The sequence below is a fragment of the Scatophagus argus genome, chromosome 15, assembly GCF_020382885.2.
Source record: "Scatophagus argus isolate fScaArg1 chromosome 15, fScaArg1.pri, whole genome shotgun sequence".
NCBI lineage: Eukaryota > Metazoa > Chordata > Actinopteri > Scatophagidae > Scatophagus > Scatophagus argus.
Genome location: NC_058507.1, coordinates 19,209,959 through 19,274,822, shown reverse-complemented (window position 1 = coordinate 19,274,822; position 64,864 = coordinate 19,209,959). Strand labels below are relative to the sequence as shown.

The window sequence follows — 64,864 nt, the reverse complement described above, 5'->3', positions numbered from 1 at the left end:
CTACCTAACCTAAATCTTTCAAGTGCACCTTTTTTTGAACAATTCACCTTTTTGAACGATATAATATTCCATCCAAAACAGCCAGCTTTGCAAATGTTAGCTGTAGCTAGCCTAACTGAACTCACAACACTGCAGAAACACAAACTCCAACGTCATTTACCTCATAATGCCCCAGGGTACATGCATATTCTTTGCTTAAGTTGAAACTGTTTCAGCTTGTCTTCTTATAAAATTCACGTTGTATTTCTTTTTACATAAATTTGATATGTATAGAGAATATTATGAGGACTGCATGTAAGATTTTTCCTTGTTTCTGTTTTTGTCATTATTAATACAATCTAATAAAACTATTGTATTGCAGCCATGCATCAATCAATAGCAATAATTACACTTCTTCTTTCGTGAAGAAGTGCACTTAGGTCTTTCATGACCTTAGAAATAGTACTCTGACTAAACAACCTTAATTCGTGGTCCTCATGCTAGTATGGATAATTGTGTGATGAAGTTCAACACAAATTCGCAATCTCCATATATCCAATCTTGATGAAGCTGTAAGTTGTAAGTGAAAATTTTGTCAAACCATATAACACTAAATCAGTTCAGTCTCCACTGTAGATTATCTTTATAGTTGCCACATCTTGCTCCTCTGCAGGTTTAGATCTTTTCAGGACCTCATTCCCTGTTGAGAAGAGGCTGGAGTTGACTTTAAGGACCCATTCTGTGATCCTCTGGTCAGTGTAGTACTCATCATCACTGTCCTCCTTTAACCTCTCCAGACAACCTTTGTCTGAAGAGCCCTCAGATTCTGTTTCAATAGCTGAGTCATCGGAGCAGAAATCTCTTTGTTGCCTTGTCTCGCTGAGACTGGCATCATGTTTAATCCTGACTGGCATCATCACACTGCTGTCATTGGCACCAGGGCCACAGCCGTCATTATTTTGTTGTATCGGAGGATCTGCTGGTGCTGAAGTCGATGTTGCAGCTGGCTGACCATCAAAGGTCCGTTTAATCAGTCTACTGCGAGTCTCTGAATTCTTGATGGCTGCTTTGTCTCCTGCTACAAGAGCAACACTGATTTTATTGTATTTGTTAAACTTCTGTTTTATTTTCCTATCTTGAGTAATCAACATCTGAAATACTGTATTTTTTGTCATCATGTTACTAGTTGGTAAATGGGTACTATATCCTTTTGCCTTGGCCGACCCCCACCTGTGTGCTGGAAGAGCCTCAATGTGTTCCACTTTCCCAGAGATGTTTCTTGATCTGCTGATAGGTGGCAGAGGGAGGCTTGTCCTTTGTCTTAGTTTTGATAGACCACTGAGACGTCTTGACCCAGTCGGGACGTGTGCAGTGTTGGCCAGTTTTGCTGATTGGCAATAAATGGATGGTTGCACACTGATGTCTGCCACAACTGGTCTATCAGTCCGCTGGACGCTGATCTCCAAAGCTTGACTTTGTCTTCCAGTAACATTCAGTCCCCATTGTCCAGACCTTCTGCTCCTGTTTAAGTCTGATCCATCCTGCTTGTTGTGAACAACCGTGTGTAAACTTTTCATAGTGTCAGCAGCTTGTTCCATCATCTGTCAGGCAAACAGATCCATCTTTGACGCACACAGACCCACTTGACTGTCAACCTTCTTTTATACTTCAAAGTTCCGCCCACTCCACACACACACACACACACACACACACACCACCCAGAGTTACTTGATCTGTAACCTTACCCTTTATTGGTTACCTGTAAGGATCCATACTCTTTCACAGCTGATGAGAAGCCATGCATCACCAACACACAACCATGCAAAGGAGAACCACTCCTGAGTCTTTCATGCCAGTATAAACTGCTGATGTTTATTGGCAGGCTGATCTTTGATGGCTTCACTTCAGTTTCATGGAAGAATCACTGCTATTGGAACAGTCAGCAGGTTCAACCCTCTTCACCATCTGACTCCACCATCATATAAGTTTATCTGTAATTTGCAAATAAATCTACTATCTATCTAGACATTCTCTGCTCTCTTAAAGATCACTGTGATCTTTGTTGACAAGTCCAACTCCAAAGCTGGAGTCCAAAGCTGGAGTTGGACTTGTGTCAGAAGTCAAATATTCATCCACGTTTTGCACAAATTGTAATTGAATTTACAGAATGTCAGCAAGAGAGATTGTGAATTATAGCCAGTTTCTATTAATTATTGTTGGTGCTAATTTTAGGAGTTGGTCCACCAAGATAAGTGTAAATGGTGCTAATTCTCCAGTCAGGAGCTATTAAATTATTGCAGAAGATGGTGCGAGCAGATGGAGAAATTAATACAGCACAAGTAAAACTGGAAATATGATATTAATATATATTACATTTATTAATTTGAGGAAAGTTTCAATCCAGACACAAACTTTTTGAGACACCCCTCTTCAACAGGAGGATGTGGCCCATTAAGACCAGAACTTAAGCCTAAATGCAGTTTCTTTCTGCAGTGGGAAGATACTGAATTAATATAAAAACAGGGATAAATAGGGATAGAATGCCATAAGTACTGTAGAATAAGATGGAGAATAGTAAACTGTGTCTCAGGAGATTAGAGAGGTTGTTCACCAATCTGATGGTCAGTGATTCAATTCCGGGTCCCTGCAGCCTACATGTGGAAGTGTCCTTAGGTGAGACACTGAACCCCAAGTTCCTTGAATAACATTCATTATCCCTATTGTCCTTGATGTACTCCTTTCAAATGGCTCGACCAACAGTCTACAAAACACATATCCCAGGTGAAGCCCTGTAAAATATTCACCACTCAAGGGTATCTGATCTGTCACTGTGGATATATAGGACAAGAGAAAATGACTGGTGTGTACTGCAAACCTAAACCTGGGGTTTCAGTTTCAAGTCACGTTTTCTGTTTAAGAACTCCTAAGTGACTCCATCTAAATCCCCTTCCTGGTCATTTAATTGAAGCTCCTTTCAAATGGGGAAAGGAAGACAGGGATTTTATTATTATTATTATTATTTAGCGGCTGTCACTGACACTGTGTACCTTCTGTAGCACAGGCTGACTGGAATGAATGACAAAAATATATATATATAAGTCATCAGTTGTACCCATCATTTTGACCTCAGCATGTTTCCAATTTTGACAGACTCCACCAAGTGATTATCTTAAATGTGTTGACCACTAGTGTTCACCCAAAATGACTGCCTTTCAGCTAAGGCAATATCTCTCCCTTCGGTTTGTTTGGGTGTGTGCCTCACAAAAAATGCTGACGCTGTACGCACCGGTGTTTCTGAGACAGGAATCAACTCCAGAGGTGCAGTGGATATTATGAGCTGTGTGTTTTGGTCTGTGACATTGTACACCGCCTGCACATGCTGACCGGCCTACTGGCCACGGTGAGCTCACTTCTTCCACTGGGAGCCAGTGAGGTATGTGTAGGTCTGTGTGACGGGAGAAGGGTTTAAAATTTCAGATTTCAACGGAAGCTGACATATTATGTTGACCAAAGTTGTGGATCTGCGTGCTCCAATTTACTAACATTCACTGCTTCACTTCCAGATTTGGTATTTGGTAAGAGAAATTTCCGAGACAGCATTGTGAGTAGATAGAGATATTCATCAGTACTGTCCTCATATATTATTGATAACTGTATTCTTCTGCTACTGTACTCATATTTGTGGTTAAGTTAGATTTTATTGAAATAATTAAGTCAAGAATATTGTGTGTCTCTGTTCACACGTTTGTTATTAGTTTCCGGTGCAAAAGTGAATAAAAATACAAGTTACATTTAGCCTAAACTGTTTTAAGGCCTACGCAAAACTGCTCTGCTATACTGACAGTAAACTCACCAACTGTGTGTTTTCTTGATTAGCATAAATCTGCCCATATTGTACTTTACATGTTGTTTTCCTCACTGAATAAATCTTTCTAACATCAACCTCGATAGCCTGCAACCAGCTGCTGGGAAACACAAGTGCTCTTCTAGCGTCAGAGCACCCATTGGTTTATCTTACCAAATTAGAGTTCAGATTTTAAACACCTGCAGGCCATACTAGGAAGCAAAGTAACAGATTTATTCAGTTAACTTCAAGAGTAACTTTGCCACATCAGGTGTAGCTTCCCAGTTAACCCGCACTGCAAAGGGTGGACAAATTGGACAATGAATACCATCATTAAGTTGCATCCTTTAACTGCTCTGAACAGGTTATCTTTGTTGCTAACTTGATTTTACCCTAGACTACAGACGCAGTGTTCATAGGATATTTTCATATTTCACCCTGACTTGTTACTTGGTGCACTTTCTTCTGGGGTTACAGCTGAAATGCTTGTGAGAAGGATGTTATTGAACCCTTCAGTGTAGAACAGTTTCTGAGATATTGCCCTTGTGTATAATTGGATCAACCTAATTTTTTCACATATTTTAGATGTGTATTTTACACACATTATCACAGTATAGTATTGTATATTGACGATATATGATGATGTATATTCCCTGGCCCAAGGAGAACTACTGACCCAAACAGTGGATATTGTTGCACAGTGGAAAGCTCTGAGGAGCTCTGAACAGGAGTGCGTTCTATCATGGGAACCTCAGAATTGTTTCTTTGCGTTTTGCAGATGGTTTTGTTGTCTGTGACCTTTGGCACAGAGATCTCAGCAGAAATTTCTGTGCTTTTTTTTTTTCCTGAATATTACTACGTCAGTCCTATCATGTCACCATATAGTGACACTCTGTAACGCTACCCTTGTGACTGACGCACCAAGCCTTCCTGCTTTGGCATTTGCATCTGGATGAGACACTGTCGGACATGCATAATCAGCGTTATTTGACACGCAGAATATTAGACTGGGTTCTTTCTCCTTGCCCCTCCTTGCTCTGGTCAACTCTGGTGCTGATGATAGGTTTTTTTGATAAGGATTTCCTCTCACAGGTAACAGAATGAAGGAAGAAACTAGGAACTAGAAGGAAGACTCTAGTCACCCACCACCACGCACACACACACACACACACACACACACCATATGCTGTCAATTTATCATGCCACTACACTTGCCTGCAATCTGCTCTGCCTCCAGCAGAGGTCACAGTCACTCCTCCGAGTCCTGAGTCTAATGGCCACCATCCCTGCAGTGTCAAGACCTGAATGAGGTTTCCAGAGGAAGTTTGGCCCTGTCTCTGCAGCTTCATCACTCCACCATTGCTCCACAGATCTTCTCTTGTTCCTCTTCCTAATAGTAGACTCCACAACTCTGTCTTGCCTCGAAAGAGAAGTCATGAATGATTGACTGGATGCAAGCGTTATTCAACCATCTTCCCTGTTGGTGTTGCTTCCTTTTTTGTTTCAAAGAACACTTACTTATTACATCACTGTACTTTCTACCATGGCCTAAATAACATCTTTATTAAGAACCCTCTGACTTTAATCATCTCTGCTTTTGATCCTCTCCATGGCGCCACTGTTTTCACTGAATCTCAGGACTAACTTCAGTTACAAATTCAGAATCTTCACTTTGACTATCTGGTCATGCCTTTCGGTCTCACCAATGCTCCTATTGTTTATCAAATAACAAGTGCCTCTTAGGTTTTGCAAATTTCTAACACCAAGACTCTACTCAGATGGCTGTTGGAACTTACTACAAAGAAGGCAATTATCCCAAATGTTAGCATCTAACATTAGAACTTGAAATAGAAAGATTGTGTTAGACTCATGAGTGGGCTGCTTTTCTCTATTCTTTCTTTGATGGCGACCTGTGAGCAAGCACCTCACTGGAAAAAGGTTTTCCTTTTCCTATTTTCCCCCCAGATTTCATTGGACAAGTGTTTTTTGTGCCTAAATTTAACCAAACTTTATCCATAGTTGGTGCAGATTAGAGACAGGGGACAGACAGGGGCATTTACAGTGATACAAAGACAGGAACACACACACACACACACACCGAGATTACAGTGTCATTATTAGTGGATGAACAATGACATAAAGTAAAGATGCTTTCCTTGTGGACATGATTTATTAGGTGTTGATATATTGGCAAAATGTAGTCTCAGTAAATCAGAATGTGAATAAATACCTGTCAAATTCTCATGGACTGTTAGCAGAAAAACATTTTTAAAGGATAGCAATTACTAAAATAAAGGACCTATGCCCTAAAAAAATATTATCAAAGGGGTAAACCTCTATGGTTTTACTGTTTACTGTGGAACTTGTTGTGACTGAGAACCCACCTTACACAATCAGATAATACTCGATTTTCAGATGCACACACAAGAGAGCCTAGAATACTTCCATTTTTATAATGGGAAATAACTGCTACACAAGCCTTCAGCAAATCACAGTTTGTGTTAACTCTTTCAAAAAAGATTTGCTATGATACCAAAGTAGCAATATTCAGTTCTCCGACAAGCGGGAACTACTGGTCTGCAGTAAAAAGGCTGCTGACATGCTGAATGTGGAGGCTGCATCAGTTAAATCAAGTAAGAATTACACAATTGCATACAATTTTGCATATTGAACTGACAACACATAAACAAACACAACCAGTCAAGTTCATTCTGTGGGTAAGGGAAAAACCTACAAGAACAACATTTGAATGGTGGATATTTACGAATAAGAACAAAACAACAGTCACCTTACTGTTCTGTGGTATGAGTACAAATACTCAGTGTTTCCAGTATACCAGAGGTAGAAGGATAAGAACTAATGAAATCCAGATATAAAACTTGACAGTGTTTAGCATTTTATTTATGCTTATTTTTTTAGCCAATTATCATCACTGACAAAATTAAGATAGAAGTTGAACGGAATGAACATCAAAACTCTACTGTAAAAACTGTCACAGTGCTGTTAATTTGGAACAGTTTCATGTGGGTTCACAGTCTGTGATATGTCACAGTTTGACTTGCTGTCCACCAGCACATCTGACACATACATATCAGGCACCTGGGCTTCATTCTAAAAAAGTCATGTAAGTTCATGTAAGCTAATTGAAGACAAATACATTCAATTCGTCAGTACTGCTGGGGCTATCCTCAGTTTGTTCTTTGCTCGATGACTTCCAGGCTTGTGACTGTAGTACTTGAGTAACATGAAGACAACAGGATTCGTACTGTGTGGGATAAGCAGTGTGTGTGAGTGTCGGTGCCATTTTTGTGTTGCTCACAAGTCATTCATTCTCCGTTTTCCTGGATTGGATTCAATGGTGGAGAAGGAGCACGAGGATGACGATGAAAGTCCCTCTTTCCGCCCGCCTTGCTGAGCAGTTTTACATCTGTGATGACAATGTCATGGCTCACTGCCTTGCACATGTCATAGACAGTCAGCGCTGCGATAGAGACAGCTGTTAAAGCCTCCATTTCAACTCCTGTCCTGGCCGTAGTGCGACATGTTGCAGTGATGACTACAGCGCTATTCAGCTCGTCAAGGTCAAAGGTGACAGAGGCGTGGTCTAAGGGGAGCGTGTGGCACAGCGGGATGAGGGCTGAGGTCTGCTTGGAAGCCATGATGCCAGCCAAGTGCGCCACAGCAAGGGCGTCACCTTTAGCCAGCTGGTTATCCCGAAGCAGGCGGAAGGCAGTGGGACCCAAGATGACGGTGGAGCGAGCTTTGGCTGTGCGGCATGTCGGAGCTTTCTCCCCAACATCCACCATTGTGGCTCGGCCCTGGGCGTCTGTATGTGTCAGCTGGGCTTCAGTGGTTTCATCCAGGCGACAGTTGGTGTCTGAGTTTGTCTGTTCACTCTCTATTGCTTCAGTAGAGCTTTGATGGTGGCACAGTCTAATAATGTGGTGATTAAGATTGCTTTTTGCATTATTTAGTAGTGTGCAAAAAAAATGTGTTCCCGGGCTCTTGAGGAAGTGGCTCTTCAAAGGTTTAGGACTCCGGGCTTGTGCGTACCTGAGACAGTCTTCATTAGTGGAACTCATCATATTTGTGCGTGAAGTACCAAACTCAGAAAAGTGAAGGAGTGCTACACTGTCAGGGTTGTCCATTGTATTAGGGTTTTTTTTGGTGATATGAGACCTAACAGGGTTACCCTCACTCATAGTTCTAGAGCAGCAAACACAGGCTGTGTGTGTTGAAGCAGCGCAGTCTGGAAGGCACAAAAAACCATTTCCAGTCAGGACTCTCCTGCTGCCTGAGTGGCACATGGGAGGAGCTTCTGTTGAAGAGAGGGATGTGTCATTTGCAAATTGGAAAACAATGGGGGAAGCTCTCTGGCTGTCCTGTGACTTTGGCAGAGACAACAGCCTATGTGATGCACTGCCTGCTAGAAAAAGAGTCAGTCAAGAAATCTCTTCAGAAAAGACCACAAACATTCATTTTTAGATGAAGGTGTATTATTCACAGTTCAGATAAAATAAAATAAATTAAAAAAGAGGTCATCACAGGCATAAAGCCTAACTTTGTACGTACAGTCATGTCACCCACCAATGAGGATCATCGGCCTGTTTTTCATCTGGGAGATAGTGAACATGCCTGAAGAGGCAAACAGGAAGCTGTTACATTCCAAAAGAACTTCAAACTTTAAATAATATACCACAAAAATGACATGTTCTACATAAACTAACTGTCCACAGTCTACCTGCGTGTTGTTTCTTCTTCCTGCCCACAGCAGCTCCAATGATCTGCAGTAGCTCTTCATCTGATGCCCCAGAACGTAAGACATCTCTCAAGGAGACCTCAGAGTTCCCAAACAAACACACCTGAAAGAAGACAGACAAGAAGGAGTAAGGCTACAGCCCCACTATACAATTTTGTTTAAAATGTGTATGCACATGACCAGTGCATGTGAATGGTCCACTATGCATATGTATACACTGTATATGTTACACAGCTAGCATGCTACCAATCTTAGCTAAATATACCATTATACTTTACACTTAGAAAAAATGTATGAATGTAGCAGCATTACATTCATATGTCAGTAAGTGCTTTTATGCTAACTTCCTGTGGAGTGCAGGACATATGGTCTGCGAGAAATCCACAAAGAAGTTTTTCAACATACTCGATGCATAGTTGGGAGAGAAAAAAATGGAAGATTTTGGCAAACACATCAGAGATGTCAGAGGTTCCCACAGGAGTGAATGGAACGCTGGTTGACTTGCATGTGTACACAGAGCCAAGCAGAAACGAGATGTAACACTAAAACAGAGCTCAATGAGAGCTCCTCAGAGGCTAATGAAGAACAACACTGGCTTTACCTTGAGGCTGCCATCTGCAGTGATGCGTAAGCGGTTGCAGGAGCCACAGAAATGGTCAGACATAGAGGTGATGAAGCCCACCTGACCTTTGAAGCCTGGCACTTGAAATGTCTGTTACAAGGCACAGAAGAGTGTCAGGAAATCAGGAAATGAAAAAGAGAAGATTGTGAGTGTTTATTCAGTGTTCTGTTGACTAACTAATTGTCTGTTATGTCTGCTGAAAGATACCACAGTGAATTCTGAAAGTTCTGAGTCTGAATGACTTACAGGTGATCAGGAGGATTCAATAATGTGCCAGAGGGAAGTAAAATATTCACCTGTGAAATTCTAAAAAATGCACACTAGCCTAAACATAAACGCATGGTGGTAGCATCGTAGTGATTTACATGCATATGATTTCTATTTCTCAGTAATCAGGATGCTAAATAAATCATCCTTGCCTGTTTTCCAGCTGGTGATGGGAGCAAATGAGTACTTCAGAAGTACAGTAAAGTTGGAGACACTGACCTTGGCTGTGTCAGTGTGTTCACTTTGAAGCATTTCCATGTTAGGCCACTGCTGCCTAATTCGGTCCAGCATCTCCTGGTAACTCACCATCTTCTTAAAGTTCCACCTGTTGCCTACAGAGAGAAGAAGAGGTAGTGTGTGTGATACATCAGTGTATGATGTAGCGTATCATAAGTTACAGCATCTGTCACCTCATTGACAATTTTGCAACCAGTCCCATTTACTTCAGAGGCAAAGGGGTAGAAAAGGGATGTGTTAATAAAATCTTATAATGCGTGCAGAAATCAACTGTGCTGAGTGGCCAAAAACATATAACACTGCAATTATACCATTTCGTAGGTGCTACTTGATTCATTTAAGTCTTATGACATATGACATTCAACTGTATGATTTAAGGTGACAGAGATTCTCAACCTTTTTCTAACTTAAGGCCCACTTCTTGAGAAAAGAAACATGACATGACCAAAAACTGGCGGTGGCAGGATTTCACCACATTTGGCATTTTGTGCTTTCACTGTGTTGTCACCAGATGGTGCTCTGAGGCCCACCACTGGTTGAGGATGTGCTGCATCAACACTGAGCACTGCAGACAGAATTATTCTGCATCTGTCCCCAATGTGTTGAATATTTTTAAATCATTTGTTACAAATTTAAACGATCAATTTTAAATTTCTGTTACATGTTTGAATGCCTAAACAATGTTTTCTTCAAGATGGCGCTGGTGGGGTCGGCCGCTGTTGTACCTGCTCCCGAGATTTGTTTGTACATAGTCATTTTTAGCGTAATTTTTAATACTTACCTATTTTTTGGTAGCAGGGACATAAAGAATTTCACTGCACGTTATATCGTGTATGATTGTGTGTGTGACAAATAAACTTTGTATCTTGTACAAAGTGTAAATAAAGTAAGAAAATGTCCCCATGTATACCTTTCCAGACCTGTGTGGGAAGTCAGCACTCACCATCGAAGGGCATGTATTCAATGAAGCGCACCTCCAGAGGCTTCTTTTCTGTCAGTGCCACAAAATCTAGCAGCTCATCCTCGTTGAGGCCTCGCATGACCACGCAGTTAACCTACAGAACGCAGCACACAACAATAGGCCACTGATTACTAAGCTGTGTGTTCAAATCATCAGCAGCCTGTTATGTCTAAACTGAAGGATTCGTAGGTAGATGCTGCAGAAACCACACAGGCATCTGCACATAGAAAATGTGCTAAAATTTTAGTACCTCTACTTGATGTTCTTTATATGTATTTGTTTTACTTCCATGTCTACCACCCTTCCATGTCTATCCGGTTTATATTCTATTGACTCATTTGTTGCAACAGTTTGAAATGAAGTTCCTTCACTCAGACTAAACTGGAGACTGAACTATCTCCAGCTTCTCCTAGTCAAATGTGCATCTCTGGACAACAGGGAGTACGACAATCTTCCTGGCATCTTTTTCATTCCAATTCCTCTTCAGTAGCTACCATACTTTGTTTTGCTGTCAAAATCATCCATACTAGCTCATGCAAATTTCTGTAAAAATAAATACACATATAAGGAAAAAAAACATCCCTAATATAGTAATTATTTCAATGTGAAAGCAATTTTGAAAAAAATGAATAAAATACCTTGACAGGGTTGTAGCCCATTTCGATAGCCTTATCAATGCCCTCTATGACCTTGTGAAATCCTGGAAAAAAACAGTGATATAAACTGAACTGAAATGCTTAAACTTGGATATGATATCAACATTTTACCATTAACACATTAATCCTACCTTGATATCTTCAAATTGAAATATAAAGCAGAGACAGTGTGTGATTGGTTGGTTTTCTAGCCAAAGATAAAAATGTAGCAAACCATACCACAGACACGTGACAATGTTGAGATCAGAGCTGAATGATGCCCGTGTCTGAAGCGTCACATGTATGACTTATGTCACAATAAACATCTGCTCCAGATTTACAGATCTTTTATAAGGTATTTTCATGAAGTAAACTCAAGCCTGTGCGTCTGCACTCCCCTGCATCAGAGACGTCACAGGCATCAGCACATGGATGTCACGGTCACACGGTATGGTCTAGAGTTCTCACAATTGAGGTTAAATACCACGTGTTGGGGGCACGCTCAGACAGCAGTTTTCTGTTTTCTGTCAGTTTGTTTTTTTTCTCCCATTGAGTCAGTACCGCTATTGCTCCTTTTTTGCTCCTTCATTTTCTGATCCCAGTCACTCCATCTGTGTCTACCATCCATATGCCAACTACCCAGAGCTCTGCCCTGCTGTCAGCTTCTCTCCACCTGTGTTTCAAGCTTATAGGCTCCTTCAGTAACCTAGAAAGATTGACCCACAACGAGCTGCAACACCTTAACTCGGCTACGCTATTTTCTAGAGATAAGAGTCTTATACAGTCTCACAGTAACTAAGACTTAAGAGAGTCATTAAAATTATACAATGAGACATGACTCCAGCAACGACAATATCCCACTTCGCATTCATCTGAGTGCTTTGCTCAACATAAACCACAACCACAGTTAAGCAGACTGAAGCTACAGTATCCCAACACTATCATTCTAAGATTAATTGCGGCATGGCATCCAAAACTGTTTTTATCTGACACTTGTGCCCTTGTACTAATCTCTCTATTTTTCACACTGTTACATATCCTATTATGTTTAAAGCTTCAATCACTTAACCTTCTGCTAAGTCTTGCAGCTGACATTGTGGGGCAGTTGTTTCTCTGTACCTTTTCGCCTGACAATGAACTCAAATTTGGCAGGGACCAGCGTATCCAGGCTTATGTTAATCAGGTCGAGGCCAGCATCTTTCAGCTTAGGCAGAAGCCTGGCCAAGTTCATGCCGTTGGTTGTCACTGCAACGGTTTTCAGGCCCTCCAGCTTCTTGAGTTCTGCTATAGACAAACATGAGGACAAAGAGACAAGGAGAAGCTGAGACACATGGAGAAAACTGCATTGGTATATGGAAATATTTACAACAACATCTACCATGTGTAAGTGCTGCATAGCTATCTGAGCTAACTGACAAGCCTTAAGTTAGCTTAGTAATCCATGACCCCTTTGGAGCGAAAAAGTTGGGTCAGCTTGAGCAGATATTTTCCACTCTAAACTGTATACTCTGAGAGACATTTTTCTGCATGCAGATATAAATAAGACAAAGTAAGACTAAAGATTGGTAGTTAAGTTTCATGTTTACAGGTTCTGTAAAACTGCTGATTTTGCCAGTTACATATTACAGCTTGTGATACTACAGTGTCTTCAAGCTTACATAGTGACTGCTTGTCAATGAATGATGCTAAAGATGTTTCAGAGAAATTGATTTACATATTAATAAATTCTTCACTGCCTAAGACATTTCTTAAGTTTTATTAGTGCAGTTTCATTTAGTAAATCGCTACTCTCAAGCTAGGTAATAGTTATGAGAAAACTTACTAAAAACATCACACACACAAAGTCAGATGGCTACCATTGCACGATTGCACAAAACTGGTGACTGTCTTCACCACTGATAATTGCTGAATTACCGAATGTGCAACTGTTTGTTACATTTTAGCAGCGGAGCTCTTGATCGACGTGACAAAGCTTAACATAACCAAACGCTAACACTTTACTGATGCCATGGATGCACCATGACAGTGAAATTTAATCCCCTGAGACCACTTTAAATGAAATTTTAGAAAATCATTTCGATTTATTATCAGAAAACAGCAACAAATGCAGTAGATCAAAAATCTGGCGACTGTTTCGGCTTAATTCAAATTATCGTCTCCACTCAACTGTAATAAGAGTCATGTGAGGACACAGTGGTGGCTTTTCACAGAACAGAGTGATAATTGCTGTGACTCTTTAGGTTCTCTTTCTCTGAAAACAAAATCAACCAGTCACACCACATTCATGTCATGTCATAACATTCAATGTTGCTCCCACAAACGCTGGTTTCAAAACATGAACCTCAGTAGTTGCAGCTCCGTTGTTTAAAATTAAAATCGCGTGATAATACTGTCATTAGACTAAGAATAAAACTGTAGTGTAACATCATTTTCCCTTACACACTTATGTTGGAATCTGCAGGCATGCATGCAAAATTTGTCCTGCTCTTCTTTCCTCATGTCACTAAGAAAAGTTCTGGTCTAGTCAACAGGGTTGACAACAGGGTAGTCAACAGCACATGAGTCAATATCACTACACTCACTTAGTCAGAGTTTTCTATAAGCTACTTTCTCACTACTCATTTCACCCCCACTTTTCACATCTTGGTCATTCATGACTATGCGAAGGATTTTAATCATTGGACATCTGGATCATATGGTGACACATATAAACTTTACTTGGGTGGGTTGCCAAAGTTTATTTGGTGACCAGTGGTCTGCAGAAAAACAGAGTAATAAGTCCCTCCTGTAAAAGCACTGACTGTGTGCGACCACTCCTCTTTAATGCAGGGCATACTTATGCCATAGTACTGCAAAAGCTTGTAAGTGCGCTTGGTTGGTGTGATGTCATTCGGTACCACACTGGTTTTGACAGGCTACTTCATTAACAACAAATCTCCTCCACATGCCTGCTGTGGAGAAAACAGCATCACAGGCAAAAATCAGGCAAAAATAAGTGTTGACTTAAGAGAGTCAACAGAGCTGACACAAAAAGAAGTGGGGTGGGGCAAGCTGATGTGTGTGAGCAGATTAAACTATTTTGCGAGCAAACACTAAAATAAAGTGGAGAATTAAATAGCAGTAGTAAGTAGTTAAGCAGTAGTAGTAGTAGATGCTAAAATAAGAAATAACCTACTAGAATACCTCCCCTCCCCCTTCCACTCAGCTGGACATTGCATGCACTAGTGGAAAACAGAATAGTTAAATGGTAAAGTGCAAAAACAGTTCATGTTCATCAAAAGTTGGTTACAAGTGTTGAAACAACACTCAACGATTTTCTGTCGTGGTTTTATGACTTAAAAGAAGAAACTAGATTCACTAGATTCTTACAGATGATGTCCAGCACATCCGGTCTGATGAGGGGCTCTCCTCCAGTCAGGCGGATTTTCTCCACCCCCTCCTGGACGAAGAGGCGAGCCAGGGTCAGTATTTCTGAGGTGGACAGCAGCTGGCCCCGTGGTGTGAGCTTCACCCCCTCCTCTGGCATGCAGTACTGACCTGGAAATGTACAGAAGATCAAAAGGTGACAAGATGTACTCAACAGACCTAATATGCTTCTTAGGGAATTTTTGCATCTCATCGACTCATTTAACATTTCCAATACAGAGAGGCTATGGATATATAATAAGATATGATTTTGTCCACTGACATGTATCAGGTGTCAGCTATATTTGTTCCCTGCTCTGAGAATCATACTGCCACTGATGAGCAGGCTTATCTGACCTGCACCTTTCTAACCCACCATGCACACCTATATGGAGCAACTGTAGAAAAGTACTGTTTTAGATAAACTGAATGTTTGTTTGTGAAAAACATAAATTTGAGTTTTGGGACCCAGAATGCATAACAATGTTATATTAAGTGCAATAACGCAGGCCTTGGCAAAAAAAAAGTTACATCACAGTGGGAAGATCTACTCACAGCGCAGGTTGCATTTCTCGGTGAGGGAGATGCGCAGGTAGCTGTGCCTCCGGCCGAAGCTGTCAGTCAGGAAGGCTGAAAAGGGTAGTATGGTGTCGTCTCTCTTCTCCTGGGGATAAACACAACAGGACAATGGCTCTGTGGAACTGGTGTGACATACAGCTCATAATAAGATTGTACTAACACTAATATGTTGTGTTTTGCAACCCTGTTTTGCTTCAGATGTAAGATGCCTTGTACACTCTGTACATTTATCTGCATCTGTGTCTCTAAACCAGAAAAGAGTTCAACCATTTATAGTTTTTCCAAGACACAAAACACAAATTGTGAAAAAGAAGCAGGGGTAAGTGATAACTAAGTGAATACTGGCTACACTTCCACATGGCTTTGTAGATGGCTCACGACCTTTGACTGTCAACAGTGGGCACTGCAGCTGTTTTGTCAGAAGTTATCAGCACAAAGATAAGCACATGATTCAGCGGCAGATTAAGCACACTAAGGTGAAATGCAGGACTGAATATTTATGCAACCCCGTTTATTTATTTCTGTGTAAAAACACAGCAACGTTAACCTGGGTTTAACAGGCTGGATTAAACTAATTTGCCTTGTGGATGAAACAGTCAAGCTTACTTTTCAGAAAGACCCTCAAAAAGTCTCAGAAAAATATTTTCCTAGTTTTCCCTGCCACTGAGAGCACAAGTGTCTTCCAGAAAGACAGACAAAGCACCCAGCAAACTGTTGTAAAGGTGTAATGTGCTGTGGTCCTTCTACAAAACAATTTCGCAACACTGTCGTTGTCATTAATTTACAGTGTTGACGCTAGCTGGCTAGGTTAACCTTTCTTCGACTTACATGAACAGAGATCGTGGCTACGCTACAAACCGACACAACTTGTCACCTAACATGCCCTCAGTCATAAACTAACATTAGCTAATAGCCACAGTGACTCCAGTTCATGGCTAGACATTGATAGTGAAAACCTCAGCACCCAGTATGTCTTGTAGACAGTGTCTTGGACTCGGTATACCTTATTTAACCTCGTTTTCAGAGATGCAGCGGAGTTGAGAGCAGATGAAGTCGAGTCTCTGAGTTCAAGTTCATTTTCCTCGTGCGTAGAACTGGAACACAGTCGTTGAATACTCAAATTTGCACACTGTACTAGTTTTCTTAAACGTGTTAAACTGTTCTGTCTGACAAACAAGCGGCAGCACATGCTAGCGTGAGTAGTCATAGTTTTACTTTCTAACAGGCTTGGAGCCTTCCTCAGTTGTTTCTGGAGCTGGAGTACGAGTTCCACTGCAGTAAAATATGTCAGTTAAACCTGAGTACTAGGAGGGGAGTAGTAGGAGCGTGCTTACGTCAGCTGATCGCGAGGACGTACGCACATGCTGATGCCCGCTGGGTAAAGTAGTCACCTACCTCTGAACACATGACAAAGGTTCCTTATGTCACGTGATCACACTGTTTACACATGAACATAGTTCAGGTACACATCACCTACAATATGTATAGCCTATATATACAACTGTTATACAGTTTGATATGTATATGGATATTGCACTTTACCACAGTTACACATCAGAATGCTGGTGTCATTGAATGTAAAGGTATTGTTGGATAACTGATCACAGAGATTAGGTATTATATAGAATAGGTGTGTCTTATCAGATCAGAGAAGTGATTCATTTACTGTTATCAGTGGTTTCTAACTCTCTTAGATATACTCTCTTTTAGTTATATTTCATTTCTTTTTTTTCACACAGTTTAGTTTGCACTTTGTATAGTTTCATGTGATGTTGTGCTTCTGATATCATGTGGCTGAAATTTCATGCTTAGGTCATGTGATGACAGCTGAACCATCTACATGATCACTGGAGGGTCAAATCATGACTGAGAGTTGCTGATTCCAACTCTTTCTTCAAAACAAGTTCGAACCAAGTAGAACCCCCCTCGGTGACGACCATAGAGAACAGGCCCATGTGTTTACAGTGTACTGTGCTGTGCTCCTCACCGCTGTCACAATACTGTTTGCAATATCTCAGGCGCCCACAAGATAGCACTACAATGTTGAATTAGTTTTTTTGAGGGTACTTGGCACATAAGCAGCTAAATAGGAGAAAAGAAATCTACAGACTGGTTCATCAGATAAATAGAAGAACAAAGAGCATTTTTCTATGAAAGTAATCTTTTGGGAGAGCTCTCAGGATAATCAACATATCTCTTATAGACAATGATGGAAAATGATAAACTGCTGCTGTGTAAAACACACGTGAAATGGAAGAGGGTATGAAGGTGAATGTTCTGGCTGTAAAATTGCTGTTTGGCAGTTATTTCATTTTTGATATTTGGAAGCTCCGAGAGAAGCCAGTCCATATTTGTGAAAAGTAACATCTCAAGGCTATAAATAAGAGAACCAACTGTTGGATCTGTGAAGTGTTTCTGTGTCCTGATGAAGAGTATTGTATTATAGTCAACACATCTCATTTGGACAAAAAAGCTATTTGTCTGCAGTATATATTTATGCAGTAACCCTCCTGAGTTCAACCCTGCAAGTAAATATCTCCATTTCTGCAATATCCACCCTGTGCAAATCAGCCTAATTTACATGTGAACCGTCTGAATGTGAAAATGTGGGTTCAGCGCTGTGAGCTGTTTGTCTGCACAGTGCTGTACCAGGCTGCATGGATCATCTGCAAAATCAAAAGTGTGCACCACAAATAGATGATCTGCAGCGTCGTGTTTCATTGGAATCATTTGCAGTTGAGTTGAGATGTGCTCATGAGCGAAACAATTTTTTTTTTCTTTCTTTTTCTGGTGTTCACATTGTCGTATCAGTGATTTTCTGTTCTTTCAACAGCGAGGTGAACCATATTCAAACTGACTTGTTGCACACAGAGGGGATCGGAGGTGCTTTCGTTCAGGAATTGTTCAGAAGTTAACATTTCGGGTCAGCACACCAAGAAGATCCAGCTGTGAGTACAAAGAGGACCCAGCGGTGCTAAACAGTGAACCAATGTGTTACTTCATGCATCGCAACATTTTTTTTTTTTTATGAACACATCCTCAGTTTGAATGAAAAACTCTGGGATGTTTATGTCAAAAACAGTCCAAAATATCGGACGACTTCCAAAACTGAGTCAACTGTCACACTGTCTTTGTCAAAGTCCTTTTGGTCAAACATGAAACGGGCAGTAAACGCACGCTCTTTAGGAGGCTTATCATTTTTATCTTAAATATAAGACAAATTAAGTTAATTATTAAAGACTCATGCTCCAACTTATTGGCCTTTGACCAGCCTGCAAAGACATGTCTCCTTGGCGGCCCCTTCAAGCCCCACAGTGAGCATATCGCCAGCAATGTCTAATCTAATTACTAAGAGTCTCAATTCATCTGATAAAGGAACTCAAGGAACTTTTGAATTCTTGAGGTTTTGCTGAATATTATAATATTATCTACATTTTTGTGGATTTTGCATCATACATTTTGTGATTTATGAATTTGTATTTTTCCATTTTGCTATAGGTGCCCTAATTAGATGATCAGTTCAATCTATTTACGTTTATTGTCCAACAAGAGCAGCAAGGTAGCTCAAATAGAAATAAACAAAATAAGAAAATTAAAGACATGAAAAGGGATAATATCACTGAAACAATGCAGGATTTAAAGTTGAAATTTAAGAGTGTTTATGTGGAGGTACACAGCTGTTTCATTCCATTGTTCAGCTTCAGGAAACATGAATCTCTGACCGAAGGAGATGATGTCAAATTCTTTAAGGAGAGGATCTGTCGTGATTTAGCTTTCTGCGTGATGTGCAAGATCATAATGTCTAAGAGAGCAGGATGCTGCTCACCAGTGACTTTACTCATGACATTGTTGCCTAGTTGATTCCATTCCCACATGAATAAATCAGTGAGAAGGATAAGACTAATTCAATACTGGATTGATAAAATAACCCCATCAACTCTGTGTCAACATTAAACACATCTAACTTGCAGAACATAGAGTCCTTTTTTGTCTTTGTTGTCTATTGCCTCACTGATGTTCCTTAAATGCTTCCTTTTCTTTATGATGGACTCTATGGATTTCAGCATTAATGTATCAATACACTGAAAGCGAATAGACTTGGAGACTGAGGTATGAAAGTCACTCAACCCTCTAATGACTATTTCAAGAAAAGCCAAATTATGGTCTTTATTTCCAAGAGGAAATGATAATGGACTTTTCTTAATAAATATAAATACACTTTAGTTTTTATCCTTTGTAACCATGGAAATCACGCAATAACATTTTATGTTATTTGGTTAGGGGGACAGATCATAGAGTAACTGACTACATATTCACTTTTCATATTTTCATGCTGCACTGCAAAGTACATTTTCAAAGCCCAATGGTGGCTTACACAAGCTTCTATTACCTTTCACCACTCTCCTGTAGGGTAGAAGCTGAAATGTATCCAGCTCCATGGACCACTCCAGCTGGTGAAACATGCAGATTTCTTCAGTCTGTGTGAAACAATTTACCTTGCTTTTGCTCCCTAATGGCTTTTTTGTCACTGCATTTTTGTCTGCTGCGTGAAAACAGTTCTCAGGACAGCTGAGGCCGATATGAGCTCATGCAGAATGTCACCATGCCTTAGCGAACACATTTAAAATGCAGGTTCTACACACTGCATTTATAATGTGACAACACACATCAGTGTACTTATTCAAGATACGATAAGTTCAAAGACAAAAACAGAGTTAGAATAGCATTCCTCAAGCAATTATTGACATCATTTTACGATACGTAAACTATCACACAAACACTGAAACGCACTGTAGTGTTATGATCTGATGTGATCCGGTCTGGATTTGAACCATGTTAAAACCATTACAGGTCTGACACATAGATGGTGTTGCTGTGGTCTCTCGAGGTGTGAGGAGTACATTAGCACAAATGAACAGGTGTCAGCCGAAGCTGGAGTCAAAGAGCTTTGCAGCAGTACATCGCTCCCTCTTTTAATGTTCATATGCACGTATCTTTAAATGCCACCCTGCCCCTTGCTCATTTTATTTTACCATCATTTTTGCTGCCAACCAGTGACCATGAGCATGCAGAACCATGCCAACAGGCAAAAAAATGTTAAGTAGTCTGCAGGACTGTTAGTCCCCTTGAATGGTTGAAATGACAGTGGTAATTATCCTGTCGTGACACAGCAATTAAACAGAGATATTTAAAGCCTATGCTGACTGTGAAAGAGTCCTCAAATGATAGGCTCACTTACCACTCTTGTCCAGCAGTATTCTCTCCTGCTCTGTGTGGGTGTGATTTACTATTGAAATAGAGGGAACATGAATTTGCATATGGCCAATACAAAGTGGTGTCACGCTGTACCAGCTAATCTCTACAGTTGTTTTTCTATGCACTGTGTAATGAAAGGAATATGATATAAATATTTTAGATATGCTCATCTCGCACACCAATTTAATGGTGAACAAGAAAAAAAAAAACAATTTTAACTCCCTGTTCTCTTGAGATGCCAGGGTCCCCATAGCTCTTTTTCTTCTCTTCTGCTTTCCCCTCCCTGGTGTCTTGGTTCGTCCCTGTTGGACCTGCCTCTCTTTGTCTGAGTGTGTGTGTGTGTGTGTGTGTGTGTCTAGGGCTGGGCTTAGTGACCTACTTCCTCTCCTCGCCTCTTCACTTGCACACCTGCTGCTCATTGACTGCAATCAACTCCACCCCAAGACTACTGCATAAAAAGGCCTCATCCACTCCATTTCTGCTAGATTGCTTTTTCGTGTATTGTGGTAACAGTGCATCAGGGCGAGTACTAAGTTGTTTTTGTGATTTTTTTCCCCCCTTTCTTCTTGAGAACTTTCAGTGATTTTTACCTCTTTTGTCCCAATTGCACTTCATCCTCCCTGCTCTGTTCACTTCGCCCAGCTGTTTCCAGTATCTTCCCTGACTTCCTCGCTCGCTGGCTCTCCTGTTAGGAGACTTCCCTGACCATGCTTTCCTCACCTGCCACACCAGCGCCTGAATATCTCTTTGCCTTGCATTTTGGACCTGGGTCTTTTGAAATTCTTTTGTGGAGTAAAACCTTTACTCCTTGTGTTTGAGTGTTGTATTCTGCGTTGTGAGTCCATTGTCAGGCAAAATTCAAGACTTAACATGAAATATATCCTGTATCCTTATACTGCAACATACTTCCTTTTTGAATCACAGTTGTTCTAGACACAATAAGTGAGAAAACTAAGAATGTTAAGCCTGTGGTGCTGAACTTTTGTCTCCCCCTTGTGACAGTGAGAGTAACTACACAAGCACACTTCATCGTACTTTCATTTGCTGTAGCCTACTCCATTGCTATGGTTGCTCCCTCTTCAGCTCTGGCAGACCAACCTTTGCTGGTTGACTTAAAACTTGTCAATATCAGTGCGCCAATCACCACAGACTCCACTACACTGTGAAACGCAGAGACTTGTGTGCAGTGACAGGCGTTATCAGCATTGAGTAGCCTTGTTTGGCATGGTCTTGAAAGTGATTGGCATTCAGTTATATATTTAAGTGCTGCACAGCAGATTTAGGTCCAGCATATGAAATTAAACCATTTTCCCCTGGTGACTGGAAAATTTGATTCAGCAAATACCACAGAACATCTATGATTGGAGTCAAATAACGTGAACACATATTTGGGTCAGTCGAAATAATCCTTTTACTGAATTAGCCAAGCGAGTCATCATCTCCAATAGATGTTCTTGTGCTGTGTTTTAAACTTGCAATAACCGACTTTTCATCCACTCTCAGACAGCTCAGCAAGCTGTGAACACTCCATTGTTATGTCATCACCTTATATTAAATTACACATGGTCCGTTATGTATGGTAACATATCAGCAAACAATGGCTTATTTACACAATGAGCAGATGGAGCAACATTATCAATCATTTCTTTTTGTTATCTGTAGAAGTCCAACATTCACTCACCTTCAGTTCAGGTTTGCTCTCTCCACAATGTTCACCAGCTAACCACTAATTATGTCTGTCTGACATTTGTTGCATTTTGTTGCAGGGCTGGGAGCAGGCAGTGGGATTTTAGGGCTATTTTGCTTTAAACAACCGCCTACTGCTGTTGAAAAAAATGCAGAAGAGAGTGGTAAGAGTGAATCAAAATGTAGAGTTTAAGCTCAAACACTTTTCATATTACATATATTCATTTGATCAACTGTCTGTTTCAAATATTAATTAGAGCAGCTTTAACTTTATAATTCTTATAATTTTACTCTAAATGTAGCAGCAGGAGCCATCTGGAGTTGGCAGGGAAAAGTGACCAATAAACTCAAAATTTAATCTTCCAGGAAAAAAAGAAAAAAGAAAAAAAAGACTCGCCACTGAGTCATTTTTTCTTTTCTTTTTTTGTTGTTATTACAGATGAAACTTCTTTTTGTGGATTTGTTCTTTGGCAGGGCTCGCTGAAAGTTATCTGCAATATTCTTCCTGTGTAAGTCAGGATGATTTCCGTTGACTAACTACAGGATGTCAGTTAAAGTCAGTTCTGCTCTCAACTAGGAACTCATTGTTGTGCTGGCATCAGTGAGCCTTGCTCAGTAAGCAGGTGGCGCAGGTCTATGAGGCTATTAAGTAATTAGTCATCAGCATTTGTCATGCCATTTGGGATGCATTGAGCACCCTCGTTTTTTTGCTTATATGGCGGAGGAAATTGGACTTCCTTCTGTTCCCCGAGGATCAAAACCTGGCAATTTTGTAGTTCTGATGCATTCATTTCACTGAATGCCAGCCCATCATGTGGGGAGTGAATTATTTGACTGTGCAAACAACAAATGATGATGATGATGATGATGATGATGATAACGATGATATTCTCTCCTCCAGTTCAAAACACATGACAGTGACAGGAGTCGTGTTGTGTTCAGCTGTTCTGGTGCAGAGCTTTTTCACTCAGTGTGGTCAACTCAAGCAGCAAGTAAGTGCTTTTATATCCTCAAAACAAGTCTTTTTGTTTTTTTTTTTGCATTAACATGTTTGCATTTGGTGAACTTTATTCAGGGAATTATTTGGAGCTATGCATGTAACAAATTCACCTTCTGAAATAATCTGAATTACTTTAATGAGAAAAGAATTTTGTGGAAGATTGTGGGAAGCCAAGCATTGAAAGTGTCCAAAGTACAGCTCCATCTGACAATTTGGACACAGCGTGTGGATTTCTTTGATTGACACTTGCAAATGACATCTGCCAGTTTGTCCTTACATTTAAAAAAAAAGGGAGGGGTGACTTGACCATTGCAATATTTCACTGTTTTATATGATGTGTCTCCTATGTAGGCCTTCAGAAAAAAATAAGGTGCTTGGAGAGCAGTGACTGAGATTGTCATAATGGATGATGAATGGAGAGACTCATCTGACAGTGTCCTAAATTATTCAGTGAGGTGTCTTTTAGCACAGGGAGCTGTGACAGTGGACATTCACCATTTGCCAGTAACACCAGGTAAAAAAAAAAGAGTTATTTATCCTCATTCAAAAGAGACTAATATTCCACCTACTTCTCTTGTCTTACCATGTAGTTAAGAGGCAGGGAGGACAGAGGAGTATGGCGTTGACCCTGATCTGCACATGCCAAGGTCACTGGGATATGCACTGATGGGGACGCATGAACAGTAGCTTCTGAAATAAACAGGGAGAGATACTACATCTGTGATCATGTGTGTAATTACATAACATGAATGTCTGTTTAGAGACTGATTGCCACAGAATGGTTAGAAGGTGACTTTCATTTTTATGCCTCTAAGCCACTTCACTTTACCAGTAATGCCTCAGGAACAGTGGCTGCTTTGAGATAAGCAAGTCTGCAGAGGCCTCCATGTCATCCATTAATTCCTGATAATGGAGACTTCAACAGACATTATCCCACTTATACCATGGTCATTTAGCCATAAATAAATAAATAAAATCAAATCAAAATTAAAATTTGTCTCTGGTGACACCTGAAAATGTGACTAACACCTAGAACAATCATTCCTATCCCATAAAGTTCTTAGTACTCCAGAAAATAGGACAAACCTTAGATATGATTTCTCTGGCTCTGGCTAAGCTATGATCAAGCTATCAGCTTGCTCAGCTATCAGGTAGAATTTCACCATCAAATCATAGTCGATGTGCACTGTTGACTGCAGCTTGAAGCAGCGAGTTGAATAGTGAATAGGATCTCTTATGTGATAGCCTACAAAGTTCAGAGATCAGAGATATCAGGATTTTGAAAGCTATGATTTATACCATTTGGCCATATTGCTGCACAGTTGCCTTTACTGTCAGTTTATTCAGACTTAATATAGTTGAAACCAACCATACACATTTAATTCCCTGGTTTCACTTGCTAACAAACCACCACTTGACACATTAAAAGTTAGCTACTTCAGGCTATATGATGTGCAATGAAAATTACTGTCTTGGAATGATGCTACAGGTCATCATGATGGGAGATCTGTGTGTTCAGTATGAATGCATCCCTAATGCTACATACAGTATATCTACATACAAAACCCCATTGCAAATTATACTTATAATTAATTAATTATCCAACACTGCGTCTGCTAACATGAGCCAACACTAGCCACCATATGGTACTCACACCAATAAGTGAGGCTGTTGAGGCAAAGTGAAAGAATTTAATCTTACAAAATAGTCCCATACTTTAAGGCTATGTATACTATTAGCACGTAGGAAAAGCTTGTAAAGCCTAAACGGTGTCCTGACTCAAAACTATTGATTGGCCCTAAATGTTAAGTGTGGAAACATCACTGGCCAAAAGTGGTGACAACAAGATCAGTGAAAAGCACACTGTCAAAGAGGCTTGATACTAAAGTCCAAATGACCTGCAGTTAAAGGCATAATACTAAACACCATTTAAAGATGTAGTAAGCAAGACAGATAGTTGATCGTTGACTCTCTGAGGTCATCAAATATGAATGTTGGTATTTGACGACCTGGGAATAAGTCTCAACAATTAAGTATCTTTTTCCAGAATCACCCAGAAACATCCTGTGCATATCAAAATAATGAAAAGATAAGAAAATACACACACCACCAGATACTTCCAGTGGGTTGTAAATGATGGTAGAGAGGTATTATTCTTGTATGAGCCTATGCATTGTTTAGGTTTGTTTGGGAAAATGCTGAATGCTATACCTTTAACTACAGTGAAGCCATTTTTTCTGCCTTTGCAGCTGATACTCTTAAGCTTTATACTGGGCATTGTGGAGCTGCGAATGAATTTCTTCTTAGGATTAATAGCTTGATGACTGCCAGCAGAATTGTCATAATGGTCAGTCCACAAGGGATAAAGAGTAACAATAATCAATACCCTCCAGAGCTATGGTTCTTTAACATCCAGTGTTATGTGAGGACAACGAATTGTCCTTTGTTGACTGTCTGCTCTAGCAAGGGGGACATGGGGACTCCCAGCACATGCAGTGCATCTCTGAAGTTAATCCTCAAGCCGTTATCAATTCACTGCCAGAGTGGGTGTTGGCCACAAGAGACAGCTCAGAAAACGAAGGGGGCAAAAAAACGGGTTCAGAAAAGAGAGGACATCTGCAAAATAACTTTGAACATCAAATGATAAGAGGAACCTCAGTGGTTAGAGACTAAGGATTTTCTAAATGATGCAGTGTTGCAAATGCACATTGATTATAACCATTGATTCTATAATCACAGTATACGCTTTCCCAGGCAGTGGAGAGGTTAATGTGATCATGCCATCTTAAGCACCGCAGTCATTAAACTTTTAGACTGTTTTCCTGCAAAAGCTCTTTCAAGAGTTTTACACTTGCATCATGAGTGCTGTAAAGATGAGGGAACGCAGTCCCATCACATGAACTTCAAATTACAGTTTCTTGACATGCTTCAAAAGAAAACATATTATAGTACCCATAAACCGATATAAATGAGTAAATATGAATAAACATTTTTTTTGTGTGTGTGAGTGAAAGCAAACATGGGGGCAAAAGATGAGGGTGGTGATGTGATGTATTAAACGTCAAATGTAGAGGAGAGGCACAGGAAAAACAGACTGACCGCAACACATCCTTTCAAGAGAATTCTGTGGAATTCATTGATGTGACATTTTTCATTTTATCTTCAGACCATTAAAACTAAACTTAAAATTAAATTAAAAGAGAAAAACATCTGTGAAATTTATTGAAATGTCATTTTGGGAATCTTCTGCTTGAACTTTACCTTCAAAGCATTCACTTTCAAAGCATTAACCATGATTATTCTCAGCAGTAGGCTATATTTTATTCCCTTAATTCTTCTTCTACCTTGAAAAAGTAAAGACCCCAGCCATTACATGAGCCACATGAGATTGTTTTTGTCATGTTAAAGCACACCAGAATGTAAGGTTAAGGGTATACTCTGTGATTTGTATTACCTTGAGCCTCAGCAGCTTAGACTCTCTCCCATCCTTTTACTTCTTTAAAGGAACTATTATTAACTCCTGCAGAGGTGAAGCACTTTCTAGTTCTCAGAGATTGATGAAAAGGTAGTCAGCGTATGAATAATTTAGTTTTGTCCTCCTCATTCATTGCTGAACTTAATTTGGACAGATACCTACTTAACCCTCACCCTTTCTGCTCCTTACAGCTTCAATCTTTGCAGGAAGCGGATAGTAGCGATGAGACTTTCTGTGCATGATTGTCGATTTTGGAGGAACGGTGTGTTTGCAGCAAAATTGTTAAGATATGAATAGCATATCATTAAAAACAGAATAATGTGAGGGAAATGAAAATGTCGTGAATTTCAAATAGCCAAGCCTCAGCAGTTCAACAGTTAGGTTGCCTGCCAAATTCCTTCCTTAGACCATATTTTATTTATTTATAGAATTTATAGAACTGCTTAGAACGCAGTCATGGAAATATTTATAAGCAATTTATGCTGTTTCTTCGATTTCAAATGCATATTGCACCAGTGCGGTGGGTTCATTCAGATGTTGTATTGCAGTTGAACTTCTCTTTAGCATAGTAGTTAGTTTAGCATACAGTCAGAAAGTTTACAGTACAGTCATCACTTCCCACAGTTTTCCCACTGTGACCTGTTCCAACAAGTCACAGTGGGATGCAGGCATGCATCCTCACAAGTGGCACTGAGAGGGCTATTAACTAGCAGAACAGAAACTCATGATGTTTTGTGAGAAATGTGCTATAACCACATGAAGCCAGTCCACCAAAGATCTGTTTTGCAATTTTCACAATACCTTAGTTTGATTTTGTAACAACATCAAGGACAACCATATAGCTGTTAACACCAATACAGCAACCTGGAAAAGTTTTGTAGTTTAGTGACAAGAAGGAAAAAAGAAAAGCAACTTTATTTTAACACTTACTCCGTATGTGCTAGGTTTTAAATAGCTGAAGTAATTTTATTGCAAGTTTTCTTGGCAGTCTTTAAGTTCTACAATGTTACCATTGCTGTGAAATGTGCTTCGAGAAACGGAGGCTGTGAAAAATCTGCTAACCTGAGATATCAATCTGTTTATAGTATATGCTCTTCAATTTGTGGCATCTGTGGTACTTTCATCAAAATTTTAAATAGTCTCACAGGTCACCTGAATAATGGTCTTAATGACAGTCCAGCTGGATGTAACATCTTCTGCACAGACATCCTTCAGTACTCTTTGTCCTTGACTTTGAATGGAAAGTGGATTTTTAAAGCAGCAGTATTCAGAATTCTATATACAATGGATCAAGAGGCTACATATATGTGAAAGGGGTCACTTGTACTGGTGAACTATTAATCACCTGGCTCTGCAGCTCCCTTCGGCTTTATTGAATGTTTCAGTCTTTGGTTTTGGTTTTACATGTCCCCAACATGGTTGTTTCCAGAAGCTGCTGGCAGCCTCGTCCAGCCATTAATTTCTGAAGTCTGCTAATCAAAGTCAGTCACTCAGGAAAGATTGTCCTGTCTGTATTTATCACATCATCAGTAGAGTTTTTTTTCATTTTGTTTTGTTTTGTTTTCTCAATGAGCTTTCTGCTTGGCAAGAAAAGAGACAATTTGGTCAAGTTTTGCATTATGTCCACCTTCCCCACTTCCCCTTTCAATCCGCAAACTGTCCAAAATGGAAAATGGAAACTAAAAGGCCCCCCCAAAAAAAGATCCTTAAAAAAAAACCCAGGATCACTGTGACGACAAATTGAATAGCACACTATTATGTGCAGAAAAGAGACTACACATCAGATCTTCAACACACACCCCTGGTTTCACGGAAATAGAACCTACAGTGTTGTCTTGTACATACAAACCAGTGCGAAGGAAACTTGTGAAGGAAATGAAATAAAATTTAACACTACATGAGAAATGCCTAAGCGGCTATTCTGAGGAAAGACAGGATGGGCATCTACAGTATCTGAAAAATGCAGTGATGGAAGGTATACTCAGCTTACATTTGTCAGTTGTCCAGATTGGACAGTGAATGAGTGCCACTGTTGCTCTGTATGTGATGAACGCGTTAATAAGCCGCTGTTTGCTAACACATGGAGATGTCATAGCTTGCCTCTTCAGAAGGACTGTTCTAGGGGCAATAGCTTGATAATCTCTTCAGCCCACACCTTTCTGGATGTTCAGTTCAAAAGCGTGACAGTGAGCCAGAGTAGTAAATACTAGGAGCCTGAAACCGAAGCAGCTAAATGGAATTCAGCCATCACCAGTTACATTATTTCCACCAGTGCTTTCCCTATACTTTAAGACTAGCTTGACATGACTTTCACCTTTGCATGCAGTTTTTTTATTTCAGAATATGCAGAGTGTGGCTGGAATAACGATATGTTAATGTGAAATAAGAATACATAGCCAGCATATCTCTGCTGGGGGGTTGGGGGGGGGGGAAGCTCCTTCTGCCTTTAAGCAAAGAATACGTTTCCTTCCTAATCAGTTTCGCTTTTAGCTGGTTGTCCCCAGGCTGAAAATGCACTTATGTACATATGGCCAAAACTACACCACGGACCATAAAATATTTCCATCCTTCCCTCAAGGAAAGATTTTGGATGCTGGCAGCAGCTCTGCAGCCGGTGACATTTTAAAGAGCAATTTATAAAAAAATGGACATGAATGGGAAGCTAGCTCAACCATATGATTGAGTTTCCCTCATGTCCTTAATGATATTTAGAAAGGCACACAGCCCAGAACTGTTGAGCTATGAACGCATTATCCTCAGCTGGCTCTTTAAAATCAAAAATCACAGAGTTATGTGTTTGTTATGGTTGAGGGGCTACTAACTTCTTAGGGGATAATAAACAGTCTATTAGATTTGTTAAACAATGTTCAACAACAAAATGCAAGCTCCCCAGCTTTGAAACTGCTGTAGCATAAATCTATCTGAGGATTATCAGTCAGAGCAATGATCACGCCGTGCAAACAAACAGTCTGAGTGTAACTGAAAAAGCTCTGGAAGCGTTCGCTGACAGAACATGTGCTGTGGTGCACGTTTTAACACAGGATCCAGAAAACCATTCCAACAATTAACTGCAGTCAAGGGTGGATTTGAATGGTTAGCAGTTGATGGATGGTGGATATTTTTTTCTATACAAAGTAAATATTCCAAATCTGAATAGTATCAAGCAAATAATATTGTAACTTATAACAGCAGTATGTTTGTAATCTGGTATTTCACTCTCTTTTTCAATAAGGTTAACCTCAGGAATCTAGAACAACAAAATACCAAACAGTCTGTTAAACATAAACACTACATCAGTTCACTTTGCTCTGCCTGAAATGATCTGTAGGGAAACAAGGAGCCTGTATGGCTGAGGGGGTTTGTATAATCTGCAGAAAGTGGACTAGTCATCATGACTGAGTGAAGATGCAGGTAAGATGAGACTTGTGATTTGATTTGGTGTATGGTATGCAAATGATCAAGAAAAGATTGTGCAGCAATATTAGTGCAGAAGAAGTATTTTAAAGTTCTTTTTTTTCATTCACCTTACAGCACATGAAATTTGAATTTCAATAATTCAACAGCATCATTTCTTTCCTAAGAGGAGTTACTGAGTTACTAAAGGTGTATTCAGCACACATTACATGGATTGTTTCTGTGGGAATTTTTTTCCCATTCATGCAGCATTTGTGAGGTCAGGCACTGATGTTGGACCAAGAGATCTGGTTCACAATCTCTGTTCCAGTTCATCCCAAAGGTGTTCAGTGGGGTTGAGGCTGGGTCAGTCAACTTCTTCCACACACACACACACTGACTTTGACATTGAATCTCATGCAGAGCACTCTGTCACAGTGAGCTATACTTCATTGTTGTCAAGAAAAACTTCAAGTTTAGGACTCGGCTTTAGCGGGAAATGGAAGATGGAAAGACTTCTTAAAGGGAGTGCAAAACACTTCAGTGTTCTTACTTTAGATTCAATAGTCCTTTTGACAGCTAAATTAGTGATCTTTAGAATTAATCTGTGAAAGCAGCAGTATGGTGACCTTACAGACATCCTTTTTTTCAGTCTGCTGGTCTGATGCGAAAGCAAGCACTCAGCCTTGCCTGCTCAATGATTGCTTTGCACTCCTCCTCGGCCCCTATGCGCTCACAGCTGGTCACTCCGTCTGGTTTTTTAAGGCAGCTCGCCTCTTTCACAGAATGGGTTTTCAAGTGCCGATGCTGGAGACTCTTTATGTCTCACTTTTTTAGTTTTACAAAGCACATCTTGGTCAATAATACATGTTCTTCCTGCAAAGGCCAATACTGGCAGGGGGTGACAAGAACCTGTTTGGTTTGTTGTGTGAACATGTACTGAGCTATGTGTAGGTTATGATTTATGGCACATGTGTCAAAAGGAGAGACAAATTTTGGAATATTTGAGATTACTCTGACTAGACCTCAAGGATGACAAACTAATAGCTGTGATACCTTACATTTTGGATTACTTGCGTGGTAAACGTATCAGAACCAAGATCGCGATAGGTTTAAGCCTTTAGGAAAGCATCAATCATCCACGCCCAGAGGCTTTTTTGATGGGTCGTTGTTCTAACACTATAATATTAATATTTAATTTCCATGAGTACATTGCAATGTGAGGTATAAATAGTAACTACTACTTGAAACAAAGACAGTATTTTGTAGTAAAATCATCAAATGTGATAAATGGCTCATGTTACCCCCTTCTCCCCTACTTGGTCTATCTGCATTTTCCAGAAAGATGCAGAAATACATTGAGTCACTCCTCAAGTAATCCATCATTAGTAAGGTTCCCTCTGTGCACTTGAAATCATATCTAGCTGTTGTCCCTGGTGGCACGAGTGTGATGGCGGTTTTAGCACCTATATGCCTTATTTACAGCTTGTTGAGTTTGACTGACACGAATAAAACCCAGGAGCTTGAATAACAAACACTCTGAGTACACACCCTGTAAAAATGTTCGGCTTAACAGTTTTACACACATTTCCTCAAAAAACCCACAACAACAAAAACCCCTGACTCTTAAAAAATCAATAGGAACATATGGTTTGGATAACTTCTTGATAATTTTGACTTCTTCACCTTAAAGGGTACCTTTAAGTGAAGACTGAGGGGGTTTTGACTGCTAGTAGTGCAACTGAGCAGTGTTTTGATGAGGATGTTCCAAATTGTATGTTGTGCACACAAGCAAACAGATGATGTGATACACATGTGTGCCAATGGGTCAACACCATTCCACTTATCTACACATAATGCTAATGTGTCAAGCAAAGATGCAATGCTCTGCAAAATGCAGTCAAGCCTGCAAACATTTTTCGGCTTTGCAAATGTAATGAATTAATGTAATGTGCTTTTTGCCAGCACTCTCTGAGCCAAAACCCCTGCTGGAATAGCGCTATATTTTTTTCACGTAGGGCTAAAGGCGGTATGAATTCAGTATTTAAACTTCTTATTTGAACAAAAGCAAACATGGATGTTGTACTTCATACTGTAATCTAATCCTCAATGCAAAGCTGATATTTGATCAAGTGGATAGAATCTTGTTACATAGGAACTTGATCAGATTTCACGTAATACAACTCCTTCCTTATTTTCATGTCCAACTCAGCAACACCTCAAAATATCTGTAATGATTCATTCTTATGACGTACATAAGATTTGGGGGGGAAAAAAATCCCCACTGTGTTGCTCTATTAAATCTTTTACAATGAACCATGGAGCACATTCAATGTGGGAGTCCAGTCTAAAAGCAAAAGGCTTCATTGAGGCAGAATAATGACAGCGAGACTGTTATTTAAAGACTGGAGCCATGACAACAGGAGACCACTGCTGGTGAGGGAAATTTGTTGTGCTTTTTTTTTTTTGAGACAGAGAGAAAGAAAAGCGGAGGGGGATATGCTGCTATAATGTTCTTTATGACATCAAATAACAGTTGCAAGGTCTAGTTCAGTGTAGAGTGCAGTGGAGTGCAGTTTGACTGACAGATTTATTATTATTATTACTGTTTTTTTTGTTTTTTTTCTGCAGAGGGCTACATGTTTAAATCACATCATAATATGTGATTTTGAATCTGACAGTTTGGAGTCTTATTCACCCAAAGATGGAAGACACTCTTCTGGCTGGTGAGAATGTCTGATATCTGGGATGTCATGTGTTTTCATTTGCCAGAATTATCAAACAAAAACACAGACACTGTAGAGCCTGACATGAGTTTTCAGATTTAAATTCAGAAAAATTCATTAAAGTCAGAAATGATCATGGGCTCTCTAGATAGCTGCAAATGTACTTAACCACTTAATACCAGTGTTGGGCTCCTAAAGATTACTCCAACTGACCTTTCAAATTCAACCTAACTCAGGGCTGGACTGAGCTTTTTTGGGGCCCAAAGCAGAAACTGGTCTGGTGACCACCAGGGGGTAGCCAATCAGTCTAACACGTCTGCCATTAGCTAACTATTTCAATCACAATTCCTTTCCCTGTCTGCTGTCTGTGTATTACTATTTTGCAGGTTCCCATCTCTCCATCCTATCCTCAGCACCACCCAAGACAGTTGTTGCAGTGAGTTTAAAGAAGTACGAACAAGCCAGAGCATTTTTCTTCCCCCACAGCAGAGTGATAGTGGCTTCAGCTACTAAAACAAAGCATAGAGGTAAGTCTGGCTGTGAATCTACATGGTGACATTGCAACAAGATGTAAACTCAACACTGACACATTATCACCTCATAAAGTTGTTGTGGCAAAAAGGTTAGCAAACAGTTGCTTAGTTAATTCCAACAACACAAATCTGATATAATCAGTACAAAAAATCTGAAGTTCGTCTTCCACTTGTCTCGACTTTATATGGTACGTGAGCCTTGATGATAAGGGCAGTGTTAATTTCCTTGGTTTCGTCCCAAAAAAGGGGTTTTTGACGAAAATTATTCATCAACGAAATTAAAAATGTTTCCAGAGGAAATCAAGACAATACCTCAATCAAAACTAATGCACACAGACAAAAACTCTGATGAAATCTATTGATGGTTTCCTGAACTAATAATAATAAAATGATTTACAGACACGAAATCTAATTTGGATTTTGAAAAATATTAGTCAGTGAAATTAACACTGGATAAGCAGGCACAGAGTCTGTGAATCAGTCAGAGAATGGATGTCTGTAGACATGAAGGGAACTACCTTTAACATTACCTGCAGTCATTTTTCCACTGTGAATGTAAAAATATCGACGAGCACAGCTTTGATATTCCTTATAGTGGTGTTCTACTTGAGGTTTGGTTTTATCAGTGTCATTATTATCTTGCTGATTTATTGTGCTTGAATTGTTACAGTCTGTTGTTTTTTTTGTTGTTGTTGTAACTTTAGAAAAATGCTGTGACATTCACATATGTTTTTGTTAGAAATGAAACATGAAAGCTAAATTTGAAAATATTTGTTGAATCATTATATTTAAATACTCTGGTTTAATTTCAGTTAATTTCACTGAATATCTTTTAAAACAATCTCTCACTTAGGGATTGGAGAATATTCCTGATTTGTTTTTTCCTTTCTATTATGATCACACGCTGCTGTCGCCACTTCATAGCCACTTTCTCCTCTTTGCTACAGTGCTGCTGCATTGCAAGCTCACATCTCAAGAATCCCTGCAGAGAAGAAACTTCACTTACCTAAATACTAACCTACCTGTGCACCCGCCTACACTACTACATTACTACTGACCAGTGGGAACTAATTAAAAAAGGACTAATTATCAGCATTAAACCATTCTTCAGTCAAAAGCTATTTACCATTAAATCCTCTTGCAGATACATGAGCACTGTGGGACTATAAGGATCGTGGGAGACCTCTCCTGTGAAGCATCAAAGTACCTTGGATGGTGGGGTAAGGTGGGGGGGTTATTGACAAGGAGGTTCCTGTGTCTTTGATGCCTCTGTTGACAGGTTACCATGGATCAAACACTGTGGGAGAACCACAGAAATAAAAAAAAAACAACCCAAAAAACTGTATATAAGTAACACAGGTGTTTATTTTATTATCAGGAGCTGCAGAGTTTAAGAAGATCAGTGAAGATCAGTTTTTTTGTCTTCTGCTTTTCAAGGTCACAGCAGACTGTGGTCAGCAGCACACAGTTTCAACCTGTGTGTGTCCGTGCAGTAGGAGTGAGACTGAGTCATCTGTAATGGTTCCTGATGCATAACATATGAAGTGCTATATTTGGTTAAAGTCAGTGTCAGTGAATGTCTCTCAGTTTCCCTTCATCCTTGCATAAATCATTCACCCTTTAATGCTGATGAACAATCATTTGTGCCTTCGATCTTTTTACTTTAAGGGTGCAGTATGCTTTCTTTTAAAATCTGTAAGAGTAAACACGCCCTGAAAAATCTGACAGCACTAACGCTCTACACATCACTGTGTCTGATTGCTGCGCTCTCAGCCCGTGAAGCTGACAGATCATCATCTGAGACGGAGGACGAGGAGGTGGAGGCAGGATGAAGGAGTGAGAAGGAGACAGAGAGAAACAGCGGGTGGGGTGGTGGTGTTGGTGGTGGAGGAGGAGAAGGGGTGGGGGGGCTGTTTTTGAGTGTTCAGTGTGTGGGTGTGTATAGCCTTACTTTGAAGTGGTTTCCCGCTGGGGACGGCAGTTTCTCACAGACTGCTGCCTTGGATCATGTCACACGCGATGCACAAGCCCCGATAAACACAGAAACTTATATGGTAACATGCAGATGAAGATGCAGACTGATAAACAAGTCCGTCCACACACACACACACACACACGTCTCCGAGGATCAACAGTATGCCATTCACCTACATCACACAGCGAACACTGACCCGTGCCTGGTGTTTCAGTAGTGAAACAAACATTTTTTGGCATCATTCATGTGTCGTTTCTTTACAAGATGGCTGCAGAAAGCAACAATACAACACTGACTCTGGCACCAAGAGGCAGCATACTGTGCAGGACAAAACACAAGGCAGGCTCACTTCTAACAACTCAAACAAACTCACTAAAAGTTATGGTTTCCCAAATGTATTTTAACTGCACTGATGGAGTGTTCATACATTTATTCAAGCTCTGTGCTTAAAATGAAGTTGTTTAAAAATATTTCAGAGTTTCAGAGAGTGGATAGTCCTCTTATTAAAGAATAAAATCCCCTTTGTTGTCTCTCTGAAATCTTGCGAGGTGAGTTGTTGCAGGTTTAAAGTTTGGAGTTTACCAAGAGTAACTGCCAGCAATCATTCACCTCACCTCACCTCACCTCAGGAGATTTCAGAGGCTTCTTCTAGTTAAACATAAGGACATTACTCTTTAACAAAAAGGTCTGTCACTGTAGGAATCCATTCTGTACTGTTGTCAGACACTTAGAGTAACAGTCTCAGCCTGTGCACTATAGTGCTTTTTACTTTGAAGGTCAAAGTTACCCCAAAGGATTGTGTCGCAGCCATTGCAGTCATATCATGGCTTCTGGTTGAGATTATGCACTGGAGCAACTCTAAAACTTTTGTTAAATATGAATGATTAAAACACAAATGTATCTAAACATAGGGCCCAGGTTTATAAATATCAGAATGTACTTAAATTATGTCAGTTTTATACTACTTTATAATTCTACTACACATTTCAGAGGGAATTGTACTTTAATTCCGGTATATTTATTTGACAATTTTAGTTACTGTTTACATATTAGGGTTGTATACACCAGTCACATGATGAAATTATGATATGTATTGTATTCAGTGGTATAATACTCACAGGGACCATTTTATTATGGATACTCTTTCTGGTAGTGCAGTATTTCCATATGGCAGTATTACTTCTTTTATTTAACAGATCTAAGGACTTCCTTTATCACTGTTTAAATCATTTGTTATTGTCTCATTAACAAAAATGTACCCAAACTCTTGGTGTACGCCATATTTTTTGTTTATTCATTTTTTTTAACATCTCCAACATTCAAAGAGAGGGTCCTTGTGTAAAAAGCTTTGAAAATATAGTTTGTGAAAATTTGGCAAGTGGGTCACATGGCTCGCATGTATATAGGTCTAAAAAAGGATGAGATGAGCCCTTAATGATCCCCAGAGGGGAATTTCAAAAAAGACAGTTTTGGTCTAATGCTACCTGAAGTGGGTGAGCATGCTGGCACTAATGGAAAATTCAGTGGACACCTACACAAAATATCAAAACAAAATAAATATCCACACCCCTGGAGGAGTGGGCCACATTGTCAGCGGCTGCCTGTGGTTAATGTTTGGTCACTTGATATGTCTCCTGTACGTTTTGCACATTTAAAAAAAAAAAAAAGTCTACTTGTTTTTCAGAAAGTGTCACAAAAGTATGTGTTCTTATGGCCTTGGATTGTTTAAGAGCCTGATTTTTAATAGTTCACACAGTGAAAGTGTGACAGTGAAACATGCACTGTCACATAGGAATTAATACGTACATCAACCCATGTCTAATACAGTTGCCACAAAAACAATGCAGTTTGTTGATAATGCACATTAATTTGTCTAAACCTGACTTATACTGTTTTCTACAATAAAAAAATGTTTTTATTATCATATATGTGTATGTTTATATGTTATGTTGTTATTATAAGTCTTGAAATCTGGACTCATGTATCTAAGTTGCTCATGTCTAACAGGTTATAGGTGATGCTTTGTTAATGATGCTCTACGCAAAAGATGTACAGGTTTCTTTCATGCACAACTTTTAATTCCATAATGACAACAGCCTTCACAATAACAGGAGTTATGGACGAAGTAACGGCACCATGGAATAAGCAGCATGTGGTAAGGTCAAAGCAGCAGCAGAACAACACAGCTGTGAACACATTTCTCTTATGGTGCTATGTACAGATGTCATGCATGAACTGCATGTGTCTGCAGGCCTGGAAAACATCTCAGTCTTAATGTCAAGATCCTTGATAAAGTAAACTTTATTTGGTGCATTAGAGTTGGACAGGTGACTTTTTGATTTTCACATTTACTTCAAGAACGAAATTGCCCCCATGTTTCAGTCTAACGACAGTAAAATGTCTTGGAGAGATCTTAACTTGTTCAACCTGTTGGTGCGTTCACAGTCTCTCATTTTAATTCCTGCTTTTTCTGCGCGTCTCCCTGCCAGACTTCAGCTCCATCAGCTCCACTTCGTGCTTCGCCGCAGTCTCCAATACTTTCTGTTTGTTGTAGAAGATCACAAAGTTGTTTATGATGGGGTGGATGGGCAAGGCGATGGCTATCACCCCACACAGAAAGCTCACTGCTGCGTTGCACTTGCCGAGCGTAGTTTTAGGATAGATGTCACCGTAGCCCACCGTGGTCATGGTGATGATGGCCCACCAGAAGGACTGTGGAATGCTCCTGAAGAGGGTCTCCGGGTGGCTTTGCTCCATGGTGTAGGCCAGCGCTGAGAACACAAAGATCCCTACGCCCATGTACATGAGGAGCAGTCCCAGCTCTTTGAGGCTCTTCTTGAGCGCGTAGGTCAAAGTCTGCAGGCCCGAGGAGTGGCGCGCCAGCTTGAAAATACGCGCGATACGCATGATGCGAAGAGCCTGGACAGCCTGTTGGACATTAGCCAGCTCCATCATGGATGTGGTGCCGAGGTAGGTGAGGGACAGAACCACGTAAAAAGGCATGATGGCCATAAAGTCGATGACATTCATGATGGAGAGCGCGAAGTGCAGCTTGTTCGGAGAGGAGGCCAGACGAAGTAAGTACTCCGCGGTGAACCATAACATACAGGCGGTCTCGATCGCCTCCAGGGTCGGGTGCTCCATCGGTTTTCCCTCGGCGTCCATCACCTGGAGCTCCGGAATGGTCCCCACACACATTACCACCGCCGAGACCAGGATGGAGAGGAAGGATGCGATGGCAATGACGCGCGCCGGCAGGGAGGAACCCGGCTTTTCCATCAGTTTCCACAGGAACCTCTGGCACCGCTGGGTGCGCGTAACGCACTGATCCACCTCAAGATCCTCCAGAATGACTTTCACTTTGTTTGCAATCTCTTTCAGCTCCTCCTCCTTCTCACTTAAATAACTTTTGCAGCATTCATCTAAAACACTTTGGTCTATTTTCCAAAACTCCATCTCCTTGATGAAACAGATGGGGCAAATGCCGCGTTTGATATGGATTTCGTCAAAGTAGTAAACATCGATGATGCACTTGAATGCATCAGGATCTCGGTCAAAGTAAAACTCCTTTCTGCCCGGGTCGAAGTCATCACACAGAGACGAGATAACTTCATAATTCTGAGTTGAGCAGTTCAACAACTCAGCCAGTCTGCTCTCCGGGTAGCGGTTCAAAACATCCCCGAAAAGCACCACTCGGACTCCGCCAATGTTCACAGCAATCTCCCCCTCGGAGCACAAATCACTTCTATATTTTGGCTTCGGAACTGTCCACATTTTACTGTATGTTTGACTGAATAAATACCTATCCTATAATGTAAAAGTAAAGCGTACTAACCAGAATTTGAGTCCATAATTTCGGCGCGTAAATGTTTCTTCTCAAGACCGTTTCATGCACTGAATGGCACAGCTTGAGTGGCCAGCTTTTCCTAACACTTCCTATCTCTCTCTCTCTCTATTTCTCTCTCTCTGTCTCTCCCTCCCTCACTCCCTCACACACACACACACACACACACACACACACACACACACACAAAACACCCACTTGCAGGTCTTTCTTCTCGTGTTATTTTGGTGTAATGTATAGCTCATAGTGTGGTTGTAAAGACAGTTCAGTCAGCAATTAAAAAAACACCGTTAATTAACATCTATAAAACAGACAAACTTCAACTAATTTCCTATATGTTCTATTACAGATTTAGATGAAAAATGCTACATTTTGTATTTTGCTTGTATTTTGTTAATTTTCGGAATTTAAAGTGTTTTAATATGTCTAACGTCAACGTATTGATCTAATATCCTTTATGATGGCCGAGATAAATGCAGTGAAAACTGATGCAGCACTGAACAGAGATAGTGCACTCTCTGCTGATCATGTACTGTATAACATTCAGTGTAACCAAGCACATGTACTCAAGCACTATTTAAGTACTTCTGAGATACTGGCATTTGAGTATTTCTATTTTATGCTGAAAAAAAAAAAAGTTGCAGTGCTGCAGTTGGAGCTCGTCGTCTTTTTTAATATGTTTGTGAGCTGTTAGCAGGCAAAGTAAAGACAGATTTGTTTTGAGACCCACATAATGAAACTCGCCAGTATTTTACATGTTCAAAAATGAAAACAAATTTGTGGTTTTTATTTTTTCATTTCTTAGATGGGGCTTAACACCCAAAAGGGGAACCACTTGACTAAACTCAGTAATTATTACCCTGTTGACTTTAACATTGAACTCCTGTTTTATTGCAGAATCTACAATGGACGAAAATACTTAAAGCTGTACACTGACATTAGTATTTACAGCTATTAAACATACAAATAGTTCGAACAGTTCCACATGCAGCACGTCCCAAAGTGTAGTCCATGTGCAGCTGTTGCTGTGGTGAAGATAACCCAAATCCATCCACTGCTCACCTGACAAGATAATTTACACCATTTACACCAAAGGGATTGATTAGGTTTGAAATGTTGAAAACGTAGATTTTCATGGATATACTCTTTACAAGATGCGATATATTTTAGATTTGACGGTCTTCTCTCTCGGCTCTGACTGGTTTGCAGCCATCCACCACAGGAGCATCAGGGCCCTCACAGCTTGGTCCCTGTGTGGGTTCTCTCTGAGCTGACTGTTAGCTGATCTCCAGCACATTGGTGTTGATATGGAAGCAGATGTAGGAGAAGTACTCTTGCTGACAGAGTCCTGGGAAGTCACTGCATACCTGCTTGACAGAGGGTGATGAAAACATAAAAGCGCGCACACACACACACACATGCACACGCACACACAAAAAATAACAACAACAACTGTCACTGGCAAACACCTTGAACCTGTTCAAACCTACCATTGCACTGCAGGGGTGTTTGTGCCCCATTCAAATCAAGTGATTTTCTGCACTTCTGTGTTTTCTATTATACACCAAAGTTATCTCGGCTTTACTTGCATGCAGCTAATGCAGCACATTAGCCCACAGTTTCATATTTCTCACTGTGGTCTGGCAAGGCCATGGACGAATTTGCATGTGACAGATGTCATTTCAAGTGGGCTGGACAGCAGATGGTTGACAGTGCTTTCCTTCGGTCAGACATCAACATGAAATCTGACTGGACAAATATTCCACTTAGTGGCTGTTAACAGATCTTTTAAAAGTTGAAAACTGTTCCAGAAGTATTATCAACATTCTCTTTTCACCACAATCAGTGGTTGTCTGATTAAAACTGATATCAATTGTTTTGTTTTTGTTTGTTTTGCCTCAGTGTTGTGTCTGTGACTGAATGTAAGCAACAGACTAAATGAAAAAGCTTTAAAGATTAAAGCTATGATATTTTGAACATTAATAAAGCAGCAAACAACGGAGCTGATGATGTCACACTCTGTGTGTTTCAAACCTTCTGACCTTCTCTGTTATTTATTTTGCAAGTCGGGTCGGCCATGTGTGCATATTGGTGCGTATGAATCTCTCTCTGTCCTTGTGTCTGTTTTCAATAGAACAGCTCAGTATGCAAGCGTCTCCTATTATAGCTAAATAATAAAACAGGCTATGCAGTAGCCTAACAGAATCCATATTTGATCATTACTGCTAACCCATTACTGCTAAAAAATAGACACACTAACTATGTCACCAAACAGCAGACAGACAAAGTTAGCCACTAGCTGTGAACAAAGTGGAGCATTTAGCAGCTTAAAAGTCAAATATTTCCATCAGGAGTTGATGTACACTAAAACAGAGCTGAAAGGAGAGTAAATATTGGACTTAAATCCACCAGTTAGCCAGAAACAGGTCTTGAGATGAATGGCAATGTTGCTCTGTGTCTGCTGGATGTGTAAATACATAAACTGTTTGCTAACTGCTTTAGGCTAACATTAGCCCAGCTGCTTTAGCACTGTAAACTTACCAGAGTAACAATTATAATAATATTAATTAAAAAAAACATTACTTGCATTCAAATTAAAACTAGTCTGAGATGATATTGAAAGTTACAGTAAAAGCTAGTCGGCGAACCTTGAGTTGAGGCTGTTTTATCACACATACTGATTCAGGTCAGTAGTAAACATCCATGCCCAAGAATCTTTATGCTTGTGTCTTTACCCCTGTCCTCTAGGTAAATTAAGCTACGTTTGAAGCAGTGAAAAGTGTTTGGCCTCTTACATCTGTCTTGCTGGCAGTGGCCATGGGGTCTAGATGCATGAAGAGCGAGGAGAGGCTTTCTCTCAGTTTCTTTGAATGCTTCTTGTCCGTCTGCAGCAAAAGAGCCTGATAGCTCACTGGTAATCCATACCTAGCAGGAGACATCAATATGAGTATGTTATACAAAGAGATCACAGGAAAATGAATAATGGGCCATTTTTCATTAATGTTGAAATGGAAATGAGAGAAAACCTCCAACGTTATCAGCACTGACCTAAGAGCTGATTCCACAAACACCCTCAGTGCTTTCAAGTGAATCCAGGCAACAAACACTTCACTGAAATTCACCTTCAACCAACGCACAAAGATTCCCTGTGGAGGAGACATGCGCATTTGTAACATACTACAAAACACACAAATTTGAAAACCTCTATAGTGAGCACACTTGATGTTTGACTCACATATTGTTCCTTCTTGTGAACACTAAGCTGCTTCATCTCCTGCTGCTGCTTCTCCTCCAGATCAAAGCTGTACTCACGCACAATGAACCTGTGTGGATCATAGGCTATACTATGGTAAATGACACAGACGACACAGCTTTGACTTGATGGGGTATTTTATGACAATCCATCTTGCTTACTTGCTCTCCTGAGCTTTGGCTTTGAATTTGCACACGACTCTTTTGAAAAGCGTAACTGAGAAAATGCCTCCTTCCTCATTCTCGTACAGCTTCCTGAAGGTCACACAAAATAACAACGGAAATTTAGAGCGACACATGCAGCAGCAGGTCAAGCTGAATGATGACAAAGAGAAAATATGCCATTGAGAACTGGGTGAAAATGAAGTGGCCTGCTGTAATTTTGCATTGTTACTAGACATCAAACACGGTTTGTTAAATGAAGGATCATCATATTACTACTAATAAATGTTGTTCCTGCTGTTTTGTTTAGCCATGCTAGCTTGCTAAAAATGTGGTACAGACATTTACACTGATCAGCCACAACATTAATATCACCTGCTTAATATGTGTGTCAAAGAACATCAATATGATTATCAAAAAAACCCAAGGTTTCCCCATTTCCCCGTCAGCCAGTTTAGTGATCATTAGTGAGGGATGTAACTTATCTACATTATCATACTAATAAGTTAGCATTACAGCTTTTTGTACTTTTAAGAAAGAAATGCATAGCAGGTTCTGTGGAATGATCAGGACTGGGACTCTTACTTTGAAAGCTAAAAGTGAACAAACCAAAAAAGCTGAATGCTACATAATGTCAACAGAGCCATTGTTTACTTTGCAATTAGTCTGGACACATTCATTAATATAAGGCCTTGTATTTTCAGTTACGTTGGCTGATTAACTCTTCAGCCAGGGAGTGATGATATCAAGTCAATTAGTCATTTACATACAGGCCCTTTAAATGAAGCATTTTGACATGTCACCATAGGAAAAGCAAAATGAATGATGGCTGAGTTCCATTTAGCTCCTTCAGTTTTATTCACAGACCCCAAACTATGAGGTTATGCAGATGAACAACCAGGACTTGATGTGTTGCGAAAAGCTGAAAATAACTTACCTCCTTGAAAATAAAACTCTAACTCTTTAATAATTTAACCTTGCCAGACTTGGAGTTGACAGCACTTTTAAGTTCTTAGTCTGCTTTAGATGTCAGTCTACGAAGCATTTTCGTATAAGGTATGCTTACTCATGCTTCAAGCTCTGACATAATGTCATAAAGCATTCAAATATTAAAAACTTCAAATTAACTCTTTGGAAAAATAAATTATTTTAATGCTACAGATCCAGGCCACGTGGACTCTTACTTTCTGCCAGTAATGGAACACCTGTGGTTACTTAGCCCGACCTTTTGGACGCTGAGAACAGGTGCACTTGTACTTGGATCACATGGCTTACCTTACCATACAGGTGCGTAAAGACAACTCACCTGCTGGACCGCGGAACTACGAGCTCTGACAAAGATTCATAGGTTCTCTCCCACTGCGAGTAGCTCCCTCTGACCAAAAATGTACAGAAACACATTTACACATAAAGAATAATGCATGAATATACACACACAACTGTTATGTAACATGGTAGAAGGGTTTAGGTAATTTGTACATGAGTCACAGACCTGGGCACTAACACCAGTAGAGTGGTGAGGTACTCTGAGACCACCAGGTCTTCCTTTCTTACTATGTCACTCAAATTGCGAGTTTGCAAGGACCCACTGGAAATACAGACATTCCACTTCAACATTGCACAGTTAATATAATGATGTATTTTTTTTTCCTTAAGATGCCGACTGAAGTCACTCACTGTTGTTTGTGCTCAAAGCTTTGCAAGCTCATTTTTACACTGTTGTACGCTGCAGCTCTGGATTTTAATTCCACCTCCACCTGGGAAACTTCCTGACACACATGCAGTTTCAACAGCACATCATAAGCATCAGGAGTACACGTGATAAGAACTCATTCAATACCTTTCAATAACTTTAATAACTGAATACCTTGAATCACATTTTACAGCTCTGTATCTATGCTGCTTGCATGCACATATAGAGTATATTGCAAATTTTATTTTATTTCCCTTCAAATCTGTGTTATAAAACTCAGTTTCTTTTTAGCTAAGAGGTTTTCATTAAAGGGGCATTCCACTGGTTACAAACATAATATTAGTTTACTAGTTATAGTTAGTACCACTCAGTCTGTGAAAGGTATCTAATGTAACTTCAAATGTAATTTGGAGTGCTAGATGTCCCACGCATCATTAGACTGTTAGCAAGTAGGAAGGTAGCTAGTAGAGCAATATATTTTGAGGTATATGCATTTCAGCTAGCAAATGTTGTTTTAACAGAGTTGAACAGTCCTTCAGCTTCGTCTGTCTATTTAGCTCTTTACCATACGCTGTTTTCTAGGCCCTGCCCACTTCAACAGGTCCAATCACGACTGAAGGAATTTAGTTCTATTAAAGACTCAGGAACATGTCACAACACTGAATCTACTGAAAGATGCTGTAATTTCCATTTCATGGTGACTTTCACTGTTTCATATGTCTCCCACCTTTACCAACGTGAAATATGTCACTTACAATTATCCTTACTGTCATTAGGTTGGGTTATACCTTGTTGATGATGTCTGCCAGGCAGGAGAGAGGCAGAGCTGTGGGATACTTGGCTTTGTCCCACTGAAACCTGGTCACGTAACTCAGCAGGTCCACTTAAAAACACACAGGAAGTCATAACCACAAACTAAAAACCACAAACTGCACAACTGTAAACACACACACCACACAGTGGAATCATAGGGGCAATCGGAAAACATGAGAGGAAAAGCAGTGTGAAAATGCATACTTTATACAGGGAGTCTCACTGCATTGCACACAACACCCTAAGAACAAATTGCCAGAAGAAAAAAATACCACTCAGAGACTGGAGGTAAGTTTTCAGGGGTGACGGGACGGCTGGCTGATTCATGCTGTGGTCTGATGCAGAAAAGTCATCAGAGACAGTGGTTAGCCTGGTTTGTTGGTAGCTGCTGATCTGCTCTATAGTGGGCTGATACAAAGGGATCCATGTGTGTGCGAGTGGATGTTTGTGTATGTACATATATACAGAGTTCAGTTTAAGTAGTTCATTCAAGTCTCATTTGCAATGTACACATAGTCTGGGGCCTTCTGTGCACTTACTTAATGAGTCTCTATACAGTGTAATTAACACCCTCAGCATGTATGTGTGTGTACGGTGTGTGACTCACCTCCATTGGCTAGAGCATTTTCCAGCACTTTGTCACTGGACTGCTCCATCACCTCCCTCATACACTGATATGTGTTTTTAATCACACTGGCCGGGCAACAGGAAAAATATCATTATTACAGAGATGTCTCAGCTTTGTTTGGTCATGTATTTTACATGTTATTTATTTAGTTAATAGATAGTTAATCGTTTATTAGCTCCTTTAATGGAAATGTTTTCCTCGAAATTAATTCATTATTGACACAGAGAGTAACAATAACGTACTATATTAATGTGGAACAAGGGTTTAATTAACCAAGCAATAACCTCTGGGTGAAAAGAGAAACAGAAAACAGTGGCTTAAACTGAAGAAAAACAATTGTCTCGACTGAACTATGAGACAAGTTCCTTCTAGTTTAAACTCCGTAGGCCACATTTTGATGTCACAAAAAGGTCTTCAACACCCCCACTTGGACCGTTATCAGCTTCACCAGTTTAAAATCAGGAGGGAAAACTAACCGTCATCTGCCTCTGACCATCAATTAATAATGGTGTACACCGCACACAAGCTCAAAGTTTCAAGTCCTAATTAAAAACAAAGCTGCACATTGAACTACAAATGTGCAATCACCAGTGAGGCAAACAAGCTTTTGTGTGCATCAACAGAGCAACACATTCAGCGTGCTTCATCATACATAGATTTTTCACCTTTCAGTCTTTGAGTCAAGCTTGGAGAGATCATCTGACACGCTGAGCAGACTGTCCAGTATTCCCACCTGAGGTCATAACATAGACAGCACAGTTAGTGTTACTGTGGATGATGTCTCATCCATTTGACCTTATGATGAGCTCAAATAATTAAGCAACAGTCCTGCATGTGTCACGACTTGTGAACCCCATTTGAAGAGTTTTGTTTCAACTCTTGGAAAACTGCTGTTAAAATGTGGTTCCTGGCATCCAAGGTGAACATTGATCACGCTGAGTGAAATGGGTCAGATGGAAATTTTGCCTCAAACTGTAGCGGGCAACCTGAGCCTTCAGCCCTTCACCAGAGAAGGACACCAAACACCATCACCCTCTTCAGCTACACTCTACTGTACTGTATGAACACAGAACTAACATACAAATACAATTCTCGTTGTTCTTTTGTTTGCAGTGCAGTTACCACAGTTCAGGAAGAGAGACTCTTCCGTAACTTGTCGCTGTGTCTATATTTACTCAGTGTAATTTCCTTGGCTCTCTGAGGTCCTTCTCTGGGACAGATGATAAAACTCACCTTGAGATCTGGAATGGAGAACATGAAGCAGGAGGCCAGGTTGGCTTTGGCAATGGTGTGTTTAAGTTTCTCTACACTGGTTATACTGGCCTTGTCCAGAGGGACAGAAATCAACCACAATTCTGACATGACTGCCAGTGTTTCACATGAAGACTTCAAGGCAATATCCTCCACACAAGGACAGGCTTTGGCACCAAATAGACTGCGACCCAAAACAAACAAACATACACTAACATGAATCCAAAGTATATATGTATTTCATGTTAAGCTAGCTTTATAAAATTACATTTAGGTTAATGACTGAACACCTTTTTATATTAGCAGGCTAAATTTAAATAAACTGTCAGTTTCAGCTTTGTCTCCATTAATGAGACAAGGAGACAAGGCCGTCACATTTATCCTTGGTTATGGCTACATAACGTCAAATAATGCACACTAAGGAATGAAAACAACAGTTAGAGCAGGGAGTCTTACCGTCAGGTTATGTTCATGACTGCCGGGAAAGTCTGAGCAGCAGCTCCACTGCAGATGACTGACTGAATGAGTAACTGAGTGACACTCACTGTCTTCAGGCGGCTGTTATATCACTACAGGTGGTTTGAGCAAATATATCCAGAGTGTTTGACTTTCAGTTTAACTTTGCTGTCACTCATTTTTTACGTGCGCTTTTAAACTTTTCTGTACATGTGTGACATATTGGAGCAATTTAAGCAAAAAAAAGTTTACCCAGTAAAATAAATAATAATAAATAAACAAAATTACAATTACAATTTATAATATGTGTCTATCACATTATTGTCTTATGTCAGATTAGCATGGTTTAAATATATATTGATATTTTGTTTGAAACGGTGACAAACGGCATTTCCAGCTCAGAAAAGGTACAAGTGGAGCTAACTATTGGCTCTTGACGTAACAAACAATAGTGTTTTTTTGATTTTTGATTTATTCATTTACTTGATTTATTTATTTATTTTTGCGGCAGAGGAGAGGGCCTGTGTTTAGCCAGTCTGGTTTCTAGTCGGACCTATTTCGGAAAACACATCTCCACTTCCTGTTTTTGGTCCGAGGTAACAACGTGGATACGCTGCACTTTTACCGGTGTATAGTAACAGTGTTATGCGTGACCAGAGTTTTGTTCACTTGCTACAATGCAGATATCTAGCGTGAATGATGTGAAGATTTACAATTTAAGCCATGGAAAGTCTCTTCCAGAGGTAAGAAGAACGGCCTGCTTTGAAAGCTGACTTACATTTCATAAGCCCTAATGTTAATTCTTACATTGAACCTAGCTAAGTTAGCTGCCTACTTAGTCGTAAAAGTAACTACAGTCTTCAATGTAATATCACCTTAATGTAACCTCTGAGCGTTATATAACACAAAGGTGAACGATATGAAAATATTGCTGTAACTAAACACTGCTTTATTGGTTAAAGTTATGCAAAGTCCTAATCAGCTCTGTGCCTTTCAATGCAGTGGCTGTCAGATCGGAAGAAGAGACAGTTACAAAAGAAAGATGTTGGTGAGATTACCGCGTCAATTTTAGCATCACAAGTTGCTTAAATGTCTTAGAAATCAAAATCATTATTCTGACTTTTCTATGCCCCTTTCCCCTCCCAAAAAAAGACATCCAGCGCAGGATTGAGCTCATCCAGGATTTTGAGATGCCCACAGTGTCCACCTCTATCAAAGTGTCAAGGGATGGTCAGTTCGTCCTGGCAGCAGGTGAGACAAGCTGTGGACAGTGTTTCACCAGTCCACTCTTAAGAGTGACAGGGACATCAGTTGGCAGTGAGAACAGACATCCAAGAAGGCAGTCACTTGATTTTGTGTGTGTGTGTGTGGTTTTATTTTCAATTCACTTCAGGCACTTACAAACCCAGGATTCGCTGCTATGACACCTACCAGTTGTCCCTGAAGTTTGAGCGCTGTCTGGATTCAGACGGTAAGTCAGCACACGCACCCACTTGTTGTATGGCACCCATGTCACCCATACAACTAAATGTAATGTGATTCCTTTTCTCTGTCCCTCTCTTTCAGTTGTGGCTTTCGACATCCTGTCTGATGACTACTCTAAGGTAAGAAACACTTGTGTAATTTGTTTTTCTGTGAATGCATATATATATATATATATATATATATATATATCATGACTGAAAGGATCTTTGAGGTTATTTCAAACTGCTAATGGCGCTTTAGTCAACTTACCTGTAGAATAATAAGAACAATGACATTAAAATAATCCAAGTATACCTTAGATGTTAGTTAACTAGAAAGAAAGCTATTTTATGCTTTTATAATCTCATACAATTGGAAAAAAACTCTCAATACAGCCAAAGTTCTTCTACTCTCTTTTATTGTTATATGGCCCAGTAGTTCACCTCAGCTGGCAGCCGTGATGCAGCTGCAGTGGTTGCAACATAATTCTTCTGTTACATCTGATTATTATTTTCATTTACTCATTTGTCTCTCAAATCAAGCGCCCTGAAATTCTCTGTTTTTACAACATTTTATTCTTAATTCCCCATTTGTTTTTCTGTGTGTCTGTGCAGTTGGTGTTTTTGCACTGTGACCGTTACGTAGAGTTCCACTCCCAGCATGGACACTATTACAAGACACGTATTCCAAAGTTTGGACGAGACTTTTCTTACCACTACCCCTCCTGTGACCTCTACTTTGTGGGGACAAGGTGAGAATATAATGGAATGCTAAATATTTACGCTCTCTCCATCTTTCTGGGAGGTTTTTAATGCTTCTTCAGTAGCTGTGTGTGGAGGGGTTATCTTTTCACGTCGTTCTCGCGAACACGATATCGCAGGACCACCTTGAGGGAATCTCTTCAAATTTTGAACAATTGCCCAATTGGGCATGAGGTTGTACTGATGAGATTTTGCTGATCACTAATCTTGGGTGTGCTTGTCCATGGGTGCAACTTGACTGGTGCACAGGGGCATATAACTGTGTGGTGATAATTCGAGTTTAGATTTGTCCTTTGCAGCTCATAGGAAGAAGCTGTGCAACCCTGTTGATGTTTTTGTCTTCATTTCCAGTTCAGAGGTGTTCAGGCTGAATCTAGAACAAGGACGTTTCCTCAACTCACTTCAAACTGATGCTGTGTAAGTATAACTAAGTGTTTTCCCAGACTGTTGATAGTGTTTATATGCAGTGATATTTGTATGATTTAATAATAGTGAGTGCTTAGTTAACACCAGAGTCATCCAGGTGAAAATATTAAAATTGTTGGGCCACTAAAGTCTAAAGCCTAACCGAGATTAACTGACGAGGTTACTGCCGTCGTTGCTATCAGCTGATGTTCACGTTGCTTCTTTTTCTTGACTTCCCTACCAGAGAGAACAATGTGTGTGACATCAATCCTGTCCATCACTTGTTTGCCACAGGAACCTCTGAGGTAAGTGCCATAGCAGGCTGTGTGTGAAATGAGACACCAGTTATCAGCAGTGTCGCACAAGTGTGTGTGTCTGTGTGTGTGTGGCTCTTTGTTGCCAAGTGCATTTTAGAATATGCTAAGACTTGTAGCATAGTGCAGTATCGCACTGTCACACATTCGGACTTAAGCTGTATATGTTGATATCACCTGTTCTTAAACAGACATTTTCATATTTTTATATGAATGTTGAGATAAAAATTTGGATTGCAAAACAGTAGATCTTTCTCTTTTCTCGTATCTTTGATATTGTTTGTGTAAGCATCACACACCAGCTGGGCTGATTAAAAATACGTCTGTTGCATGATTTCTGAGTGTTAAAGTTCAACTTTTTCAAACTGTTACCTCTCACTCACATTAGGAGCTGCCAACATGTGAAGTTGCCCATCATATCTTTTTAAATGGACTTAAAAAGCCCCAGTTTGATTTAAACAAAAAAAAAATCTTTTTCAAGTCGTCAGTTGCAAGCTTTGTCAAATTCTCCGTTACCCTGTCTGATGGTTTGACATCTTTTCTGTTCGATCACCAGGGAAGGGTCGAATGCTGGGACCCTCGTGTCCGGAACAGAGTGGGCATGCTGGACTGCGCCCTGAGCAGCCTCACTGAAGGAACAGAGTATGTACCAAGCTGCCACAGATGACTGATGTCAGCCTGACGATGCATATGTAGCCACATGGCACTGTCCTCCGCTGCCTGTAACTCTGCCACATGAAAAAGAAGCTGCAAGCTGTGCATCATTATGAAACGCAGCAACAGCGACTACCATTATTTCATATTTTTGTCTTTGTCTCTCACTTTGCCTTCTATCTCCGTATCGTTCTGCTGACACAATGTTATCCTTATTTGTGTTTTCATTGACAGAGTTCAAGGTTTGCCCTCAATCAGCGCGCTGAAGTTTAACGGTTCCCTCACCATGGCAGTAGGCACCAGCACAGGACAGGTGAATCAGACAACGTTATGTTATGGGCTAATAATTCAACAGAAGGTGTAAAACTCTTTTTTCACGGTGGCTGTCGTGCGGCGGCTGGACGTCAGTGCCGTTGACGTTCGTGTTTCTGTAACACTGGTTTACAGCTTCGTTCTCCACTTCTGCTCTGTTTGTTGTTGCAAACCTTCAGCTGCCCACATGGTGTGAAATTCAGCCTCTACTTCCTGAGATTAGTTGACTCACAAAGAAGCTGTTGTGAGCTCTCCTCTAAAAAGTTGCACTGTTCTCAAAAATAGCTCAGTTTTGATTGGGAAGGTCACAGCTGGTGCTCCTGGGACACGGTCTCTTTTGCTTTAATATAGTGTTTACTGTTGGTTATGGTGACAAAGTGGAAGTTTTAAACACATCCTTAACATTTTTAGTTTTATTTTAGCATTTGGAAATCATCTTGCAGAATTAAGTTGATGTTTATGTTGTTTTTTTTTAATGTTAATAGTGTTTTCCACCCTTTGTTTTGCCCTGAAGGTGCTGCTCTATGATCTGCGCTCCAATCAGCCCCTGCATGTTAAAGACCACTTCTACAATCTGCCTATCAAGTCTCTCAACTTCCACAATCAGCTGGACCTCGTTTTGTCTGCCGACTCCAAGATTATAAAAATCTGGAACAAAGACACTGTAAGTGACAGCCATGACGGGACCCCATTTACCTGCTCATTCACATATGTGCGGACAATGATGTAATAAGTATATATTCAAAGTTTTAAGATGTGGGGAAAAATGCTTGCTTAATTACAACAAAGACAGGACTCAGTTAATCCTTTTCTGTTTTTTGTGTTGTGTCTGTTGACTGCAGGGCAAGGTGTTCTCCTCAATACAGCCTCAGACTAACATCAATGATGTTTGCATGTACCCTAATTCAGGTGAGAACCAACATCATGAGATAAGATAAACTTTTCTGGTCCCATGCAGAGAAATAGAAAAGTTACTCCAGAGAAACTAGAATATTGACATCTGCTCTGTGTATGAATGCAGTATGTAGCTAGAAAACGGTCAAAAGTTGGTCTTCAAAAGTGAAGCCTTGTCACAACCTCGAGCAGCTCTCTGTCACCTCCAGGTGGCGCCATCTTACAGTTGTTAACAGTCCACACATTTTTTAACTTCGGACCTTTGATTTGACTGTGATTGCATGGCACTCAGTGTTCTCGAAGAGCAAACCTGAAGGTGAACTTTGATATTGAAGTCATAATTTAAATCGTTATTTGGGAATTAATCAGATTCAAATTTTCAGATTTTTTTGAGGTTTTTTTTTTTACCCCTATAAACAGCTTTGCATTCTTAACGCTGTTAAAGAGCAGTGAATTAAAGACAATATTGCAGGCCTGTTTAAAGGGCCTGTAGCTGGTGGGCCACATCATGCACAGAGGGAACACATATAACCAACACATAGCATCTGTGTCCATTTACGTCTCACACACATATGAGTATAGATGTACATAAAGTCACTGTATACAAACATTTATATTTTCTTTACAAGCGTTCTTTTGTCATTGCCAAAAGTTTAAAAAAATGTTTTTGATAGGCTTCTGAAAATGCCTGGTCCATCTCCCGCTTTAAAATCTGTCCCAGTTGAATCTGCAACAGCATAGTCCTGCGCTATTACATCAAACTCAGCAGCTTTTAGAGGTGTGTGAATATGTTAGAACTGTAGTTGATGTTCGAAACTTAGTTGAAATTTTCAACAGAACGAGAAGGAAAAACAGTTCTGATGTTGTGCCACAGAACTCGATATGTTGTGTCTGCTGAATATCGCTTTATACCTCAAGAGGCGATAGTCCAATAGTATAGCTCTGGCTGCTCTCCTGCTTCATGCCTCTCTTGTCCCCAGCTGCACACATCTCGTATTCTTTGACCCAGGATTCAGTCTTCTGCCTTGAGCCGCTGTAAATCACCTCGGTGCTGTATTAGCTGTTACCAAACTGGCCTCCGTCAGTCTCTGAGGCTGTGCTCTGTCCCTGTCCGGCCGTGCACACTGAGAGAACACAGTAGTGTTCACCAGGCTCCAGTTCTGGTGCCTGTTCTGGCATTGTTCCCTGCCAGCAGTCCCTGCTGGGTCCCCCTTATCCTGGGCCTCAAAACTTCCTTCTCCGACCAACACTCTGCTGGTGCCTTGAGCAGAATCGGCTCACAGCATCGCTAGCTGGGCAGCTAACTAGCTAAAGTTAAAGTTAAAATGAAAGTTAAAGTTAGTTATTCTGGTATGACAGGCTGCCCCCTATTTGTTGAGAATATTAATTCACCAGGTGGACAGTTAATCATTTGGGAAGAAAAGAATTCTGCCCCTAGAATATGCAAATTCAAATCTTTACCAGCCATTTCCTCATGTTTTGCCCGCATCCTGTGTCTCATTGACAGGTATGCTTTTCACTGCCAACGAGGATCCCAAGATGAATACATTCTACATCCCGGTGAGTGCAGAGGTGTTCGCATTCCTTACAGGTACCATGGTATACTGGTTTGACCAGCTGGACACATTCACATCCTGTTCATTAGGTGCTGGACTGACAGCACATATCTGGTGTGGTAAAGGTGTTTTTATTTGGTGTGACAGAACAGCTGTGTGTACAAACCTGAGTGATTCAGGTGACTGTGTGAGGATGTGTGCCGATGTGTCTGCTGCACAACCAGTAAAGCCGGTGAAAGCTTGTTATCAACAGTCTGTCTTATGACTCTGATACTATCTCACAGTGTGTGTTTTGGTCTAGAGAAGGTGTGTGTGTGTGTACAGTAAACTAGACTTTGCTTAATGTAAATGATTAAATTCCAGAAATGATGGACACGGACGTGCTGAACTGAGGCTCCTCTGTCCTACATTAAGTGAATACAGTAAATTCAATAAATTTCGGTTCTAGATTGTTGATGGAGCAAATTAACTGGCTGAAGACATCGCCTTGTGCTTTAGGAACTTGTGATGGGCATGCCCTGCTGCTTTATCACATGTAATTAACTGAACAATGAAGGGAGTATTTGTTACAGTGTGAGTAACTGACAGTTTGGTGTGTGCTGGCTCCACTCTTAGGTGTGGATGTTTGATGTAATTTTCTTAGAAGTGTGGCACTGAGGTGAGTTGAGACAGAATGTTCTAATCATGCCAAGTACTCTTTTTGTGTGATTGTGTAAAGTCACAGGAAGCAGACTTCTAGGAAAATCACAATGTGTTCACATTTTTTTGAGCAACCTACCATTTAAACTTCTGAAAAAGTCCTCACACAGCTCTGATTATCTCTGCGGGACAGCATCAAACTTTATCAGCTCAGCGGTGATGAAACGAAGAATGATCAAGTGCAGAACACTGCATTTGGTCAACTTTGATCTCAGTGTGTGGCTCCATGAAACGTCATCGAACAGGCGGGAACTCTGAACTTAGCTTATTCCATAAGATTTCAACCCATTCATTGATTCCAACTCAGTGAAATGTCCCGTTATGAGAGGATCTTTGATCTGCCTCTATGTGTTTTGGTCTGTGTCATCTATACTCACACACGGGGAGGAAAGACAAATAAAATTGGTACTTTGAACTAGATAGTGATTTAAATCAAAGTACAAATGGGTGTGGCTGCGTGTGACGTATGCGACTATAGTCAAAATTAATACCAATACCGGTGTGTCAATACAGCCAGTTTGCCTAACTGGCTGTTGACTAACAATTTACTTTTGCCATTTGACAGCCAGTTAAAAGCATTCAAACAATGTCTGTCTGTCTCTGAAACCTGTTCAGGCGACAGAGCTAAATACTGCACCACTGTGTTGTCCAGTCATGTAAATGTGTAAACTCATTTTTTATAAAAAAAACAAAACAAACAAAAAAAAAACCTTGCACAAGGATTTTTAAACTCTACCTACGGTTTATCCATGTGGAGTTAAAATGTAACAAAAAAATGTAACATTGCCATCACTATTTCCCAGTGATAAGCTGATGACCTCAAATCACATTTGAACGCAACCAACAGTCCAACACCCAAAGATATTCAGTTTGTTATCACAACATAAAGGAAAAACATCAAAGTAGAGAAGCTGTATTTCACATTTTTGCTTAGAAATGACTTAAATAATCACCAGTCATTATTCCTGACTGTGAACGCATAAAATTGACGATTGCTCAGCCTGAGAAGCAGTGACACTTTGCTGTGCTGAGCAGCTTGAGAAAGTCTAACTGGAACTGAAACATGACCTTGGCTCTATCTCATCTATTTTTGTTTCAACAAATACATGACAGGTTTCATACTTACTCATCAGTCTAAATCTGAACTGTGTGTGTGTGTGTGTGCGCACGCTTAGGCTCTGGGCCCTGCACCTCGGTGGTGCTCGTTCCTTGACAACTTGACCGAGGAGCTGGAGGAGAGCCCGGAGAGCACGGTGTATGATGACTACAAGTTTGTTACGCGGAGGGACCTGGAAAATCTGGGTGAGACCACACTGCATATGTAAATAGCTTTGAAAGTTAAACAACCCATTCCACAGAAAAGACTTCCCCAAACCCCAGTCAATGTTTTAATTATTTTAGTTAGAAAGTACAGAAGATTAAAGAGATCACTGTACAAAGAGTTTAGTAGCAGCCCTGAAAGTTACACCCAAGACTGTGAGTCAGTCTGAGCCTCTTTGCCGCCTTGGGAGTTAGCACGGGTGGCCTGACTAAAGGCCTGGGGACAGACTGAGAGGCTTTAGGTAAGAAAAGTAATGTGTAGGGGGTGGGAGGTAGGAGGGTCGTGGGAGTGAACACTGGAAGGGTTGAATGAACATTGGAATGCAGGCTCAGCAGTAAAGAGATCAAATGACAAGAAGCAGAAAGATGGTTGGCTGCTGTGGGATAAAAGGAGAGGAGGGTGCAGACGGAGGGGGGGGGATACAGCGGTGTTGATTTACACGAGCTGCGTAATGTGGCCCTGTTATGTAACCGCGAAGCAGCCTGGGGAGAACACACTGATGACAATCCTCGAAACAGAACTGACTCTACATTTTATGTTCCTTCAGGCTGTGAGCGCAGCAGACACGTTGAGTAACATTCAGCACACCCTGTGCATTGTGCTGCTTCCACTGACACTCTCGACTGAGTAATCTCATGGTGGAGAGTCCTAAAAAGTTTAGATAGTATGCGATCATTTGGAAACTGTGTTTACCAACAGCAGATTTACAAATTCTTCCTGAGCCCATGTCATAATATCCTACAATTGTGTGTTTCACAAAGTGGTGAACAGCGCACCATCTTTGCTTGTGAATGAGTCAGCGTTTCAAGTATGTCCCCTTTATACCTAATTATGATCCTCTTTCCTGTTACTAATGAACCCGTGGAACGTTCCAAACAGGTGTTTTGAGCAGTACACGTTTTTACCAGTCTTTTTGCTGTCCCTGCTGCAACTTGTTTCAAAGAATAATCAGAATAAGCATATATTGACAACAGCCAATGATGTTGATCTGGTAAAACATTGAATATATTGTCTTTGTTCTGTTACTATAAACTGAGTACATGACAAAAAGGACTGTCAAATTGTCAGATTCTCTTTTATTTGTTTTACACGGTCTCCTAATCTTTTGGGAATTGTGTTTGCACATTTTGTGCTGAAATCTCACAAAATGTTTCTGCTTCTGTTCTTTTCAGGTAAATTTCAAAGAAATAACAAAATATTCTCATTAAGCAAAAAGGCTCATGCAAGAGTTATACTTTCTGCATGTGCAATGGTCATAAATTTTGTCATCAGAGGGTATGCGCAGAAATTCTGTCCAAACATCCGCATACCTGGAATTTGTTGTGACCACATGGCCACTACACCATAAAGGCACCAACTGTGCATGCGCTGGAAAACTAAAATGGACCCTGAACTTGAAGTGAGGCTGTATGAAGTCCTCTATTACCTGCATCTTTACAACTCACCTTTTCTTTTGTCTTGCTAACACTTTCTGTGAAATCTACCTAAGCATACTGCAAGTCTTACTACAGCTGAGGTGTGTATGGTCACAATGCGTTACAAGCCCCATCAGTCAACCTCTGGTTTCTAACTAGTCAAGAGGAGCTATAAGACACTTAAATTTAAAATTCACTGTGTGTCACATCTATAATGTTTTATGACTGTTCATATGGTGCATCAGAACTCATTATGAGTGTAGTTATAAAGCATGTAAATACACATGGATGTTGCTATTTTCATTTGATTTGCGGTGCATGCAACGAGTATGTCTCCTGTTGACGCAGAGCTACTGCACATGTGTGGAACGCGTCCACCAGGCAGATTCCAGAAAGTAGTCCCAACAGACCACTGTGCACCTGTGGTGTCAGCAGCTGGGGGGATATAATCCAGCCTTTAGAAGCTACAGTCTTGCTAGTGATTCTGTGTGTGTGTGAGACTGTAGGCACTGCAGTTGAGTTAATGCCAATATTAGCATGTTAACATACAAATTTTTAGTTGGTATAATGTCTACCATGTTCACCATATAAGTTTCATCATCAAAATTATTATCATTATTTTATCAAAAAACACAAGTTAAAGCAGTGGCTGATGGGAATAAAATTATTTTGCAGGTATTTGGACATAAACCAAAATGACAACATTTTCGATCTCATGTTGGAGCTAAGTGAAACGTGACAAGACCACAATTCACCATGATGAGGTCATGAACCAAATTTAGCAGTTGCTGAGACATTTCACTCTTTACCACAGATGACAACCTCATGTTAGTGCCAGAAAATCACCGGCGCTATGAAAGTTCACTCTCTGGGCAGTACCCGTAATAAACTTCATGGCAGTCCATTCAGTGGTTGTCAGGATGCGTCAATAAACATCAAACAAGTAATTCTTCAAGGTGGCAGTAGAAGAAAGATCAGGGTGATCACCAGAGTCAGTAGGACTCATCCTCTTGGGACCATGAATGCTACATTTTATCAGTTTATAAGTTGATCATACATTTCATTTTGGACTATAGTCCTTAAAAAATGTCCCTCACTTAATTGTGTCTTTTCTTTTTTTTGTGTCAGGTTTGTCTCACCTGGTGGGATCATCTCTCCTGAGAGCCTACATGCATGGCTTTTTCATGGACATCAGGCTTTATCACAAGGTAAGGTGTCTAACTGCTGTATTATCTTCATGCTAACATATCTTCATTCATCAGCTGTGTTGTTAAACAGATAAAACCTGGTATGTTTAGGTTTGACAGTTTTGCTGTTTGGTTTGGACGCAGGTCAAAAGCATGGCAAACCCTTTTGCATATGAGGAGTATCGCAAGGATAAGATCCGCCAGAAGATTGAGGAGTCCAGGACCCAAAGAGTGCAGGTTAAGGTGAGAAGTTTAGACTGAATGTCTCATCTTTCCACCAGTCAATCAACTGTTCAAATCTGCGTTGCCTGAGAAGTTGTCCTTCATAGGTTTTATGCTTGTACAAGGGAGAAAATCACACAAATTTCAAGTTTCTGGATTTTTCTTGCTCAACCTCTTTCTCATACATTTTCCACATTTATTCAAAGCTCCGTACCATGGAGTAAAATATACATTTCAGACTGGTCTGCTCTAGTTACTGCCTTTGAAGGTGCTGTTCAGTACCTGAATGTAGGGGAATTGAATTTCTTCATTTGTACCACCTCAGTATTGCATAAAAATTCTTCTCATCTGCCATGCTGGTAGCTACAGCTCATGCTGAATTATTTTCAACACAACACCTAAGCAATTGACCACATCACTCTGTTGGTTTGTTCATGTACTCTGACCCTGCAAGTCTCCCAGATTATTGGAAGTTTGGAAGCAAAAGTAAGATGACTGTGATAAATAGATGATAGTGATAAATATCACTATCTCTCTAAATAAGAGATTGTGAAGGCTTTGTCAGATTGCCCATCGCTGCCCGAATGCAAAGTTTCTTCACATTGTGTCTGAACTGTCTAAGACAAATACTACATTTTTTTGACATCTATTTATTGACCTGAGCCTAGTAATGTGACACTGTTGCCAAGAAGCAGCCCGCGCAGAACACACTCGGGTTGTTCCTGGAAGGACAACTTAATACACATTCTCTGTGTCTCTGTCAACAAGCTCTCACTTGCCAGCAGGCTTTGACGCACCAAACACCAACAACAGTGCAAACAGTCCAACCTGTGCATTGTGCTGCCGTCATTCACTCTAGACTAAGCAATGTCAGGCTGCAGATTCTCTAAGACTAATGATAAAAGGACCAGAGAAAGTTTTCATAGTTCTAAGTTAGTTCTGCAAAAACTCCTCTTAACTGTGTCAAGGTTGTGACAAGAAATAGAAACAATAGTTCTTAAACCTCAGTTTTGAGGAACTTTTTCTAGCTATTGTTAAGCTTTAAGCTCCTTTGCAGTATTGTACTCTCCCAGCACAAGAGAGTGACCTAATCGTACAGTGGTTGGTTGGACACATGAGTTAATGCAATGTTATCAGCTGGCATTTTTAAAAATTGGTCTAAAAAAAACAGCCGGTAATGGTAGCCTTAAAAAATGGAACAAAACGTGGACAGATGTCCATCAAACTCTTGTTGTTGTTGTACGTCGCACATGAATGTATGTAAAAACAAAAATACAAACAAAATCCAATCATTTGCAAACAAACTGTGTTTACTGACATCACTTTGACGAAGTCTTTCTGAGCCCCTGTAGTAATAGCCTTTATACAATCATGATACCAGTGATGACGATACCAGTGAAAATTTGTGTGTTGCTTCACAAATGAAGCTGATTGGATCACATTTCCTGTGTGTGTGTGTAAATGTGTGTGTAATCAAATGGGGAATGTGTTCTGACTGAGACAGAAACTACCCAAGGTGAACAAGGAGCTGGCTCTCAAGCTGATGGAGGAGGGTGATGACGAAGCAGAGCTGGCCTCAAGGAAAAAGAAGGGCAAGGTAGGACAACACAGATGAGGAAATCAAGCTGGTTATGTTATTTGTGCTTCCCAGGTCTCAGAAATCACGTTCTCTGAAGATACTTAGAACTCATTATCTGCAGTGAGCTTTTGTTTCATCTGTATTCGATCTCCTTTGGCTCCTTCATATGACTGGAATCATTGTGAAATCAGTCTCAGTCAAACTTGAATTAAAATAAAGGTTTAAAGTTTCTATCTCTACCTCGCCTTTCCCCACCACAGCACCTGTAAGCAAGAGAAAATGAAAAGTAAAAGAGAATCAGTGTGCTGTATGTAACCATCCCCCGAATCGTTTCTCCCATCTCAACTTCCCAAAATTGTAGGATCTTCCCAGTATCCTGGGAGACGACCGCTTTAAGGTGATGTTTGAAAACCCAGACTACCAGGTGGACGAGCAGAGCGAGGAGTTCCGCCTTCTCAACCCCATCGTCTCCAAGGTTGGACAAAAGAGGAAGAAGAAGCTGCGTCTTCTGGCTCAGCAGGCTGCCGCTTCTCAACAGGTGATGCTGAACTTCAGTGTTAGTTTTCCTGTACAGGTATGGGATGATTTTCCTCCTATGTGTTCAGGTGTTTTGTTTGAAGGACATCTAGATGCCAGACTGCCAAGTTCTGTGCTGTTGGCAAGAGGAGAAGGGAAGCAGGTTTTAGGAGGTTATGGTTTGAGATGAAAGGGAGTAGTGTCACTAAAAGGTGGCTTTCAAGACATTGTTTAGGATCGGGCCTGTTCTCTGTGCCAAGAAAGAATATCACATCAATAACTCTGGCTTTGTAACATCTCTGTCCAGGCGGCTGAAGACGAGGAGGAGCCCGAGGGGCGAGCCAGCTCCGAGGAGGAGAGCTCGGATGATGACAAGAGTTGGGTGGAGGAGGTGAGGGAGCAGCGGCGGCTGCTGCGGCAAGAGGACCGAGACCGCCGGCGGCAGCAGAGGAAAGAAGCAGATCGCAACACCGTCCTGCTAGATAGGGAACAGAACGGCGAAGAGAAAACCTCAGACATGACTGAGAGCAAGAAGACGAGTCAGCCTCTGTTTTATCAGATCAAAGCCGGGGAGGAGTTCAGAAGTTTTAACGACGTGGCCCGCAAGCAGAGACTACAGAAGTAGGTCTTTGGAAATGTATTAAATGGGAGTGTTAGAGGAGTATTATTGTGTGAGACACTCTTTGATACTCAGGTTATTATTCACATTGCTTCAGAGTTGGCAGCTCTTTATGATGGGGAAGAAACTTTGGGGTGCATGCTGTTTCTAACAGATTTACAAACTTAAATTAGTAAATAAGAATATTAATGAAAATTATAATCATAATAGAAAACAAATCTAAAATCATTTCTAATTGCTGGCTGTACTTCATGAGTACTGTTTGGTATGTTTTGCCTGAGGGATGTCTGTGTTCTTCCAGGGCTTCTTTGGAGGACCGCCTGAAGTTAGAGGAGCACTCTGGAATGAGCAACATGGCCGACACCGCAGTAGGCAGCAAACAGCTAACCTTCACCCTCAAAAAGGTAAACTGTACACAAGGTGTCCATGGTTAAAAGCAATGAAGCAAAAATATAGAACACAAAACACTGTGTGTACTGTAAACTGGCTGGTTTAACAACATACATAGTCATGGTACATTGACTGAATAGCTACATTTATGGTAACAAATGATAACAAGCCAGCATTATATTCCACAGCGAATACTCACCACGCAGTATGAGGGGAAACTTTTTTAAAAAAAATACAAAGCAAACAAAGCAAACTCTAAATATATACACTGCTCAAAAAAATAAAATAACACATCCTAGATCTGAATAAATGAAATATTCTTATTAAATACTTTATTCTTTACATAGTTGAATGTGCTGACAACAAAAGCACACAAAAATTATCAATGGAAATCAAATTTATTAACCTATGGAGGTCTGGATTTGGAGTCACACTCAAAATTAAAGTGGAAAAACACACTACAGGCTGATCCAACTTTGATGTAATGTCCTTAAAACAAGTCAAAGTGATGCTAGCGTGTGTGGCCTCCACGTGTCTGTATGACCTCCCTACAATGCCTGGGCATGCTCCTGATGAGGTGGCGGATGGTCTCTTGAGGGATCTCCTCCCAGACCTGGACCAAAGCATCTGCCAACTCCTGGACAGTATGTGGTGCGACGTGGCGTTGGTGGATGGAGCGAGACATGATGTCCCAGATATGCTCAATTGGATTCAGGTCTGGAGAACAGGCGGGCCAGTCCATAGCATCAATACCTTCGTCTTGCAGGAACTGCTGACACACTCCAGCCACATGAGGTCTAGCATTGTCTTGCATTAGGAGGACCCAGGGCCAACCGCACCAGCATATGGTCTCACAAGAGGCCTGAGGATCTCATCTTGGTACCTAATGGCAGTCAGGCTACCTCTGGCGAGCACATGGAGGGCTGTGCGGCCCCCCCAAAGAAATGCCACCCCACACCATTACTGACCCACTGCCAAACCGGTCATGCTGGAGGATGTTGCAGGCAGCAGAACGTTCTCCATGACATCTCCAGACTCTGTCACGTCTGTCACATGTGCTCAGTGTGAACCTGCTTTCATCTGTGAAGAGCACAGGGCGCCAGTGGCAAATGTGCCAATCTTGGTGTTCTCTGGCAAATGCCAAACGTCCTGCACGGCGTTGGGCTGTAAACACAACCCCCACCTGTGGACGTCGGGCCCTCATACCACCCTCATGGAGTCTGTTTCTGTTTGAGCAGACACAGGCACATTTGTGGCCTGCTGGAGGTCATTTTGCAGGGCTCTGGCAGTGCTCCTCCTGTTCCTCCTTGCACAAAGGCGGAGGTAGCGGTCCTGCTGCTGGGTTGTTGCCCTCCTACGGCCTCCTCCACGTCTCCTGATGTTCTGGCCTGTCTCCTGGTAGCGCCTCCATGCTCTGGACACTACGCTGACAGACACAGCAAACCTTCTTGCCACAGCTCGCATTGATGTGCCATCCTGGATGTGCTGCACTACCTGAGCCACTTGTGTGGGTTGTAGACTCCGTCTCATGCTACCACTAGAGTGAAAGCACCTCCAGCATTCAAAAGTGAACAAAACATCAGCCAGAAAGCATAGCAACTGAGAAGTGGTCTGTGGTCACCACCTGCAGAACCACTCCTTTATTGGGGGTGTCTTGCTCATTGCCTATAATTTCCACCTGTTGTCTATTCCATTTGCACAACAGCATGTGAAATTGATTGTCAATCAGTGTTGCTTCCTAAGTGAACAGTTTGATTTCACAGAAGTGTGATTGACTTGGAGTTACATTGTGTTGTTTAAGTGTTCCCTTTATTTCTTTGAGCAGTGTATTTTTGTGCCACCCCCTGCTCCTACCTGGAAGTGAATAATGGTTAAAGGTGCTTGCTTTTTCTTCCTAAGTTTGGCTGTCCATGTTATTTAACATGCTCTTTCCCTTTGCAGTCAGAGCAGCAGAAGAAGCAGCAGCAGGCAGAGCGGGAACACCACGCAGAGAGGAAGAAGCTGAGGCGCTCAGCTGGTCATCTGAGCAGTGGCCGCGGGAGAGGCTGGGGTGGTGGCAGGGGAAGAGGAGGAGGGAGAGGCCGGTACTGAGGGAAGGTCAGGGGAGGGCAGTCTGAATCCTCACCCAATGCCCTTACTGACACTGACAGTCCTCAGCTTGTGCCAAAGTTTTGTAGGGTCCTCCATTAACTCTCTAGAGACATACTGGAGACATTCTGCACAAATGGCAGAGACTGACACTGAAGAAGAGACAAGCCTTCCCCTGGCTCCTGGGTGGTCTGGGCCATGTGTTTAGTTGCTCTCTGCAAATTCAGAGCATATTAAAAAAAGATTACCTATGTTTCTGCCTGCCTGTGTGCATATAATGGGTATGCCATTATCCAGAAATACCTTGACTTTGTCCTTTTTTTTTTTAAACTCCTCCTCAGTGGAGCCTGCTATTTCAGTTAATGAAGGGGAGAAAAGGTATGTGTGGGAAGAAGAAAAAATGTATTTCTTAAATTTCTTAATGCTCTTTGATATTAGTGTGCTTTGTTAAGCCAACACTGGATTAACAAGACTTGTACTATATATTATATTTGGTACAACACTTGCTTGTCTACATTGTTTTTTTTCCTTTGAAAATCTAGATATCCATTTACTTCTGCTAAAATGCTTCAAATGTGCAAACAAAACGTAGTGCTTCCTTTGCAGCAGCTACATATGTCAGAAGTAAGGGTGGGGGAGGAGAAAATGGTGATTGAGGAAAGATTTCTTTTTCCTTTACCCCGCCAACAACTGCAGTTCTTGGAAACAGACTGCCTGGGTGTCCTTCCCATCCCCCAATGTGCTGATGGTGTGAACCCCCTGTGCTTCAGTGTTGGCCCATTTCAAATGTGAAGGAGGTGCATTTAAGCTCTCAGCATGCCAACACTGGCCCCAAGGCTCATTTGAACTCATTTAATGTCACCATGCTTGTTCTCCATGAGCCATCTGTCTTACAAAAAAACTTGGAAAATTGACATAAGTCTCTGCTGTTCTTTTTTACACTTTAGATGTTATACAGATTAACCAAACAAGATATTTTTGGTTAATCATTTTAATTACAAACCTTTAGAGGTGTTATCCCCCTGTCGTTATGCTAA

The 64,864-nt window shown here is 40.6% G+C and overlaps 4 protein-coding genes and 1 long non-coding RNA gene across 13 annotated transcripts; 2 read left to right on the top strand and 3 right to left on the bottom strand.

Moving 5' to 3' along the window:
- Positions 1–6,699: 6,699 nt before the first annotated feature.
- mocs1 (molybdenum cofactor synthesis 1) lies at positions 6,700–16,615 on the bottom strand. 9 transcript variants are annotated; one of them, XR_006845395.1, is made up of 12 exons: positions 16,292–16,615; positions 15,265–15,373; positions 14,674–14,841; positions 12,424–12,588; positions 11,308–11,369; positions 10,652–10,763; positions 9,691–9,803; positions 9,184–9,294; positions 8,565–8,685; positions 8,411–8,458; positions 6,882–8,249; positions 6,700–6,812 (listed from the first exon to the last, which is right to left on the bottom strand). XR_006845395.1 is itself a non-coding variant. In XM_046412670.1 (11 exons), exons 1-11 carry the CDS (start codon positions 16,493–16,495, stop codon positions 7,150–7,152), a joined length of 2,313 nt encoding a protein of 770 aa, XP_046268626.1. In that variant the 5' UTR covers positions 16,496–16,615; the 3' UTR covers positions 6,700–7,149. The 9 variants fall into 9 exon arrangements, 8 of the variants coding, with proteins under 8 accessions (XP_046268626.1, XP_046268627.1, XP_046268628.1 ...); XM_046412670.1 differs by having other exon boundaries at positions 6,700–8,249; XM_046412671.1 differs by having other exon boundaries at positions 6,700–8,246.
- A 5,268-nt stretch (positions 16,616–21,883) lies between these two features.
- On the top strand, positions 21,884–24,384 carry LOC124071782. The gene is made up of 3 exons (XR_006845396.1): positions 21,884–22,394; positions 23,132–23,222; positions 23,590–24,384. It is a non-coding gene; the product is annotated as an uncharacterized LOC124071782 (long non-coding RNA).
- A 13,257-nt stretch (positions 24,385–37,641) lies between these two features.
- Positions 37,642–39,238, bottom strand: kcnf1b (potassium voltage-gated channel, subfamily F, member 1b). The gene has a single exon (XM_046413996.1). The coding sequence runs from the start codon at positions 39,104–39,106 to the stop codon at positions 37,787–37,789; it is 1,320 nt and encodes a 439-aa protein (XP_046269952.1). The 5' UTR covers positions 39,107–39,238; the 3' UTR covers positions 37,642–37,786.
- A 721-nt stretch (positions 39,239–39,959) lies between these two features.
- On the bottom strand, positions 39,960–47,925 carry atp6v1c2 (ATPase H+ transporting V1 subunit C2). The gene is made up of 13 exons (XM_046413127.1): positions 47,432–47,925; positions 46,958–47,159; positions 46,390–46,457; positions 45,704–45,789; positions 45,072–45,166; positions 44,268–44,359; positions 44,083–44,178; positions 43,897–43,965; positions 42,591–42,683; positions 42,412–42,499; positions 42,225–42,322; positions 41,972–42,101; positions 39,960–40,543 (listed from the first exon to the last, which is right to left on the bottom strand). Exons 2-13 carry the CDS (start codon positions 47,084–47,086, stop codon positions 40,454–40,456), a joined length of 1,134 nt encoding a protein of 377 aa, XP_046269083.1. The 5' UTR covers positions 47,087–47,159; positions 47,432–47,925; the 3' UTR covers positions 39,960–40,453.
- Positions 47,926–47,985: 60 nt separating this feature from the next.
- Positions 47,986–64,329, top strand: nol10 (nucleolar protein 10). Its single transcript, XM_046413126.1, has 21 exons — positions 47,986–48,174; positions 48,434–48,479; positions 48,584–48,682; positions 48,825–48,902; positions 48,998–49,035; positions 49,510–49,646; positions 50,008–50,073; positions 50,306–50,366; positions 50,932–51,017; positions 51,264–51,342; positions 51,856–52,005; positions 52,184–52,250; positions 53,743–53,795; positions 55,666–55,792; positions 58,355–58,434; positions 58,558–58,656; positions 60,140–60,232; positions 60,576–60,752; positions 61,038–61,351; positions 61,651–61,753; positions 63,681–64,329. Exons 1-21 carry the CDS (start codon positions 48,109–48,111, stop codon positions 63,828–63,830), a joined length of 2,169 nt encoding a protein of 722 aa, XP_046269082.1. The 5' UTR covers positions 47,986–48,108; the 3' UTR covers positions 63,831–64,329.
- The last annotated feature ends 535 nt before the right edge of the window (positions 64,330–64,864 follow it).

Bases quoted from the DNA above. Each gene is read 5' to 3' on its own strand.
- mocs1 (XM_046412670.1), bottom strand. From the start codon at position 16,495: ATGACTACTCACGCTAGCATGTGCTGCCGCTTGTTTGTCAGACAGAAC. The intron at 12,589-14,673 runs GTAAGAATCTAG...GTTTGTCTATAG, and splicing joins GGATGTGCTGGACATCATCT to CAGAACTCAAGAAGCTGGAG. The intron at 11,370-12,423 runs GTACAGAGAAAC...GTTTTTTTCCAG, and splicing joins GTTCATTGTCAGGCGAAAAG to GATTTCACAAGGTCATAGAG.
- atp6v1c2 (XM_046413127.1), bottom strand. From the start codon at position 47,086: ATGTCAGAATTGTGGTTGATTTCTGTCCCTCTGGACAAGGCCAGTATA. The intron at 42,500-42,590 runs GTAAGCAAGATG...TGATCCACACAG, and splicing joins GCCAAAGCTCAGGAGAGCAA to GTTCATTGTGCGTGAGTACA. The intron at 40,544-41,971 runs GTAAGAGGCCAA...TCTGTCAAGCAG, and splicing joins CCACTGCCAGCAAGACAGAT to GTATGCAGTGACTTCCCAGG.
- kcnf1b (XM_046413996.1), bottom strand. From the start codon at position 39,106: ATGTGGACAGTTCCGAAGCCAAAATATAGAAGTGATTTGTGCTCCGAG.
- nol10 (XM_046413126.1), top strand. From the start codon at position 48,109: ATGCAGATATCTAGCGTGAATGATGTGAAGATTTACAATTTAAGCCAT. The intron at 60,753-61,037 runs GTGATGCTGAAC...ATCTCTGTCCAG, and splicing joins AGGCTGCCGCTTCTCAACAG to GCGGCTGAAGACGAGGAGGA. The intron at 61,352-61,650 runs GTAGGTCTTTGG...GTGTTCTTCCAG, and splicing joins CGCAAGCAGAGACTACAGAA to GGCTTCTTTGGAGGACCGCC.